The 70,817-nt window shown below is 40.9% G+C and overlaps 2 protein-coding genes across 2 annotated transcripts in view; one reads left to right on the top strand and one right to left on the bottom strand.

The window, feature by feature from the left end:
- Window positions 1-15,963: 15,963 nt before the first annotated feature.
- adarb1b (adenosine deaminase RNA specific B1b) lies at window positions 15,964-39,742 on the top strand. The gene is made up of 3 exons (XM_034186175.1): window positions 15,964-16,291; window positions 26,322-26,500; window positions 36,178-39,742. The coding sequence occupies exons 1-3, from the start codon at window positions 15,979-15,981 to the stop codon at window positions 36,352-36,354; spliced, it is 669 nt and encodes a 222-aa protein (XP_034042066.1). The 5' UTR covers window positions 15,964-15,978; the 3' UTR covers window positions 36,355-39,742.
- A 22,235-nt stretch (window positions 39,743-61,977) lies between these two features.
- agr1 (anterior gradient 1) overlaps window positions 61,978-70,817 on the bottom strand; it is a 14,681-nt gene continuing 5,841 nt past the window's right edge. The window contains exons 4-8 of the mRNA XM_034187104.1: window positions 70,352-70,404; window positions 68,332-68,408; window positions 67,103-67,166; window positions 63,803-63,886; window positions 61,978-62,106 (exon numbers count right to left, since the gene is read on the bottom strand). Of these exons, the coding sequence (XP_034042995.1) occupies window positions 62,057-62,106; window positions 63,803-63,886; window positions 67,103-67,166; window positions 68,332-68,408; window positions 70,352-70,404 (328 nt within the window). The 3' untranslated portion in view covers window positions 61,978-62,056. The remainder of the gene's footprint in view (window positions 62,107-63,802; window positions 63,887-67,102; window positions 67,167-68,331; window positions 68,409-70,351; window positions 70,405-70,817) is intronic.

The raw sequence follows: 70,817 nt of genomic DNA, 5'->3' as shown, positions 1-70,817 counted from the left end.
TCGTGATGTGTCGTGAAGCAAAGGCATGCTCGTGTAAATGCCCCTTAAGACTGGACTTTAAATGAAAAGTCAATTCTTTATTTTCAGCCTCAGTCATATTGAGAAGTATCACTTGCACTGTGAGGGAGTGTACCTAACACCATTTTGGACACGTGGCTAGCGTCTCTGCATGATCCAGCATGTAGGTGCCTCAGTGTTGATGACCCCAGTGGCAGGAGAAGACCAAGGGGAAGCCCGCATTTAAGTGACTGCAGCAGACAGGTGTAACTTTCGAAAGGCATCGCAGGACCAGGGTGGTTCTGTGTGGTGTAGTGGATGCAGTGGTGTCCAGAGCCAGTGTATGCTCTCAGACTACTTAATACAGTAAAACTCACTTAAACTATTGTCGTATAAACTGGATACTTGCACTCACTGGACAGAAGCAAAAGTCCCATTGTTTTTGTGTGGTTTTCTATGTAATAAACACCGCATATACCAGATTTTGTATATCAGTATGGGATTACTAACCTTGACTTTGCATACAATGCTATAATCTTTGTTGACTCATTGGATGCCCTCATTACAGCATTTGAGAAGCTGGATGAGTTGTTGGGGCTGTCAGGATTTGCAATTGTCTTGAATCAAGACTAGCATACATAATTTCACTGACTTCCAGAGTTTAGCCATCAGCAATATATGCTTGCGATTGAATGTGTAACACATCAATAGAGTCTTTAATCTCGCCATTGACATTCATGTTTCTGGGTCCTCATTGTTTTTGATCAAGAGAACCCTGAGAAGACCTTGTGTAGTCGGGGAGTGAAGGTCCTAATTAGGGTCTTGGTGCTTCCTGTCTTTATATCATGGTGAGGAAACCTGGATGTGAAGCAGTAAACATTGAGGCAGTGACTGGATGTCTTTGGTATCAGGTTTCTTGAGAGGATCTTTGTGTACCTAATAATTATTTTTTGTATTGATTGATCAGTCGCTTATTTGTTGAATTAAACTTTTTTTTTCATTTTTTCATTTTACTTTTTTTCATATTACTTTTATTACTCCATTAATAAAATAATGAATTTACCCAAATTAAATGTTAAAAACTAGTCATTTACATTTCTTATCATTAAAAATATATGGCTAAGTATGCATTGTTGGACATTATTCCCACTCTCACTCACTGACCCATCTTCAACTGCTTACTCCAATTAAGGGTCACGGGGGGCTGGAGCCTCTCCCAATAGTCATAGGACATGAGGCATGGACAGGACTGCATATAGACAAACAAACACATTCACACCCACACGCACACCTACGGACAATTTAAAGTTTCCAGTTCACCTAATCAGCATGTCTTTGGATGTGGGAGGAAGCCGGAGCACCCGGAACATGCAAACTCCACACAGAATAGCCACAGGTGGGAATTGATACCATGACCTTCTTGCTTTGAGGCAGCAGTGCTAATCACTATGCCACTGTGCTGCCGACATTATTCCCTATAAAATTTCCTAGTCTTAGGTTGACAATTAATCTCCAAAGGAAAATTTATGAAGTCTTAACTGTCATGAAGTCTTAACTTTTACAGTCTAATATAAAATCTCTCCGGAATAAAGTTTATGCAAAAGACTGTTTGATTCGTTTCTAGACTCAGTTTCGTCTTTTCTGTTGGATTCTTTTTTTCTTCTTCTTCTTTTTGGCTGTGCGCTCTTCACATAGTCTAAACATCATCTCATGGAGGCGCAAACGTTTCACATCACACTAATTGGGATATTTTTTATTCTGTACACAGTGCACAGACGAGCTGGCCGTGCACCTCGCAGACAGGCTGCCAAGGAGAGAAACACAAGAAGCTAAACTCGCACACACATGCACCTGTGGAACAAACCAAGTGAACTAAACTCACATACACACTCACACACACACACCAGGGCCAGAGAAGAACAGAGTTAAATCCATGCACCTGACCCAGGCAGGTACTGGGGAGGGAGAGGGAAAGAGAGCGTGCTGTTCTTCTCCAGTACAGAATGTCAGATTTTTATTGATACTGTAGTTTTTAATATTTAGCCCCGAGCTCGTTTAATGCCACTTTAGATGACACCAGCAAGATAGGTCTTTTTTTTTTCTCTCTTTTTCTCCAGCTAGCTCGTTGGTGGAGTCTTTGCTCTAAATGGAGCCATATCACTGTCTCATTGCGACACTTCTACAAACTCTACGAAAAATCAACATATTTATGTCATCTATTACATCAATGCATCCCCCCAGCCCTAGTCGTCTGTGGCAGTATGTCAATATGGTGCATTTTACTGGGCATGATACAGTGTGCAGGTGTCTGTGTTTAAGTCCACAGCCACTGGAAAAAGCCAAGGAGATGCCTGCTTTTTTGTTGCTTCAGATACATGTCACCTTTCAGGAGGAGAGGATGGGCAAACTGTTTGTCTGGTTGATTTCCACCCAAGGCAGTTCCAGAGTGGGTTGGATGTAGCAACGTGAAGTATCAGTGCATGTTTCCGGATCTGACTTGATGTAGCAAATGAAGAAATTGTCAAAAGTGAATAGAGCACTCAGAAGCTTGATTGCTAAAAATGTGTTATGAGTAAGATTGTTTAAAAAAAAAAAAGTGAATTTATCTTTAAGGGTCTAGTGTCTGTTTTAAGAACTTGGTTTGCATATTTCCTTTCAGCTGCTATAAAGTTAAATTTTTAGGTGACCTGATTTTTAAGCCCCCTTTTCTCATCATCAAGACACTTTTTCCATTTCTGCAAATTACAGTTGAAGTCAGCTCATACTCGATTATGAAAAAAATTTATGGTGGCAGCACTATCTAATAAAATGTATAGCATCATATCTTTACTTTATCGGCCCACTAAAGTGTTTCAAGTGTATTATTTTATTCAAGGAGTGTCAGGGACAGTGAATTGATGGCTCCTGAGTCCCACGGGCATTTTTACCTTCAGATCACAGCGTCTTTAGTCTCTGTCCATGTTCAAGGCAACACTGAACCTCCCTAGTGATAAATGATAAAACTTCCATCATTCTTCTCCTCTGTTTCCTCTTTGTGCTCTTATGCCAGAAACTTAATACCCTGCCTGAACGCACAGAGTGATTGAATATTGAGTGTGTATTTGATGAGGGAGGTTTCTCCTGTGTAACAAAATGCCTTGTACATGTCACTCGCAGTGTACAAAATGTGCTGTTGCCCTTTAAGCTTGTCGGAACTAGTACCAGTCATTCCGATTTTTAGAATGAGTAGTGATGCATGTAGAAATGACTGAATGTGCCCTAAATGTATGAATTTTAAAGTATGTGGCATAAGAAAAATATATTTTAGGGTCCTATCTTGATTATTTATGGCACATAGTCTCAACTTGATAGTACAAATGCATTTTTGGGATGTCTAATTCCACATTGCTATTTATTCAGTGCAAAAGCAAAGCAAAACATTGGGTGCAGTGCAGAAAGGGATTGTGCTTAGTCACATAATTACCGGATTTTCCAGATTATAAATTGTGGTTTATCACTTGTTGTTTCGCTGGTCCTGCGACTTTTATTTCAAAGTGAATATTGCATTCTTATCTATGTCTGCAAGATAGCCCCATCTACATGCATGACAAGCTCCTCCTGCATAATGATCCAAAAGAAATACTGTAATTCTCACTCCTGAACAGAAAGTGGTGGTAATACAGTATTAAACTGGATGCCAATTGCTTTAAAACAAGAAGATCTAGATGATGGTGACATGGATGTTGGAGAATGAGTGAAATTCATAAACCATGCTCTCAAACTGAAAGACGACACTCTTGAATTAAAAGAGGAAATAACCTAGCCCTCATATTACTTGGCACTCCAGTTCTTTGCACTTTGCGAGACAGCCAGTAAAGTAATGACTAAGACAGCTGGACTAAAGTAAGGAAAATTTGAAAGTTTTAGAAAAGTATAGAGGTTTTAAATTACATGTAGTGAGGTAAACCTGCCCCTATTTAGCTCTGAACAGATGTTCATATCTGTTCATTGGTAACAATAAGCAGTTTACTCTGTCTTCCTTGTGCCTTGTACAATAGCATTAATTAGCCTATTAGCTTCTGCTTGCTAATGTGATGTTTAGTTATAAATAAATAAGGGTGCAAATTCAATTCATTTAAATTTTTCTGGCATGGACTGGCACCACATTTCAAAAATACAGTGCATCTGGAAAGTATTCACAGCGCTTCACTTTTTCCCTATTTTATGTTACAGCCTATTAACCCCTAAAACGTGAATCAGCTGCAAATCGTGAATTATCTGAAAACCGTTAATTGCAAAATGTGAACACCAAAAAATATCTCCCAAAATGTGAACACAGGTCTCACAAAATGTGAACATCATTCATAATATATGTGTATTTTTTCAGTTTAAGTAGTTCATCAGTGAGTGACACCACACCTGAATTTATTGAATATTTTTCTGGTGTCGTGTCATTTTTGCACTTTATAGATGGTCCCTAAGCTTCCATTTCTTAGCCGCCTGCTTGTTCAGATCATTATTTTTCCAGCTCAGAGGACGCCTCATATGGATAAAAATAAGGTTGTAGCTCGTTATCTACCTTCCCTATGTTTTGTCTTAAGATTGTTGAGCCGTGAACTTGGAATCTGTGAATCTTTTCTAACTTTACTGAGTCTCTAGCAGAGGTTTCTGTCCTCCCTGAGTTTGACACCTACGTTAACGACAGGTGTACAATCCCAGTCAAAGTCCACACCTGCTGCTGTCCCCAGAGCGGGAAACACCCAGTGGAACTGGGCACATCACACCAGAAGCGAGAGCTATAGTGACTCCCATCCCCACCAAAAAAAAATCATTTTTGTGGTGATAGACTTGGTGATGAAGATTTCCTGCAGTAATTTGTGTGTCTACTGAAATCCGTAAACTACTTAAACTGAAAAACTATATATATCATGAATGATATTCACGTTTTGTGAGACCTGCATTCATGTTTTGGGAGATATTTTTTTCATTGTTCAAGTTTTGCAATTAATGGTTTGCGGATAAGTCACGATTTGCACCTGATTCACGTTTTGGGGGTTAACACAGCCTGATTGCAAAATGGAGTACATTTATTTTTCCCCCTCAAAATTCTACTCTTTTTTTTTTTTTTTTCAAATTTATTAAAAATAAAAAACTAAGAACTCACGTGTATATAAGTATTCACATCCTTTGCTCAATACCTCGTTGATGCAACTTTGGCAACAATTACAGCTTCAAGTCTTCTTGAATATGATGCCACAAGCTTGGTGCACCTATCTTTGGGCAGTTTTGCCTATTCCTCTTTGCAGCACCTCTCAAGCTCCATTAGGTTGGATGGGGAGCTTTATTGCACAGCCATTTTCAGATCTTTCTAGAGATGTTCAATTGGATTCTTGTCTGGGCTCTGGCTGGGCCACTCAAGGACATTCACAGAGTTGTCTTGAAGCCACTCCTTTGATATCTTGGCTGTGTGCTTAGGGTCATTGGCCTGCTGAAAAATGAACTGTCGCCCAAGTCTGATGTTGAGAGCGCTCTGGAGCAGATTTTCATCCAGGATGCCTCTGTACATTGCTACGTTCATCTTTCCCTCAATCCTGACTAGTCTGCCAGTTCCTGCTGCTGAACTGGTGCTGCCACCACCATGCTTCATTGTAGGTATGGTGCCTGGTTTCCTCCAAACATGACGTCTGACATTCACGTCAAAGAGTTCAATCACTGTCTCGTCAGAACAGATAATTTTGCTTGCCATTGTCTGAGAGTCCTTCAGGTGCCTTTTGGCAAACTCCAGGCAGGCTGCCATGTGTCTTTTACTAATGAGTGGCTTCCCTCTGATCACTCTACCATACAGGCATGATTGGTGTATTGCTGCAGAAATTGTTGCTCTTCTGGAAGGTTCTCCTCTCTCCACAGAGGAATGCTGGAGCTCTGACAGAGTGACCTTGGCCACCTTCCTGACTAAAGCCCTTCTCCCCTTATCACTCAATCTGTCTCAGAGGTCTACAGACAATTCCTTTGACTTCATGCTTGGTTTGCACTTTCAACTGTGGGGTCTTATATGTAGACACACGTTTACCTTTTTCAAATCATGTCCAATCAACTGAATGTACCCCAGGTGGACTCCATTTAAGCTGTAGAAACATCTCAAGAATGATCAGTGGAAACAGGATGCACCTGAGCTCATTTTTGAGCTTCATGGTAATGGCTGTGAATACTTGTGTACATGTGAGATCTTAGTTTTCTGTTTTTTAATAAATTTGCAAAAATCTTAAAAAAAAAAATTATTGGGTATTATTGGGTATTGTGTGTGGAATTTTGAAGGTGAAAAATTAATTTCATCCATTTTGAAAATAGGCTGTGATATAAAAAAAAAATTGGAAAGAGTGAAGTGCTGTGACTATTTTCTGGATGCACTGTAAGCGTGACTTATAGCCTGCACTAAATCATGGTGTGACTTGTATATTCGCCCTATTGATGTATCCCATAATCTCTTCCACACCAGAGTTGCTGCAGTCAAAACAACATAGAGAATCCACATGACAGTTGTAAATGAATATTATACTACAAAAATGTAATTTTTTTATGCTTTTCATCACGTTAATAAGAGACTGCATGCATGATACCCTGAAAACTTGCTAAAACAATTATAACAAATCATCCGTGTCTGCTACGTTTAATCTGCATGGAATTAATAAACGCAAACTGAATTTCAGACATATATATATTAGTCTGGAACAAAGAGGACAAACAGTGCTGTAAAGAACAATAATCAAGACGTTAAAGAGCAAACTTCACTTTCCCCCAGAACAACATTATCAGGAAGCGAGTGTAGCTCACAGCAGCTCCCATTGAAAGTAATGGACAAACAGCCTGTGATTCTCACATTTACATAAAACAAACACAATAACAATGTCTGTAAACCCAGAGAATATATTCATGAGAGTTTTAGGCACAATATAAAAGTAGTTTTATGTTGCGATGTTAATGGTGTTGTCCGTGTGCAGCGGTTAAAGTGCAGCCCGATCAGAGTGTCTCAGTGCAGTTCTCAATGTTACTGAGATCTCACAGCATGGCGACCTCTTTGAAGTTTTGCAGGATTTGAAACCTTAATACGGCGAATGTATTTTCTAGAAAATAAAGTTCAGAAGGCAGACAAACTACATGAGTTCACTACAGCTGTTGGTTGTTGTTGTTGTTGTTTGTCATCCAGCTGCCCCTGTATTTTTCAGGGTCATCACAGCGGAGCTATTACAGATTGGGATTTGGCACAAGTATTACACCGGATGCTCTTCCTGACTCAATTCCAGTTTTACCTGGTGAGACACACACAGCCCCGGCTGTTCCTAAGAGGTCTCCCGTCCAAGTACTGATTAGAAACTGCCCTGCTTATCTTTTGAGATTTGACAGGATCAGACAAAGCAGGGCAGCTGTTCAGCACAGCTGCTGGTAACTTTCGCTAATTTATCCAGCACCCACTTTATCCAGTAGGTAGCAGGCACATCTATGGGATATTACATAGACAAACCAAAGTTGCACTTCTGATCACTCTGGTGTATCAGTGTTCACCAGATGTAATAAGGTTTGTCATCATTATATGTTCTTTTAATTTGGTGACTTACAAGATGATTACATTTATTGTTTCTTCCCACTCTTATACATTTTTGCTGTCCAAACTCTCTGCTGTTACCAGACCAGGGAATAATCCAATCGTAGTGTTGCACACCATTTCTTTTTAAAACACAAGCGCACCAGCATCTGGCACAGTGCTGTTCCAAGGGCAAACTCAGGAATGAGAGGTTTTCTGGCAAGGAAACACAAAGCAAATTAGTGGTAACTGCAGGCAAAAAAGGGGGCATGGACAACACAGAATCGCCTGTAGCACTTTTAACAGCCAGATAACATAATTCTGACTCACCACTGAAAATGCTTTTTGCTGTGACACAGACATGAAGTGAGGGAGTTTTTTCCTGAAGGTTGGAATAAGTGATTACAGTTTGTAATGTGTTCTGTCTTAAAGAAGGAGCTGTTATACATCTTAGTGGTGTCTTATCAGCACCCCTGTGAAAACTGAATATCCACCCTATCTCTAGACAGCTTGGTCTTGGGGCAGTCGGTCAGGCAACTTGGAGAGGAAAAAAAACAGTCTAAAAATATTGTACAAACCAGAGCTATTAAAGATTCACATTTTTCCTTTACATTTTTATTATTATTATTATTACATTTCTTTTTCAATTCAGTGTTATAGTAGTACAATGGCCTAATGTGCCCCCCTGTGCGTAGTGTACGGGCTTTATGAATCTGTCTGTGAGGCTATCTGGATATTGTCCCTTTCTGCTGGGTTAAAGACTAAAACTAAGTATGAAGTCTTTTTTGCACATTATGCTGCCACACAATAGCAGTGAGCAGTGCGCTTTGCCACACCTTGTTTTTATATCAAGGCACTCACGAGTGCACAGATGTAGACTTACAATTTAAAGAACGTGGGCACTAGGCATGAAAATCACAAACATGTATGTATGTTTGTGCAGGGTGGACGACAGGGCCCTCAAGTGTGACACCATTCAAGGTCAGACTGCAGTGTACATAAGACTTTATCTCCTCCTAACGTCACAAAAGACTGCAGGGCTGTTTTACAATCAGGGTACATAAGTAGATTTTAAAAATAAAGTTTGATTTAATGAGAAGGTGGAAATGACCAAAACGTTTAGTTTGTAATACATGGATAACTACTGCTGATCTATCAGCAGCAAAGGTCATTTGTTTTGATATCCCCATTTGTTTACCAACAGAACTCTAATTATACCAGTTTTTACCAAAATATCTGTGTTATTTCTATGATGTTTAATTTTGATGGGCTGCCAGAAGTATTATTTATTTAGTAGGTAACCACTAAAAGGACTAATTTTCCTACCAAAGCCTACTGTATAACAATCTAACTCCCAGGATCATTGCCCAGTGGGGAAACAACTTGAAACAGGCATTCAAAAATAAAATGTCTGTCAAAAATGTCCTCTCTGGAAAGAGTGCATTTGAAACTCAAGCATCAGTCTTATGTAAATAAGAATTTTGTGTTTCAAAGAAATAATCGCTGTCTGTGATGCCACAAAAGGATGTGTACCTAATTCACTCAAATGTCTTTAATATTGGGGTGTAACTCTCCATCTGTCAAAAACTGTCCTCTCCAGAAATGCTTATAGTCCATCACTGTTTGAGGATGCAGAAACACAATAGCACTTGAATACACAATAGTTATCTTAGTTTTAAAAAAGTAAATAAATAAAAAGTCCTCTCTGGAAAGTATATCAGATCATATCTGTGAGCTTATACAGTGGGGCAAATAAGTATTTGATCCACTGATGATTTTGCAGGTTTTCCCACCTACAAAGAATGTAGAGGTCTGTAATTTTTATCGTAGGTACACTTCAACTGTGAGAGACAGAATCTAAAAAATTAATTCAGAAAATCACATTGCAAGATTTTTAAATAAGTAATTTGCATTTTATTTCATGAAATAAGTATTTGATCACCTACTAATCAGCAAGAATTCTGGCTCACAGACCTGTTAATTTTTCTTTAAGAAGCCCTCCTATTCTGTACTCTTTCCCTGTATTAACTGCACCTGTTTGAACTTGTTACATTTTATAAAAGACACCTGTCCACACAATAAATCAATCACACTCCAACCTATCCACCATGGCCAAGACTAAAGAGCTGTCTAAGGACACCAGGGACAAAATTGTAGCCCTGCACAAGGCTGGGATGGTCGACAGGACAGTAGGCAAGCAGCTTGGTGAGAAGACAACTGTTGGCGTAATTATTAGAAAATGGAAGAAACACATGATGACTGTCAATCTTCTTCGGTCTGGGGCTCCATATAAGATCTCGCCTCATGGGGTAAGCCTGATTCTGATAAAGCCCATAGCTACACGGGAGGACCTGGTCAATGACCTGAAGACAGCTGGGACCACAGTCACAAAGATTACATTAGTAACACATGATGCTGTCATGGTTTAAAATCCTGCAGGGCAGCAAGGTCCCCCTGCTCAAGCCAGCACATGTTCAGGGCCGTTTGAAGTTTGCCAGTGACCATCTGGATGATCCAGAGGAGGCATGGGAGAAGGTCATGTGATCAGATGAGACAAAAATAGAGCTTTTTGGAATGAACTCCACTCACCATTTTTGGAGGATGAGAACAACCCCAAGAAAACCATCCCAACCGTGAAGCATGGGGGTGGAAACACTATTTTGGGGGGTGCTTTTCTGCAAAGGGGACAGGATGACTGCACCATATTGCAGGGAGGATGTGGGTTATCTATCGCAAGATTTTGGCAAACAGCTTCCTTCCCTCAGTAAGAGCATTGAAGATGGGTCGTGGCTGGGTCTTCCAGCATGACAGTGACCCGAAACACACAGGCAGGACAACTAAGGAATGAGAAGCATTTCAAGGTCCTGGAGTGGCCTAGTCGGTCTCCAGACCTGAACTCAATAGAAAATCTTTGGGGGGAGCTAAAACTGGAAACCTGAAGGATGTGGAGAAGATCTGTATGGTGGAGTGGACCAGAATCCCTGCTGCAGTGTGCAAACTTACCAAATATTAAGGTCTGTTTTTATATTGTATCAAATACTTATTTCATGCAATAAAATGCAAATTAATTATTTAAAAATCATAGTATGATTTTCTGATTTTTTTTTTTTTTTTTTCTTCTGTCTCTCACAGCTTAAGTGTACCTGTGATAAAATTTACAGACCTCTCCATTCCTTGTAGGTGGGAAAACTTTCATAATCAACAGTGGATCAAATACTTATTTGCCTCACTGTATATGCAAACATCTAACAGATCTGAAACTTTGGGCAGTTAAATACCCCAGTCAGCAGTTTGATATGGATGAATAACTTGACCAAGTAACCACCTTGATTTTTTTGGTGCCAGTGACATATTTGTGTACCCTGACTGTGAAACAGCCCTGCATAAGGTTTTTCACTATGCCTACATTTGCCTATCTCACGGCATAGCTGTTAAAGTGAGACCTGCTCCTGTTCCTGAGTGATTGGTAGCTGCAGGGCTGCTATTTAACACAGCAACAAGTGACACATTTTGACCCCAAGTGTTCCCTTGAGACACACACACACACTGTCAGTTACCTCTTCTCTCATTTTCCTTTGATTACCCGCGCTGCTCTGCTTTTTCACAAAGCACGATGTGTTCTCAGTCTTGTGACATTGCAGCTGTTTAAATAAGGTCAGTAGATGGGCAAAGTCCTGTGAAGTCTTTTCACCTCCTCTTTTCCTTTCCTCCTGTTAAAGTGGTTGTTTATCAGATTCTGAAGTACCTGATTAATACACGGACCTTCTTGTTCTGGCCCCAACCTTTTGTTTGTAGAGGCACAAAGCATGATATTGAATGTAATCGCCCCATAGAAATACAGAGAAGTTTGACTGGAGTTGGATTGACTTCTTCTGAAAACATAACTCCAAATGTGTGGCTTGTTTATTTGTTTGTGGGTCTTTTCTGTCGTGTTTTTTCATGTCTGCTGTAGCTGTGGATGGGAAAATTGTTTGCATTCCTGCAATTTAGTACAGCGTGCATAATCTTACTAAGATGATTGCATGTGTGCTGTACTGCTTGCAGCTATAAAGTCAAGGGTTTCATTTTGTCATCCCTGTTTCTCGCACATTGACCCACACTCTCACACAAAAAGTGTATTGCATATAAATACAAAGATACTTCTGAGTAGCCTGAGGTCCTACACTTACATATTCCTTCCATGTTGATAATTTCACACGTTCTAAAACAGTCGCCTGAAGTGAAAGACAGCGATGGGGAAGTGGTCATTCACAGTGTCAATGTTAGGCTGACGTCATTTTGTTTTTCAGTTCTTACATCTCTATTGTTCTTGCACACCCGTCTCTTTTCTCACCCCTCTTATCTCCATCTGTCCCCTCTCTTCCTGTATCTTCCTCTTGTTTGGCGAGGGCAATGATGCTTCACAGACCGTGTCAATGGGAAAATGACTGGCGAGTGCTGGCTAATGGCACAACGTAGAAAAACATGGAAGTTTGTAGAAAGTGAAATTGGATACCTGAGGAGTTTGTGTGATTGTGCAGAAGGTCTATTGCATCGGTTGTGTTGGTAATGCATTTGCTTGTACTTGTTTATGTGTACACCTGTGCATGTACCCCACAGCTTTGTTTTGTCAGTGTCTGCTTACATTGTGTGTTTAATGAGTAGAAGACTCGCTCTGTTTCCCCGTGCATTCACAAGTGTCAGGGCCACATACAGACAAACATTCACGCCAGCACGCAACACCTACGGTCAATTTAAAGCTTCAGATAAAACCGATTCATAGCATATATATTATTTGAAGCAGCTCAGGCATAATTACAGAAAACTTTCAAAACATTAAAGAAATTTGAATTTAAGGAGACAACTGGATGTCCTTGGTCCAGGTCTGTTCAGCATACAGGTGGATCAGTGGGTACCACTTGAATGACTTTGTCAAATAAACAGTTACTTAGGGAGACTAAAAGGCGGTGTATCGCTTGCATTGTGAAGGAACATCAGCTGTGACATCTTGTCCATGTGGCATCTTTCTCTTCGCATGAGCCGACATGCAAGTCTCTGTGTTGTGGACACCAGCTGCTGTAGCAGTCCAAGGGGATGCCCACACTTCACCTGGCTGTAGCACATAGATGGTATTCGATAGGTGGGGATTGACCGGTTGCTTGCCTGGGTAGATGCCTTCCAGTACCTGAGGCAGTTTTGTAGTGTGGTTTATGCAGCAATGCTAAGCACCTACACATGTTCTAAGACCTGATTTGACTTGAATTATAGTTCAAAATTGTTCATTAATCCAACAGTTCAATTTTGATTTGTGTAAACAGACAGTTACACCTCTGAATTCAGTTTAATTTAAAGTAAGACAATTTTGTTTTACTACTTTCAGAAATAAAAGGTGTTGAAAACCTGTGTGTTCAACAATCCAGATGATTTCACCTCCAGTTAAACAGCTTCATGTTGGACTGCAACAGAAAAGAAGAGATAGAAGTAAGTACTACAGTAGTGTTCAGAATAGTAGTAGTGCTATGTGACTAAAAAGATTAATCCAGGTTTTGAGTATATTTCTTATTGTTACATGGGAAACAAGGTACCAGTAGATTCAGTAGATTCTCACAAATCCAACAAGACCAAGCATTCATGATATGCACACTTTTAAGGCTATGAAATTGGGCTATTAGTAGAAAAAAGTAGAAAAGGGGGTGTTCACAATAATAGTAGTGTGGCATTCAGTCAGTGAGTTCATCAGTTTTGTGGAACAAACAGATGTGAATCAGGTGTCCCCTATTTAAGGATGAAGCCAGCACCTGTTGAACATGCTTTTCTCTTTGAAAGCCTGAGGAAAATGGGACGTTCAAGACATTGTTCAGAAGAACAGCGTAGTTTGAATAATAAGTTGATTGGAGAGGGGAAAACTTATACGCAGGTGCAAAAATTATAGGCTGTTCATCTACAATGATCTCCAGTGCTTTAAAATAGACAAAAAAAAAAAGAGAGGCGTGGAAGAAAACGGAAAACAACCATCAAAATGGATAGAAGAATAACCAGAATGGCAAAGGCTCACCCATTGATCAGCTCCAGGATGATCAGAGACAGTCTGGAGTTACCTGTAAGTGCTATGACAGTTAGAAGACACCTGTGTGAAGCTAATTTATTTGCAAGAATCCCCCGCAAAGTCCCTCTGTTAAATAAAAGACGTGCAGAAGAGGTTACAATTTGCCAAAGAACACATCAACTGGCCTAAAGAGAAATGGAGGAATATTTTGTGGACTGATGAGAGTAAAATTGTTGTTTTTGGGTCCACGGGCCACAGACAGTTTGTGAGACGACCCCCAAACTCTGAATTCAAGCCACAGTTCACAGTGAAGACAGTGAAGCATGGTAGTGCAAGCATCATGATATGGGCATGTTTCTCCTACTATGGTGTTGGGCCTATATATCGCATACCAGGTATCATGGATCAGTTTGGATATGTCAAAATACTTGAAGAGGTCATGTTGCCTTATACTGAAGAGGACATGCCCTTGAAATGGGTGTTTCAACAAGACAATGACCCCAAGCACACTAGTAAATAAGCAAAATCTTGGTTCCAAACCAACAAAATTAATGCATCGCAGATGTGAAGAAATTACGAAAAACTGTGGTTATACAACTAAATACTAGTTTAGTGATTCACATTATTGCTAAAAAAAAAAAAAGCAGTTTGAACATAATAGTTTTGAGTTTGTAGCGTCAACAGCAGATGCTACTATTATTGTGAACACCCCCTTTTCTACTTTTTTTTTTACTAATAGCCTAATTTCATAGCCTTAAGAGTGTGCATATCATGAATGCTTGGTTTTGTTGGATTTGTGAGAATCTACTGAATCTACTGGTACCTTGTTTCCCATGTAACAATAAGAAATATACTCAAAACCTGGATTAATCTTTTTAGTCACATAGCACTACTATTATTCTGAACACTACTGTATATAGGCCCAGAGGAACATTGTTGCCACTGCTTATCTTCAGATCCCACAAACTGAAGCGGACTAGAGTCTACAACCCCTCCTGAATGGGATGCCAGTCTGACACAGGTTACTTCTCCAGCAAGGCTGGTGCCCTTTTACAGCTGGATGGACTGAGACAATGCAGATGAAGTGTCTTGTTCAAGGACACAGTCAAGTAACATGACGAGGAATCAAAGCCAGGTCATAGCTCAACTCTGTCCCACTGAGCTACCTGCTCTTAAGTCACAGAAGATGTGAAATTTCAGCTAGTTTGCCAGAGGGCACATGGGAAATTCAGGCCTAGATTTGATCTGCTGTCTTCTATAAAAGTCTGTCTCTGTTCCACCAGGAACCTGTCTGTTGGTGGTCCAACAAACAAGTGCAATAAGCACAGTTTGTTTCTCCAGTCACAATTACAGAAGCCTAGAAGTCCTTCAGAGTTGCCATGGGTGTCTTGTGGCTTCTCTCACTAGTCTCCATTTACAGTCACCCAGTTTTTGAGAAGTGACTGCTGCACACATATTTACCATACAGCACTACACTGTTTGTATTTCTTGGCTGCTTCAAAGAAAAGTGTTTGTAAAAGTGATGGTTTATCTATTTTATATGTATTATAAAAATACTTATGGCCACTGAAAATGGGAAGGTGGGGGAGAGTGATATGTATAAAACTGTAATTCCTAAATTCCTAAAAAAAAAAAATTCAAAAAATACATTAAACAATGCATTATTTTTATTAACTCACTTAATGCCATTGAGTCTAAAACGTGTCTTTTCCCGATAGTAACGCCCCGCGCCAAAGACGCGTCATGGAGCCAGTTTCTTTTCTTCTCTTTTCTTTTCTTGTGGTATGTTTGTTGTTGACATGAACATGAAACTCAATTTTCTATGGGTCTTGAAAAAACACTCAAATGCTGAAGAAATCCTAGCACTGGGATGTTCTGAACTTTGAAAATGGCTGGCACTCAATGAATTAAAGTCAAGTCAACTTTGTCAATTCTGCAATGCATGCAATACACTACACAGACATATTGAGGATTGAAATTCCATTGCCCTCAGTCTCCCAGACAATACAGAGTAAAAAACACATACAACAGTAAAACATAAAATGAGTATATAAATACTGTAGACAGTAGAATGTGATCAGTGAGGTACCTGGTGGTAGCAGTCTGTCTTCTGCAAATTGGGCAGTGATTCAACACTGATGAGCTTATTCAGACTAATTTAAAGTGCATGTAGTTCATTAGCAGTCCTTGGAGATATGCTCAGTGTTTGTGAGGTGGGTGTCAGGCATCAGATGTCACTTGAATTCAAGCTAGACATCTGCACAAAACACGTCTGATTATTCAACTCCATTGTGGTGAAGAGCAGAGGCAAAATGACAAAAACAAACAAGCAAAAAGTCACTGTCTAAATACTTGCAGACTTAACTGTTAGAGTTGCACTTTACTGTGTGCTTGGTGAATGTGTGGTATTTTAAGGCTGAAATTATTTCCAGCAGATGCTCTAAAGTCTCCACAAAATGTGACTAAAACACCATATTTCTTAAACAAAAACACGTGCAGATGGTTAGTGTTTGTGTTTTTTCTCTGTAGGTGGAATGTGTTGGGCATCCAGGGCTCTTTGATGAGCTACTTCACTGAACCACTATACTTCTCCAGCATCATTCTTGGCAGCCTTTATCACGCAGACCACCTCTCCAGAGCCATGTACCAGCGCATCGCAGATATCGAGGCTCTGCCACAGCAGTTCACCCTCAATCGGCCCTTGCTCAGCGGTCAGTGTCAACTTCAACATGATGTTAAGCAAAAAATGTAGAACCTCCTGTTACAGCAGCACCAACACCAAGGCAAATGCTGGCCTACGTGTCCTGACTAATGCCGTGGTTGTTTATATTTCAGAATATTTAGATGTTTGTGGGTGTTTGGTTCAGTGTTGAAAACGGAATGAAAGTAAGAAGATGTGGAAGTAAGAGCAAAACAACTTTAAATGAACTGATTTATAGTGTTGAAATCAGTCTGTCAACCGGTTTGTACAGCTTTTAGATTGATGTGTATCAGTACTGTCATATCTGTTACTTTGAAATCAGTTATATTGATTCATATCCTTTAATTGTAACACTTGTAAGAAATAAACAGTGTTAACTAATTATCAGTTCATACCTACCACATATTTTTCTTGCAGATTAATATAGTAACAAAAACAGGAATTTATGAGCATTTTTATTAATTGCCCCATCAGAATTCTGTAAATTGCCACGACAGAATTTGCAGTTGCTTATCATGTTACCAGATGGAGAAATCTGATGCAAATAGCAGAGTTTCTTGCAGGGAGTACATGTTGAAATGATACATGTTTATATTGCCATTTTGATGTTTTGAGGCAATCTCCCTGTTTATCTTTGGCAAACACACTCTAGCTACATAAGTAAATTTCAAAGAGAAACATGGGTAATCACATTGATCCACTTCACTCCAGCAGGAACATGGATATTGTATTTCTCCCGTGTTTGATGTCAGGTGACATTTACCCAGTTCTGATGGAATCTGAATAGCTTCATCATTTTGGGAAATTTTGCTGCATTTGTTAGATCTTTATTTTGTGTGTGGGGGGGGGGGGGGGGGGGGGATTTGGCATATTATTCTTTGTCTTCAGTGTGTAAATCGGTTGAGTTTCATTTTTTTAAATTTTGCTTTTCGCCAGAGTGATTTGATTCCAGCATATTCAGTTCATACCTGTCATTTAGTGCCCTTTACTGGTTTGATAAATATTTCATTGTGATGATCACTTTTAGGAACTGCGCTGAGTTTTTCACGTGTTCTGCTCTTCCTTGTCAAATTATACTTTCACCACTGTGTATGACATCTATTTCTTCTGCTATAATCTTTCTTTTTCCCCTCTTTTTTTCTTGATTTGTGGCTGTATCTAAATTCCACAAAGAATCCCAGAAATGACTCCCTGTTATGGCGGCCATGTGAAAGGACGTTTACTTCATTGCCCTGCTGTTCGCACATTGTTTCTTTTAGAATATACAGTTGTATGCAAAAGTTTGGGCACCCCTGATAATTTTCATGATTTTCTTTTATAAATCATTGGTTGTCTGGATCAGAAGCTTCAGTTAAATATATCATATACCAGACGAACACACTGATATTTGAGAAGTGAAATGAAGTTTCTAGTATTTACAGAAAGTGTGCAAAATTAAACAAAATTGGACAGGTGCATACATTTGGGCACCCTTTTCATTTTATTGATTTGAATGCATTATTGGAACACAAAATTGGTTTGGTAAGCTCATTGACCCTTGACCTCCTTATAAGAAAGGGTATTTAAGGTTGCCATTTACAAATGTTTCTCCTCTTTGCATCTCTTCTAATTAGTGGCAACATGGGAGCCCCTAAACAACTCTCAAATGACCTGAAAACAAAGATTTTTGAACATCATGGTTTAGGGAAAGGATACAAAAAGCTATCTCAGAGATTTCAGCTGTCAGTTTCCACTGTGAGGAACATAGTGAGGAAATGGAAGACCGCAGGCACAGTACAAGTTAAGGCCCGAAGTGGCAGGCCAAGAAATATCTCAGATAAGCCGCAGCAAGGGTTGGTGAGAACAGTCATAGTCAACCCACAGACCTGCTCCAAAGACCTACAACATGATCCTGCTGTATTGTTCAACTATACAGCACAGTTTGCACAAAGAGATGCTGTATGATGCTGAAATACAGAGGAAGCCTTTTCTGCATGCACGCCACAGAGTCGCTTGAGGTATGCTAAAGCACATTTGGACAAGCCAGCTTCATTATGGAATAAGGTGCTGTGGACTGATGAAACTAAAATTGAGTTATTTGGACATAAATGGGGGTATGCATGGCAGAAAAACAACACAACATTCCAAGAAAAACACTTGCTACCTACAGTAAAATTTGGAGGTGCTTCCATCATGCTGTGTGGCTGTGTGGCCAGCGCAGGTACTGGGAATCTTGTTAAAGTTGAGGGTCACATGGATTACAGTCAGTATCCAGAATCAGTGACAAAGTTGAAGTTGCACTGGGGCTGGATCACGACAACAACCCTAACCACTGCAATGGTTAGGGTCTACTAAGTCATTCATGCAGAGGAACAAGTACAACATTCTGGAATGGCCATCTCAGTCCCCAGACCTGAATATTATTGAAAACCTGTGGTGTGATTTTAAGGGACAGGAAGCCAAAATGGGTGTAATGTGGTCAAACTTTCTGCTTCCTGTCAGAAGTCTGGCAGTAGCATTTTGAACCAATTGGAGACCCTTAATGCTGGACTGCGGTAAACCAGAAAATAGAACATTGTAGTAGTCCAATCTAGAAGAGACAAACGCATGAATCAGTGTCTCAGCATCAGCCATAGACATGATGGGACAAATCTTTGCTATATTTTGTAGGTGGAAGAAAGCAGTCCTCGTAATATCTCTAATGTGGAGGTCAAAGGACAATGTAGGATCAAAAATTACCCCAAGGTTCCTCACTTTGTCGGCGGGCTGTACAGTGCGAGCGTTTTGCTCGCATATTGCGCCTAAAATTTGATTGTGCGAGGAAAAAAAAAACGGGCGCACGTGTGTGAGAATGTATTTCAAACCCTTTCATTCGCATTTTGCTCCTAAAATAAATACAGTGGTCCCTCGCTAACGCGGTTCACCTTTCGCGGCCTATCGAGCCGTCCTGCCGTCATTTGAACGTTCAAACTTGGATAAGACGGCTGATTAAAACGGTGGCCGTCTTGTTCAAAGCCGTCTAAAATGCGCAGTTTACCGGAGGAGCTGTGTGTGTGTGTGAGCGCGCGGAGTTAACTCGCTGCAGACTGCGAACGGAGGCATGAGACGTTACATTCTGCTGAGAACCATCAGTGACACAGCGAGCGCGGAGCAGGGAGAGAGGATTTTAACCCAAGTGAACATAAAAAACAAAACAACAAAAAAAAAAAACTACTTTTCTTTTCCCTGCTCTTTCTCTACCAGTGTTTTTCTGACGGCACTGTCCTGTTCACACCATGTGCGCGTCGTATACTGAATTCATGAGATCATGAGATGAAATAAATCATGTAAAATAAATCATAAGTCATGTTATTGTACAAAACACAGTGAGAACAACTGGTCAGTAATGGTGTCAACCATGCAAGGGCATTCCCAGCAATCCCAAAATGATTCTCCAGCCTGTCAAGTAGAATATGATGATCCACGCAGCACTAAGATCTAACAACACCAGAACCGTAGTGGTGTCCAAATCCATTACAAGCAGAAGATCATACACCACTTTAGTGAGCGCTGTCTGTGTGGAATGATATTTTCTAAAAGCAGACTGCAGTGACTCAAAAGATTATTCTTAGTAAGATTGTCCATGAGCTGCTGTGAAACCTCCTTTTCCAGAATTTTAGAGCAAAAGGTTTATTTTTGATATTGGCCGATAGATTTCTTAAGTAATGGTTTAATCACTTTTATTTTATTTGATATTTATTTTAGCTTATTTGATATTTGGAGAAAATTAAATCAACATACTAAGGGCTACTCATGTTATTCTGCCACATTTCAAACGTATTCACAAATAGATTATTTCTTAATATCTTCAGAATTGGTGTCTAAAATTCAAAATTGCTTGTATGATAGCATTGTAGTTTCAGACCATGCACCATGTTGTCTAGTATATGGAGATGAAAAAATATCCTGTATTTTACCTAGATTGCAATTTCAGCATAAATGGATGCAGGATGAGGAATTTTTTAATATAAATATTAATCAAACATCAGCATGTGTAAGGTGGGATGCCTTCAAAGCTTTTCTTCGAGGGCATATTATTAGCTATACAGGCTACAAATCAGTGAAAGCAAGGCAGGACAGATTGCAATTGGAGAATAAAATAAAATATATCCAAGAGAAGGTATATGAGAAGAGAAAGCCAGAGAAAGAAAAGGTGTTACTGCTCCTGAGAGCTAAATACGATAAGTAATCTAGCTTCAGAGCAGCATGTAGCCTTTTAAGATTAAACATTCTACGAACGAGGAGACAGAGCTAGAAAATTATTAGCATGGCAGATCAAACAACTTGAAATTAAAACACAAAATACATCTATTATAACAAATGGCAAAACACTAACAGACCCAAAGGACATTAATGAAGCCTTTCGGGACTATGGCCAGAGATTATGTAATGCGCGAGAGAATTCAGACCCAGATTATTTGGACATATTCATAAATAGGTTAAATATTAAGTTATTCCAAATGATATCAGGGAAGGATTAAAATTACAAATAAATAAATAAATAGGAAGTTACTCATGCAATAAATGAAATGAAATTGGGTAAGAGTGCAGGCTCTCATGGGATCCCAGTTGACTTTTATAAAAGATTTAAGGATAAATTACGAATACTTTTGTTAGATTGAGAATAGCAGTCTTCCACCTTCCATGAACCAAGCCGTAATTACTTTGTTGCCAAAGCCTGGTAAGCTCCCTGACAAATGTGAAAATTTGAGACCAATTAGTTTATTAAATTCTGACCTCCAGATCATCTGCAAGCTGCTAGCAAGAAGGCTGCAGAAAATCCTGCTAAACATAATAGAGACCAGAACGAACTCATAACCGGAAGGCAAGGCAGTCATAATGTGAGAAGAGTACTTAATGCTATTCAGTATAAGAAAGATGCCAGGGATACTGCGTTCCTATCACTGCATACAGCCCTGGAAAAATTTTGGTGCGGAAATGACTATATATATATATATATATATATATACGAGATCTATCTATATATATATATATATATATATATATATATATATATATATATACGAGATCTATTAGAAAAGTTTCCAACCTTATTTAAAAAAAAAAAAAAACATATGGATTTGAATCACGTGTGCTTGTGTGAGCCAACCTTGAACCTTCATGCGCATGCGTGATTTTTTTTCACGCCTGTCGGTTGCGTTATTCGCCTGTGAGCAGGCTTTGAGTGAGGAGTGGTCCAGCCCTCTCAGCGGATTTTCATTGTCAGGGAAATGGCTGAGAGACTGCCGCTTTGCTTGATCAAATTTTTTTTAGAAACTGTGAGGCACATCCATGTGGACACCATTTGAGAAATTCAGGTGGTTTTTGGTGAAAATTTTATGGGCTTCAAAGACATTAAGGGATGTTACCGTCCCTTTAAGGATGGCCCACAGCAGCTGTGGGGCACGCCACGCTCCAGCTGCCATTGACAGGCTAAGCGACCATTTCATTTCTAAACGGATCGCTCTGTGGATCCGTGACCATCGTGTGCAATTTCTCTGGCTATCACAAGAGCTGGACATCAACTATTTTCCTGCAGATTTCACTTTTAACAAGAGATTTTGTCATGGAAAGCTGAGCGGACGCTTCGCGCGTCACGATGGATTTGCTGCTGGACCGACACAAAACCACCTCCGTTTTGGTCTCACAGGACGGCTTTGAGATGGCGTTCAGATAGCTGTCGGTGGTTTTTCAGTCGAGTGATTATCCAAGAAATTGTGGACGAGCCTGGACATGCCAGAACATGTTCTGTGACGCTTCATCACGGCGTTGCTTTGCGCATCGCAACGTGCGGAATTCCTCCGCACGTCTGTCTCAATTTGCCGAAAAAGTGCTGATGTCCACATCTTTTCACAATTCCTGTGCTAGTCCAGACGACGTCCCGGATAAAACACAGCGTCCAGTTTGGAAATGAACGGTACATTCCACTTTTAACGAGGAGTTTTTGTCATGGAAAGGAGCGGACGCTTCGCGCGTCACGACGGCAAGAGAGACAAAGAACACCTTCGTTTCGGAGTCCCAGAAGGACAAGCTGGGACATGCCTTTCAGTGCTTACCAGTCGAGTGAGTATCAGAGAAATTGTGGAGAGCTGGACATGTCCCAGCTTGTCATTCTGGCACTCCGAAAAAACACCTGCGTTGGAAGCCTTAAGGACAAGTTGGAACATGCCCTGCTGTTAAACAATTTCTCAGATACTCACTCAACTGAAAGCCACCAAAAGCCGCCTGGATTTTACAAATGGTTATCAACACGGAGGTGTTTGTCCTGTGGCGGGCGCGCCGCGCCAATCCGTCCGCACGTCTTTCATTAAAAAAATCTCCTTTAACAGTGGAATGTCCGGATAAACTGCTGATTCCGACCTCTTCTGAAAGTTCTCTGTTCTCTCACGACGTCCTGGGTCAACAGAGGCTTAAATTTGGAGGTTTTCAGCTTGAAACAGGATGACGACATTGCCTCGGAGCGCTGCGCGACGTCCCGCTCCGTGGGAAGTCCTTACAGCGATAGAAACAATCCAAAATCTCTCATCAGCCGTTAAAATTTACACCGAAAACCAGCTGAATTTCTCGAATGGTCTCCACTCAGATGTGCCTCACAGTTCTTGAAAAAATTTTGATCAAGCACAGTGCCAGTCTCTCAGCAACTTCTCAGACAATGAAAATCTGACGAGGGGGCTGGACCACTCCTTCCACAAGGCGTGCTCACAGGCGAATGATGTCACGGACAGGCGTAAAAAACTCACGCATGCGCACGAGGGTTCAAGCTTGGCTGATGTAATCACACGTGATTCAAATCCATATAGTTTTTTTAAAAAATAAAACTGTCGGTTTCTTTTCTAATAGACCTCATATGTATGTATGTATATATATATTATGTGTGTGTGTGTGTGTGTGTGTATATATATATATCTATATAGATAGATATATATATATAGATAGATATGTGTGTGTGTGTGTATATACAGAAATTACCCAAATGGCCCTGATCAAAGGTTTACATACCCCTGTTCTTAATGCTGTCTGTTGCCCCCTTTAACATCAGTGACAACTTGGAGTCTTTTGTGGTAGTTCTGGACGAGGTTCTTTGATTGAAAAGCTGCCACTGAATATGTCTTGGACTTTATTTACATCAATGCAGAAATACAAACAGTATGACACTCTATGGCAAATCTGCATGGAGTAGACATTTCTCTAAAACTGAGTGACTGTGCAAGAAGGAGAAGAGTGAGGAAAGCCACCAAGGCACCCAGACAACCCAGAAGAAGTTATAAGCATCTGTGGCTGTGATTGGAGAAATTGCAGTGTGCAAATGTGCTTTTTGTATCACTACTCTTGGCTTCATAGTGGAGTAGAGTGGAGAAGGATATTCTTTCACCAGATCAAATCTAGGCTTACATCACAGATGTACCTTTTGGCAATTTGTAGCTAAACTTAATCCTCCTTTATACCACTTCATCATGAAGCTGTATAACAAATCTATGTAGCAGATCTATGTAGTACAATCAAGCAACAAAATCAAAAGTAAAGTGAAACTGATGTGATTGTTGTACTGGCATGTACAAAATCTTAAATAAAAATATTGTGGTTAAAAAAAAAAAATCCCAGAAATAATGTGTGAGATCATTTGTTTCCAGCTGGGTCCTTTTAGAGACAAAAAAAAAAAAAAAAAATCTACCTATAATCAAAAAAATCCTGACTTATTTTTTTCCTCACTGTTGGCAGTGTGCTTCCTCATGGGGTGGGAAACCATCTTCATGTGTCGGATGTTTGGGTGACTTATGCACTGTATAAATTATATAGAATTGTACCATGATAGCCATTTGCATATCCAGGCTGTTAGGCATAAAATAAAAAGCACTAGGGTAAGTGTACCCATTAAGCCCACCAAAATCTATAAGTTTCGCTATTTTTCCTATTGACAAAATTTGTAAATGACATCATTTGTTAAAGGGCAAGATTTACCTCTCATTTGATTATTTAATACTTAGTTGATGTACAATTCAAAAGACGTAATTAAGAAATTTTATGGAAAAACTCAAAAGTCTGGAATTACCTTAAACGGCGTTTCCTTAACCAACCCGCCATCTTATATATAAAAACAGATCCATTAAGAAGGCAAGGTCGATCTTGGATGATCCCAGTCACCCCCTGTACCTTTAGTTCAAAATGCTTCCATCTGGTCATAGATTTATGTCCAAGAGATGTAAGACCAATAGGTACAAGAACTCCCACTGTTACTAGATTTTTAAACACTATCACATGAGTGGTTTTTAACTAGATTTTCTTATTATTGTGTTATTATGTTTACTGTTTGAGTTTTCATGCTATATTTAACATCATGTTATGTTTTTGTATGTATGAATATGTTCTACTGCTGGCTGCACAACAAATTTGCCCCTGAGGGGCTAATAAAGACAACTTGATACTTGAGTAAAGTACTTTAAAGTAAAGTTACTTTATGAAATTATTCAGTTCCACAAAGACATTTATGATGCATTTATCTAAATATCAACATTAAATGAATAACAAAATGCTTAATATTTGTAGCTGATAACCTTGGTTGTTGTGGCACAGTAGCATTAACAGGGCTAGGCGTGTTAGCGTGAGATCAGCTATGTTTGCTAGCTCATAAAGCTCATCTTTCCATTTGAAGGTAAATTGTATAATTTGGCAAAATACTATTTATGAATCAAAATTTTACATTTACCTCTTATTTGACATAATATTGATGTACATACCAAAGATATGGCTGTGACAGGTCCTAAAACACCAATGTTTTTGGTTGTCTTCCAGCTAGGGATCCCTAGACTCTTTACTTTGGGGTGGGGCTAACTCAACAATGGAAAATGTGATTTATATGCAATAAAAAACTTCATAGAAGTAGTAAACCATTTGATTGGATGAAGTAATGGATGTCATATATATTTTTCTTTTTTGTAAATTGACATCAAAGTTTAAAGTGGGCTTAAAGGGTGCATGGGCTTAATGGACTTACCCCTATTTGCTTCACATGAGGTACTCCTGATGGGAGCATGAAGCTTTCCACTGACTAAAACGTAATGGTTTCCAAAATATTGTGATACCTTCACTTTAAAATGGAAATATATGCACACATCTCCCCAAAATATGATCAGCACATTAATGTTGACATAGCTAACCTGTTTTAATCTCAAATATGTTTAAAAATCTCCTTGTTGAAGGCAATAAACACAAACTTAGTTCATTAGAACATGAAACAGAGAGAGAGCCTGCAGCTCTGTGGAGTTCTGCACCTTCTTTCTAGCTTCTGCCTAAATGGTGGGTAAAGGTGATAATAAGAGGGTTATTAACCTTTTCCGCTTTACAGATTTTTTTTAGCGATGGGTGTGGTGCTCAAGCACTGAGGATTTCATCCCTTTAAATCACACTCTGCCACGAGCTTGTCCAAATGGGACCAAGGAGCTTGACAGACACGTACACTCCCTGAGAGTCACAGGAGCTTGCGACACCCATATATCTCCCATTTATGTCTGAGATATGGTGGAGGTCGGTGCCCTGTAGTGAAATGAAGCCTCGGTCTTTGGTTTCTCCCTCGAGGCTATGTGCTGTGCTCGAAAAAGAAAATGAACAAATAAAACCTTTGTAGGTTGAATGAAGCTAATACTCATCAAATGAAAACACTCAAAAGCACCACAATTTCAAGCCTTAGTTCCAGTTTATTTGTACTATATTTCAATCCACCAAGGGCTGGATCAAGGTAATGTTGCATTTTTGCTTTTTTGCTTTTATTTACTGATATAGAAAGTTGCCCTTTCACTGGTATTGTTCCTGACCCACCAAGAAAGTTGGAAATATCTGTTAATCATTTTTTACTTCTGATGTACCTTGGAAGGAATAGGTTTTCATATGCAAAAAATAAATAAAATGAAAATGTTGAAATGGGAAAAAAATGTGCATTCTATGTGTGCTTTATTTACTCAGTACATGGTAAAGAAAGTACTAAAGGTGGGCCCCCCCCCCCCCCCCCCCCCACCCCGTAATTCCAGGTATCAGTAATGCAGAGGCCAGGCAGCCGGGCAAGGCACCAAACTTCAGTGTGAACTGGACGGTGGGCGATCAGGCCCTGGAGGTGATCAATGCAACCACAGGAAAGGATGACATGGGCCGCGCTTCACGCCTTTGCAAACACGCCCTCTACAGTCGCTGGGTGCGACTGCACTCCAAGGTAACAATCGGACACATTCAGTGTGACCACATACTGTGCTCGGAATTTCAGCACGTTCTATTGAGTCACTGTATTTTAAAATGCTAACTGCATTCACATTTTAAAATGTTAACTGCATTCACAGCAGTAAAAGACGTGAGCAGGTTTTCTGAAGTTGTTTGCATCCCGTCCCTTCCAAGATGGCGCCACGTGAAGGCGCCCTGGTATTCTGGTGCTCCCTGTTTTGTCTGTTTTTGTGTGTGAATCGTGTGTCATCGTGTCCCTACATCCGCGAGGAGCTTCTAAACATCAAATCATCAACACCCACGGACATTACGCCAGTTTTTTTAGTGCCTGCAGCTGAACTGGTTCACTTTTGGGCCAAAAAAGTGAGACGACGGTGGAGAGGAAAACGAGCTGGAGTTCTCGTGCGCCTCAGACGAAGGGGCACGCGCACGCCCCTACCTGGGATATTTCTCTCCAACGTCCGCTCACTCCACAACAAGATGGATGAGCTGGCACTGCAGATGAAGAAGAATAGAGATTTCTCCTCATCTTGTGTACGGTGCTTCACGGAGACATGGTTAAATGCACAGACACCGGACTGCGCGCTCCAACTAGAGGGATTCCGACTCCTCCGCGCAGACAGAGACCAAGCACTCTCTGGTGGAAAAACTAGAGGTGGAGGACTCAGCTTCTATATCAACAACGCCTGTTGCTCCGATGTGACTGTGATCTCCCAACACTGCTGTCCCTCTCTGGAATGTCTCCTCATAAACTGCAGACCCTTCTACTCTCCACGTGAGTTTAACTCTTTCATACTTTGCTTTGTGTATATTCCACCGAACACGGACGGGCACGAGGCCGAGCGCGCGCTCGCGGATCAGACTATGAGCGTGGAGAGAGACTTTCCGGACTCTCTTGTTATAATTCTCGGTGATTTTAACAAAGGGAATCTCAGTCAGAAATTACCGAAATACAAACAGTTTGTTAAATGCCCGACCAGAGAAGGGAGCACGTTAGATCATTGTTACACGACAGTGAGCGGCGCCTACTGCACGGTGGCCCATGCAGCTTTGGGACTCTCGGATCACGTGATGGTCCACTTGATCCCCACATACAGACAGAGACTTAAACTCTCTAAACCTGTTGTGAGGACGTCTAAAGTGTGGAGCAATGAAGCTGTAGAGGAGCTACGCGTGTGCTTGGCCACCACAGATTGGGATATGTTTGAGGCTTCAACAGACAGTCTAGATGACTACACAGACACTGTGACATCATATATTCATTTCTGTGAAGACAGCATCATCCCACAGCGTACCAGGGTGAGATATAACAATGACAAGCCCTGGTTCACACCTAAACTCCAGCAGCTTCGTCAGCAGAAAGAGGTGGCTTTCAGAGAAGGAGACAGAGACAGCTATAGAGGTGCAAATTTCAGATTTAGCAAGGAGGTGGCAAAGGCTAAATCCATGTACACTTCACGTCTGCAGCAAAGGTGTGGAGGGGGTTGAAAGAGATTACCAACTACAAGCCCAAAGCACCTCGTTCTATTGACGACCTGAAGCTGGCCAACGACCTGAAAGTCTTCTATTCACGCTTTGAAGACAAGGACTCACACCTCCCCACTCCCCACACAACTGGATATTCAAGCACTCTAGACCTCCCCCCTCTCACTGCTGCCCTCCCCACTCCCCCTGTTGCCCTCTCGGTCCAAGAGGAGGACGTGAGGAGACATTTCAAAAGGCTGAATCCACGTAAGGCCCCGGGCCCAGACTGTGTCTCTCCTGCCACCCTGAGATACTGCGCTGATGAGCTGGCCCCAGTCTTCACGGGGATCTTCAACACCTCCCTGGAGTCATGCCATGTTCCAGTCTGTTTCAAGTCCTCAATCATAGTTCCAGTCCCCAAGAAACCACGCGTCACTGGACTTAATGACTACAGGCCTGTGGCTCTCACGTCTGTAGTCATGAAGACCTTCGAACGCCTGGTTTTATCCCACCTGAAGTCCATCACCGACCCCCTCCTGGACCCCCTGCAGTTTGCCTACAGAGCCAACAGGTCTGTAGATGACGCCATAAACCTGGCCCTGCACTCCATCCTGCAGCACCTGGACTCCCCAGGAACCTACGCTAGGATCCTGTTTATGGACTTCAGCTCTGCATTCAACACCATCCTTCCAGCTTTGCTCCAGGACAAGCTTTCTCTGCTCCACGTGCCCAACTCCACCTGCAGGTGGATCACAGACTTCCTGACGGACCGGAAGTCAGCGTGTGAGGCTGGGAAAAAATGTCTCGAACACTCGGGCTCTCAGCACAGGATCTCCACAGGGCTGTGTCCTTTCCCCTCTGCTCTTCTCCCTCTACACTAACTGCTGCACCTCCAGCCACGACTCTGTAAAGCTCATCAAGTTTGCGGACGACACCACCCTCATCGGACTCATTTCGGATGGGGATGATTCTGCCTACAGGAGGGAGCTGGACCGGCTGGTGACCTGGTGCAGCAGCAACAACTTGGAGCTCAACGCCCAGAAAACAGTGGAGATGATCGTGGACTTCAGGAAAGCCACAGCCCCCCCGCCCTCCCTCGCCCTCACCAACAGCCCCATCACCACTGTGGTCTGTCACCGCTTCCTCGGCACCACCATCACCCAGGACCTCAAGTGGGAGTCAACCATCAGCTCCCTCATCAAGAAGGCCCAGCAGAGAATGTACTTCCTGCAGCAGCTGAAGAAGGCCAAGCTGCCTGTCCAGCTGATGGTGCAGTTCTACACGGCCATCATCGAGTCCATCTTCTGCTCCACCATCACGTTGTGGTACGCCGGGGCCACAGCCAGGGACAGACACAGACTGCAGCGCATTGTGACCTCTGCTGAGAAGGTGATCGGCTGTAGCCTTCCATCTCTCCACGACCTGCACGTCTCCAGGACTCTGGGCCGAGCAGGTCGGATCACAGCTGACCCTTCTCACCCTGCACACGGTCTATTCAAACCACTCCCCTCGGGCAGGAGGCTACGGTCCATCCGGACCAGAACCTCCCGCCATAAGAACAGTTTCTTCCCCTCTGCCTTTAGACTCATGAACACCTCATAACTCAGTCACCTTAAGCTTAACTCTGTCACTTTATCATTTTATCACGGGTCACTTTAGACAATGTACTTTGGTTTTTAATTGCACTCCTCCCACTGCACTGTTTTTTCTGTTTTTCTGTTGCACACAGCCTTTCATATTTAATATTTCTTTTTTTATCTTATATTTTATCTTATTTTGACACATATGTTATATTTTATCTTAGCATTTTTTCTTTTCTTAATGTTGCACCATTGTACCGAAGCAAATTCCTAGTCTGTGAATCCTGTTCACTGGCAATGGCAATAAACTTCTTCTGATTCTGATCACAATCTGGTTATCAAGGCCCCGATTCTGAGGTACATTATCTGTTATGAGACCAGTGCTCGCAAAATCACTAGCCCGACGTCCCGGGGCTATGTACTTTTTCACTCGGGCTACTAAAATTTTACACCCCCTGCCCGACGGGCTACCTAAAAATATACCCGATATCTTGGCTGGCTGAGGATGATAGGAGATGGCGCCGTCCTTCTGTGTGTTACGTGCGCAGCCAGGCACCCGCTCGCTCTCCCGCCCGCTTTCTCTCACGCGCACACACGAGCCAGCCGCATGTGCACGAAGCACCGAGTACGATGAAGTGAGAAGAATAGGAAGCAAAACAGTTGCTGGTTTAGTCTGCAGTCACCACGCTACTATTCAGAATTGAAGCATCGCAAACACTCGCCAATATAGACATCTTTTGATGGTAGGTTAATAAAGTAAAAAAAAAAAAAGAAAAAAGAAACGCACGTGCGAAACAATTATATTTATTTATTTAATTCATTTGTTCTTTTTTTGAACACAGATGGATTTACGTCGATATTTTAGTTCTGTGCAGCCAAAAAACACAGGTCAGAATGAAGAGGGGGCAGAGAGAGAGGGACAGTCCAGCACAGATGAGCAGGCAACCACACAGGACCAGGCCAAGTCAGCGTCAGAGCAGCCAGCCTCCACAGGAACAGAGCGACAAGCCAGCCCAAAAAGAAAGAGTTCTGAAAAATCAGACTATGAAGCAAAAAGAAAGTGCACATTTGTGGTTTCATGGACTAAGGAATTCCCTTGGCTGGAATATGATAAGGTGAACAAAACAATGTTCTGTCAAGTGTGTCGTCAATTCCCTACAATTTCTGACTCCAACAATGCTTTTGTACTTGGTACTAGTAATTTAAGGAAAGACCCCATCAGAACCCATGACAACTCCCTGTCACATAAGAAGTGCATTAGTGCCCAGTCTGCAGCTTTATTCCCAGAAGAGACACCAATTGCAAAAACCATACAACACATGAACAAAGCACAGCAGGATATAATGACTAGACTTTTTAGAACAGCATTTTATGTTGCAAAAAGTGAATTGCCAATGGCAAAATTTGGCAGTCTTTGCAAACTTCAAAAAGCAGATGGCATAGATGTAGGTTCTACTTACCACAATGACCATGCCTGCAGAGATTTTATTAGGGCTATAGCAAAAACCTCTAGAGACCAGATTCAAAAAGATATCAAAGACAGCAGGTTTTTGTCTGTGCTCGCGGATGGGAGCACAGATGCTGGGGTTATTGAACAGGAGCTGGTTCATGTTAGATATGTAAAGGGAAATGGTGACATATCTACCTACATGGTGAAATGCCAACCAGTCAGAAGCTCAAATGCTGCAGGGGTTCTAGAAGCCATTGATGAAGCTGTGGACCATGTAGGCATCAGGGCAGACACTTGGGAAAAAAAAGTGGTCTGTGCCAATTTTGATGGTGCTGCTGTAATGATTGGAGACAAAACTGGAGTAGCTGGGCGGCTCAAAGAAAGGGCACCTCACATCATTACTATACATTGTGTGGCACATAAATTAGAGCTGGCAGTGCTGGACAGTATTAAAGGATGCGAGTACATAGCAAAATTTGAAGACACACTCAAAAGCATCTTTAAGATGTATTATTATTCGCCAAAAAAGAGAAGGGAACTGACTGAAATAAGTGAAATGCTCAATGAAAAACTGGCACATTTTAGTGGCCTAAAAAGCACCCGGTGGCTGCCAAGCAGGCTGAGATGTCTAAAGGCTGTGGAAAAAAACTACACTCAAACAGTTACCCATTTAGAAAACATGTCAGGAGGAAGTGGTGTTACACCAGAAGATGCTGCAAAAGCAAAGGGGATTGTGCAGGAGATGAAAAGTGAGAGATTTGTTAGATTTCTGCATTTTATGTTAGATTACAGCACAATCCTTTCCAAATGCAGCACTGAAATGTAGCATGACAAACTGAGCATTATGCGAACAAATCAGTTAGTTGAGAGCACAACATCACACCTAATCAGCCTTAAAACCAAGCCAGGTGAATTTCAAAGATCCCTGGACACCAAACTCACAGTAAATGATGATGAGAGTATTTCTTACAGTGGAACAAAACTCACAAAAAGCCAGCGACCTGTTAGGGGGGGATGTGAAGACAAGGACAAAAGTGCCATTAGTACACTGTTCTTGAAGATTATTGACAACACAGTTAAGTACATGGACAACCGATTTAAAAATCTTTCTCAAAAACCCTTGTCTTGTTTCCAAGTTTTTGACCCTTCTACTCTTCCCAGCTCAAGACTAGAGCTGTCAACTTTTGGGGATGAAGAGGTGGACTGTCTTGTCAAACATTTTGATACTTTGCTAAATGAGGAGGAAAAAGTCAAAATTCCAGAAGAATGGATGGATCTAAAAATGTGGCTTTCAGCACACCGTGGTAGCAAACTAGACACCTTGTACAAAGATCTCTTATCTGAGAATCCTGAAAACCTGTCCCATGTGTTGTTGTTAGTGAAGTTAATGCTGACACTAAGTCCATCAACAGCCATTTGTGAGAGAGGATTTTCCTGCATGAACCGTGTGAAAACAGTATACCGCACAAGTCTCCAGGCTGAAACACTGAATGACCTTATGCACTTCTCCATAAATGGGGAATCAGTGGAATCCTTTTGTCCTGAGACAGCAATTCATTTCTGGGTGTTGAGCACAAAGGGCACAAGACATATTGTACACAAAACAGGAAAGACAGTGAGCAGAGAAGAGGAGACTGTGGCACAAGAGGAAATGTCTGAAGATGATGAGACTGTTCCCTCAACAACTGGCATTTTCTAATTTGCCAGAATAATCCATTTTCTTGTTCTTGTTCTGTGTTAATAAAAGTTCCAAAAATGTTAATTAGGTTAAATGTGTTATCACTTGCATTAAAACATTAAAAACAAAAAATGGGCCAGTTCATTTCATTTCGGGCTACCAAAACCTGAAGAGTGCCTGCCCGAAGGGCTACTAGGGATTTTGAAATTTTGCGAGCCCTAGAGACATTTGGTTTATTACACATTTAGACCAAAATGTAAGGTTTTAAATTTTCCACATGAATAGCTGAATGGACTCGACACCAAAGCATTGGTGCACGTGTGACACTACAGAAAGATTTTAGATTGTCACACTGAACCCTGACATCCAAAACGACTGCATCTGCCAAGGACAAATTTATGAAAAAATAAATAAATCACAGTCACGGGACAAGGTTGAAATTTTGGTTCAGTACTTAGAGCAGGCATGAGAATTTTCCACAGAATCTAAAGATTTCTGAGTTTATCACCTTCATTTGAACCACTTTTTAGATCAGTGTAAATCTGTTGAGAAAAAAATTATTTATTTACTTTGTGTGTGCCGGGGGGACCAGGAATTAATTGCTGGCTTTGTTTTTCATTGTGTTGATGGCCCTTTTGCACATTTTATTCTATAAAATCCATTTACAGTAGTGTTCAGTGTAATAGTAATGCTATGTCACTAAAAAGATTAATCCAGGTTTTGAGTATATTTCTTATTGTTACATGGGAAACAAGGTACCAGTAGATTCTCACAAATCCAACAAGACCAAGCATTCATGATATGCACACTCTTAAGGCTATGAAATTGGGCTATTAGTAAAAAAAAAAAAAGTAGAAAAGACGGTGTTCACAATAATAGTAGCATCTGCTATTGACGCTACAAACTCAAAACTATTATGTTCAAACCGCTTTTTTAGCAATCTTGTGAATCACTAAACTAGTATTTAGTTGTATAATCACAGTTTTTCATGATTTCTTCACATCTGCGAGGCATTAATTTTGTTGGTTTGGAACCAATATTTTGCTGGTTTACTAGTGTGCTTGGGGTCATTGTCTTGTTGAAACACCCATTTCAAGGGCATGTCCTCTTCAGCATAAGGCAACATGACCTCTTCAAGTATTTTGACATATCCAAACTGATCCATGATACCTGGTATGCGATATATAGGCCCAACACCATAGTAGGAGAAACATGCCCATATCATGATGCTTGCACCACCATGCTTCACTGTCTTCACTGTGAACTGTGGCTTGAATTCAGAGTTTGGGGGTCGTCTCACAAACTGTCTGCGGCCGTTGGACCCAAAAAGAACAGTTTGTCTCAGCAGTCCACAAAATATTCCTCCATTTCTCCTTAGGCCAGTTGATGTGTTCTTTGGCAAATTGTAACCTCTTCTGCACGTGTTTTATTTAACAGAGGGACTTTGCGGGGGATTCTTGCAAATAAATTGGCTTCACACAGGTGTCTTCTAACTGTCACAGCACTTACAGGTAACTCCAGACTGTCTTTGATCATCCTGGAGCTGATCAATGGGTGAGCCTTTGCCATTCTGGTTATTCTTCTATCCATTTTGATGGTTGTTTTCTGTTTTCTTCCACGCGTCTGTTTTTTTTTTTTGTTGTTGTTGTTTGTTTTGTTTTTTTGTTGTTTTTGTCCATTTTAAAGCATTGGAGATCATTGTAGATGAACAGCCTATAATTTTTTTGCACCTGCGTATAAGTTTTCCCCTCTCCAATCAACTTTTTAATCAAACTACACTGTCCTTCTGAACAATGTCTTGAACGTCCCATTTTCCTCAGGCTTTCAAAGAGAAAAGCATGTTCAACAGGTGCTGGCTTCATCCTTACATAGGGGACACCTGATTCACACCTGTTTGTTCCACAAAATTGACAAACTCACTGACTGAATGCCACACTACTATTATTGTGAACACCCCCTTTTCTACTTTTTTTTACTAATAGCCCAATTTCATAGCCTTAAGAGTGTGCATATCATGAATGCATGGTCTTGTTGGATTTGTGAGAATCTACTGAATCTACTGGTACCTTGTTTCCCATGTAACAATAAGAAATATACTCAAAACCTGGGTTAATCTTTTTAGTCACATAGCACTACTATTATTCTGAACACTACTGTAAATACTGAAATAATTTTGCCAGTGCAAATGGTTGGTGGAAAAAGCGAGGTGCAGGCTCACATGCAGGTATTTCTCTGAGGAAACAAAATCTAATCTGTGCTCTGAACACGTATTTTGTGTTTATTATCTACACAAACACCCAATAATATTGTCTGCCACAGTGCGTGTTGTTTTCTGTCCCTATGCGCACTTGGCATTTTGGCACAGCGGCCAAAATGAACCGGCCAAAGCTGCAGATGTAGAAATATACTTTTTCTGCTCATGCTAACTTACACAACTCAAATGACATACAGTGGTCCCTCGCTATAACGCGGTTCACCTTTCGCGGCCTCGCAGTTTCGCGGATTTTTTAGAGCAATTTTGCATGCTTTTTTTTTAACGGCGCATTGTGTTCTGCGTCCTTATCAGGCGGGCCGGTCGCGGCACCGGTCGGCATCACCGCGGTTGCTCTCACTGCCTCTGATGCGCTTTCTGCGGGCTCGGTAAATGCAGCAGTGGGCCACTCACACCGCCCTCCTGTCTGCTGTGCGGAATTGCGCCAAATCTGGCAACGGGTCCAGAGATTACGCTCGCTGTTTTGATGCGGAAGTTGACCGCAGCCACAGAGCTCCGTGGCCACAGAGAGAGGACTTGGATTCTTTGCAGGTCCCGCATCCGTACCTCCGGAGGCAGTGAGCGACGGGAGAGCACACGTATTGTGTTCTGCGTGTGTCTGTTTATAATCTTCTCACACAAGAAAAAAGAGAATGTTTACACAAGAGAGAAAAGTGAGAAAATGTAAATGCCTGTTTGAGAAAAGTGTATAAAGGGTGTAGTGAGGGGTTTTACAGCCTTAAAACATCTATAATAATTGCAAAAAATAGCGCTGACGAGGGACCACTGTAATGACATAATGCTTTTAATGCGACAGCATTGGGAGGTTCTGCAGGTGCTGGTTTTTGCCGTTCAAAGTTAAAACAAAAAATGTATTATACAAATACTTAACTAAACTTTGTGAAAACAGAATTCAGCACATTCTGTTGGACTGTTTTAAAACAGTGTGCGAGTGTTGGATTCTGCTACATGGGCGGCAGAATGTGACTAAACTGCTTTGCAGAGGAATAGACTTTGTGCTTTTCTATTTTTGGTTATTGCTTTGAAGGTAGGACTTGCAAATAGGAGCATTATTTATCAGAATACACATGAGCGTGCAAACACTTTAGCACTTTAGCTGCAGTCATGCGACGAGCTGTAAATTTTCTTAAGTCGCCGACGGTCCATTGCCTTCATTTGTAAATGATCATTTGCTCAGTCTGTTGGCAGGATTGTGTCCCTCCTCATCGTTTGCTTCTCTCTTCTTCAGCTCTCATCCATCCTGCGAATCAAGGTGCCAAAGCCCAGTTCGTACCACGAAGCCAAGCAAGCGGCCGCAGAGTACCACTCCGCCAAGCAAGCCCTCATCAAGGCCTTCCACACGGCCGGCCTTGGAGCCTGGGTGAAAAAACCCATCGAGCAAGACCAGTTCACCCTGAGCTCCTGAGAGAGCTCAGAGACCAAGTGATTCCACCCCCCACCCCCACCCCCGTTTCTTCACCCCTGACCCAGGCATGAAAAAAAAAAACCCACAGCTCCGTCGACAACCAGCCCACAGACACTTTTCCTTTCTCTCTCGCGTTTGCACGCGCACACACTTTGTGCTGCAGGAAACAAAAACGTGAATGATACTGCAAACCATCCATCACTCATCCTTCCCATTCCTCAGAGGAACTCAACCTCACTTTGTTTTTTGTTTTTTGTTTTTTCCTCATGCTGTTTTTTATTGTTCGTCACTTTTTTAGGTTGTAAAATTTTACTTACATGTTTTAAAACTGGAAATAATGGTTTTAAGCCCATCAGTTTTAATTTCTTAGATAATTGTTTTATTCTGTAGACGTTGTTGAAATGATTCCAGATGTGTAAGTTTTCTTCATAAAGGAGAGTAGCTAGTTAAGATGAGACATACTGTAGGGACACTGTCAAATCAGTGTGTATGGGATTAAAAAAAACACACACACAGGTAATTATGACTTTTAATATAAAGATGTTTAAATCTGTAGGATGTAAATTTAGTGCTGAAAACAAAGCACATAAAATAGATAAATGTGTTATTTGGACCGTTTGTTAGAATATGAGACTATATGTCCAGTAACCCCTGTATTAAAGTTGATTGTGTTGCAAAATATTGTTGCCCTCTTTTATTCAACCTGACTAAAAAGAAAAAAGCTACTTTTACCCTGCGGTCACATTAGCTACAACTGACTGCAACAAGCAGTTGGCTTTGTCGTGTGAGGGGCGTTGCAGAGGTGTGTACACTCTCTAAGATGTCTTATAAATCACTTCAAAGGTGTTTACAAAAACAGCACTTTTAGATAAAGTGTTTGTCACGCTAACTTTTACAAAATATGAGAAGCTTTTTTTAAATTTTTGCAGAAATTAGCTGTTTCGGAGCATTTTCCGACATCTCTGTTTATTTTCTTTGAGCAAGGAGAGGGGAGACGTCACGCTGCCTTTTATTTTCTCTGATTGGCAGTCACCATGTCACGCCGCACAGTATTTGCTTAAAATAGACTTCTGGTAGGCAGGGGTGGTGATCAAGTGATTAGTGCACTCGGTTTCAGTGCAGAAGGCTCCAGGCTCAAACCCCACCCCTGCCACATTTCTCCATGTAATATGGAGTTGTGTCAGGAAGGGCATCCGGCGTAAAACTTGTGCCAATTCAACATGCACGTCCACCTCTGATTTGCTGTGGCGACCCCCGAGTGAAAACAAGGCAGCAGCCGAATGGACTTACTTTTACTGAAAAGAATATTCTAAACATCTCTCCAGATGTTTTTGTTGTTGTTTTTTGTTTGTTTTTTTGTGTTACGTATTCATTGTTGATATGCGCCATAAATCGCCATTGTCACTGCATATTTGAACAGTAGGCGTGACGGTGAGCGCGTCTCGCCTGGGTCTCGGGACAAGCTCTGGGAGGTGCGTGCACGTTTTCCTTTTCCTTGTTCTAAGCCATGGCTTTGCATGGGAACCGGACTGAGAAGCCTGCAGAGTGCAGTGGAGAGCCCAGTGCATCCATCAGTCAATCTTTTTGAATGAATGCCAGCATCTTCCTCCATAGGCAGCTTTGAATCTTTAACTCTTTTTCTAGATTTCTTGTGATTGAATGTGTTTGTGTTTGGGTGGAGGGCCAATAACAGGTCTTTGTTGTTGTTCTTAAGGTTTTACATTGATGTCGCTCTGTGGCAGGGATCCAGCTGAATTATTATTAATAATGATTTACTGTATGTACTGTAGCCCTACATGTGACGTTACATAAAGTACATGTTGCATTTAGCCAGGCTGTAGCGACCGTATGAGTTATTCTTCATTAAATTCTCAAAATCCAACTGAAGGACCAGCTAAAGATCATATAGTTCTCTGTGCAGACTTGATGTTCTTGCATCTGATCATGTCGGCTCAAAAGCCAAAACCTAAAAATTGCAGTCATGTCATTTTAAACACACATCCCCCTCTACACCTATACCTTTTCTATTTAAGAAGATTTCAAGTTGTAGTCTCTTTTAATTTTTACCATTTAAGTCATGAAAACAGCCCCCTCTCCCCTTTTTAGTAGCACTGTAGTTTTGTTCCTTGGTATTCAAATGAAGGATTGACATGTTAGCAGTGTGATCAAAATTTTCCTTTTTGGAAACAATTTAGGATTTTGACCCATGTGGATTAAAATGCACTAAGATGCCATAACAAACTGGGAAAATTAATTTAAGGGTCAAACAGCACTGCTGTACCACATATGCTAGTCTTAGCATCATAAAGCTGAAGAAATGTGATAAACTGTAAAGTATAACTGAAAATGCCAAACAGAGAAAAATGGAAACACAAGAAGAAGTTAGAAATTTCTTTTTCACAGTTTTCATCAAATGCAGCATTTGCATATATGCTTCCTCCACCATGTTGTCTGCAAGAAGTCATGGTGGAAAGTAACTGTTTTTGGCAATGAAATCCCACAAAATAAAAACATTTAGCAATAAAAAGTTGCTGTAATTTTGCAATATACCACAAAAATAAAGGCAGTTTATGATGACTAGATTTTATCACAAAATAAATTTTGTAAATTTTATTAAAAAAATTAAAAAAAAAATTTAAATGGATAACACCTTTAAGCTCATTCACCATGGCACAATTTTGACAATCACAATTTTGTACAAAACTAAAATCCTGATTGTCAGCTTTGCTGCCCTTGTCTGAGTTGAAATTGGAATTGTCATACTGAGCAATTCTTTGCCAAATTGGACATCTGTCTGTATCACCAGCCACACACCACAAATATGGGCCAAGACTTACAAGGCTAAAACTTCACCAGCTCTTACATCTACGTGTGGATGGGTTGGTGTTCAGCCTTCAGTCTGGCCGTCCAGAGTCAGCAGACTGCAGTTTAATCTGCCAGAAATTCTCAGTTGGTCAGCGCTGAAGTGTTTGGAGCCAATTGTGCCCGAACGTTTTTGAGAACAGATTTGTGAAAATCTGTAGAAAATTGCTTTTCACAGCTAAAGAATTATGTTTGCATCGAGACATTTTAAGTATCATCTGTGGAACCTTCACCAAAGATGTCCATGTCTATGTGTGTTTTTTTTTTTTAATTTTCTGTATCTGCTGATTGATGTACTTTTGATTTGTACAATGTGATTTCCGTTCTGTATGAGGGAAAACAATTGTCAGGCTTCTTTAGTGCATCGCTTGCAGTCGCTGTATATTGTGACTCGTGGTCATAGTTGTTTCAGTATAGCAGCTGTGTATGTGTATATATGAATTAAATAAATCCTATTTCAGTTCATCCCCTATTAATGAAGAACACCAGCTCTCCCTGTGCTATAGATGATCATATTTCCCCTAAATAAAGAAAAAGTGACTTTCTGTGCACAATAAAAACAAACTTCACGTTATCACCACCAGTGTTTGAAAAACATTCATGCTTGGCTAATAGCAGTGCCCCCCAGCTGTGTGCTGACATGTCGTGTAATTTTTTAGGCTTAAAAAAATCACTTTTAAGACTCATTAAAGTGTGGGATGCAGGGAAAGAGAATCTTTCAGAGTTTGAAATGAAAACTTATGTTTTAATTTCTAATAGGGCAAATGGGCTTGAGCCGACGTCACGAGCAGTGCTCTTATTATCCCTTCTTTGAGTCCCCTTGTCAAACAGGAGTCTGAGAGAAGGTTCCCTCTCCCTGCAGCCCAACATTTGTGCTCTGCATTTTGCCTTCTGCAACACTGAGGTTTTGTTTAGATTTCCCTCAAAAGATGGCCTGTTTCGACAGGGTTATTTTGTTTGTTTTTATTTATTTTTTTGACTGCACTAAAGATGTCAAATGATGTAATGCTGGAAGCAAAGCATCCCCCTTTTATGGATCAGAAGGCACCTATTACAGCAGGAACTGAACTGCTTCTTAACCCCTTTGTGACTCCTCTGTGATGTCTGGTCACTGCAGCCACGGCTACGGTGGCTGCAGAGTGGACAAACTGTTCCCCGTCCTCCAGTTCTGCAATGTGTCCAAACCTCTCCCTGCCTGCATGTACAACCAACACTGAAGCTGCATCTCGCATGATGACAAACTTTTAAAGGACTTGTGTAGGGGAAAAAAAAAAACACCTGATAAATATATAGAATGAATAAAAAAGAATAAGAGTTCTTAGATTACATTTGCACCTGTATGGACTCTTTTCTGATCTGACTTTTTCTGTATTTGCAACGTGGTGGGAAAAAAACGGTAAGGAAAGCATGACTGGTAGTTTAAAAAAAACAAAAGTCATTGACTGTTTTTGCAGAATATCTCGTGCTAAGATCCAGTCAAGTTCAAGCTAAAAAAAAAAAAATACAAGAAACGTTTACATCAAACAATAATGCTATGTTTTATCAGTCTTCTTTTGATTATAAAACTGAAGTTAAACATTATGAGGTAAGGGTGAGTTTTATAAAAACTGGTAACATGCATCTAAGATGTTTTAAATGGCAGCTGTTAACTACGACACTCGTTAACAAGGTTTATCAAGATGGCAGTGACCCTTCCAAATGATGTCACCTGGGTGGGTAGGGATGGAGAGTTTTAGATCTCATTGTTGAATGAAATATATTCTTGGCTGTAAACTTCGACCTGTGAGCAGCAGAAGACAGAATAGTGGACGTACAGGACAGCTGCAAGTACCTGGGAGTCCCACAAGCTAATGGACACCATGATTAAGATGTAAGAAGCCACAGCCACATACCTCCAGAAATTAAGGTGTGCTGAGAACCCACCTCAGTGGAATAAGAACTAAGCCATCAATACATACGCTCTACCAGTCATCACATACCTCGCTGGGATAACAAGTTGTCCACAGGAGGAGATAGATGTCACTGATGTCAAGATGCGAAACTTGCAGTGCAAGAAGGTTTCCACCCAAAGTCCAACCACCCTGAGGCTCTATGAGTAACAGGAGGGAGGGAGGACGAGGATTAGTTAGTGTCAGAGCGATAATCCAGGATGAGACTAGGCATCAGTGAATACATTAGAAGGATGCCCACCCCCACACGACATCAGCTGCTACAAGAATGACTCAGACAGCTGAAGACAGATAAGGAGCAGGAGGATGAGGATTCATAGCGTACCAAGCCCCTTGTGGGATGTACCATCGACAAGAAGTGGCTGACATCAAGAAGTCCTAGGCAACACGATCAATTCATAGCGTACCAAGCACCTTGTGGGATGTACCATCAACAAGAAGTGGCTGACATCAAGAAGTCCTAGGCAACACGATCAATCTAGATAGATTTCTCAAGAATGTTTGATGTTTTGAGTCACTGGGTTCAATACTGAGAAATGTTGGTTTCTCATAGTGCAAAAGATGGAGAACCATGCCCTATTATATCTGGGTCAGGCTCAAAACTTCCCAGTCACTCCTCGTATATACATACCTACAGTTTTAGGCAAGTTACTTCCAAAATGCAGTAATTGTAGATTATTATTTAGGGTTATTTAAAAATAATTTCTTACAATATTGCCTGAATTGTAATGCATTATACTATATACGGTGCATCCAGAAAGTATTCACAGCATTCCCCTTTTACCCCATTTGATGTGATTATTCCAAAATGGAGTAAATTCATTTTTCCTCAAAATTATACTCACAACACCCCATAATGATAACATGAAAGTTTTTTTTTTAATTTTTGCAAATTTATTAAAATTTTAAAAACTTAGAAATCACATGTATGTAAGTATTCACACCCTTTGCTTAATACTTTGTTGATGCACCTTTGGCAGCAATTACAGCCTCAAGTTTTTTTTGAATATGATGCCACAAGCTTGGCACACATACCTTAGGGCAGTTTTGTCCATTCCTCTTTGCAGCACCTCTCAAGCTCCATCAGGTTGGATGGGGAGCGTCGGTGTAATTGAGATGTTCAGTTGGATTCAGGTCTGGGCTCTGGCTTTACCACTCAAGGACATTCACAGAGTTGTCTTGAAGTCACTCTTTTGATATCTTGGCTGTGTGCTTAGGGTCATTGTCCTGCTGAAAGATGAACAGTCGCCCCAGTCTGAGGTCAAGAGCGCTCTGGAGCAGGTTTTCATCCAGGATGTCTGTTACATTGCTGCATTCATCTTTCTCTCAATCTTGACTGGTCTCTCAGTTCCTGCTGCTGAAAAACATCACCACAGCATGATGCTGCCACCACCATGCTTCACTGTAGGGATGGTGCCTGGTTTCCTCCAAACATGATGCCTGGCATTCATGCCAAAGAGTTCAATCTTTGCCTCATCAGACCAGAGAATTTTGTTTCTCATGGTGTGAGATTTGGTAAATAAACTAAAATCTGGCTCCAAGTCTCACATTTTGAACATAAGAACTTTTTGTGGGCATCTAGGGCGTCACCCTGACCTCTAGTAATACTGTGAGAAATCTTGGAGTCATTTTTGATCAGGATATGTCATTCAAAGTGCATATTAAACAAATATGTAGGACTGCGTTTTTGCATTTACGCAATATCTCTAAAATCAGAAAGGTCTTGTCTCAGAGTGATGCTGAAAAACTAATTCATGCATTTATTTCCTCTAGGCTGGACTATTGTAATTCATTATTATCAGGTTGTCCTAAAAGTTCCCTAAAAAGCCTTCAGTTAATTCAAAATGCTGCAGCTAGAGTACTGACGGGGACTAGAAGGAGAGAGCATATCTCACCCATATTGGCCTCTCTTCATTGGCTTCCTGTTAATTCTAGAATAGAATTTAAAATTCTTCTTCTTACTTATAAGGTTTTGAATAATCAGGTCCCATCTTATCTTAGGGATCTCGTAGTACCATATCACCCCAATAGAGCGCTTCGCTCTCAGACTGCAGGCTTACTTGTAGTTCCTAGGGTTTGTAAGAGTAGAATGGGAGGCAGAGCCTTCAGCTTTCAGGCTCCTCTCCTGTGGAACCAGCTCCCAATTCAGATCAGGGAGACAGACACCCTCTCTACTTTTAAGATTAGGCTTAAAACTTTCCTTTTTGCTAAAGCTTATAGTTAGGGCTGGATCAGGTGACCCTGAACCATCCCTTAGTTATGCTGCTATAGACGTAGACTGCTGGGGGGTTCCCATGATGCACTGTTTCTTTCTCTTTTTGCTCTGTATGCACCACTCTGCATTTAATCATTAGTGATCGATCTCTGCTCCCCTCCACAGCATGTCTTTTTCCTGGTTCTCTCCCTCAGCCCCAACCAGTCCCAGCAGAAGACTGCCCCTCCCTGAGCCTGGTTCTGCTGGAGGTTTCTTCCTGTTAAAAGGGAGTTTTTTCCTTCCCACTGTAGCCAAGTGCTTGCTCACAGGGGGTCGTTTTGACCGTTGGGGTTTTACATAATTATTGTATGGCCTTGCCTTACAATATAAAGCGCCTTGGGGCAACTGTTTGTTGTGATTTGGCGCTATATAAAAAAAATGATTGATTGATTGATTGATTGATCTAGTCAAGTGAGAATGTTTTCTGGTACAATGTAAAATATTTGTTTGCATCTTGGGTTCACTATGGCAGCAGATACTCCTGTCAGATCAACAATCCATCACACATCAAATTTAGCTGGAACCACAAAGCCGCTTTACTCAACAGCATGACAGGAAAACACGTCTTCAATCGTTCAAAAAGGATCTGATGCTGTTTGCACAAACATCAGAATGTTGATATGAATTAGTTCACGATACACATCCACGACACTGAAAATCGGAATGTGTTTACTACACGATCAAAGTGCTCTGGGCAAAATCTGACAAATGTTTAATGGTTATCCCACCTCCCCTCAAAGCAGTTAAGGTCCAGCAGGTGGTGTTAGAAGGTGTGTTTAACAAACATGAAGAAAATCACACAGCTCTGCCATTTGGGTACATGAAAGCAAACCAGATGGGACAGAAATTAGCTGTTATTCTTACCCCCGAAATGGAGCAATGAAGGTCTCAATATAAGCGCAGTTTCCACAAACACCACATTCTTAAGATCAACTTGATTTATCCTGAAAGAAATTATTTCACCAAAGTACAGAAATGGTAAACAGTGAAGTTTTTTTTTTTAAACAATAAGTACAACAAATTTACTCTGAATAGTTCTGTTCATTTTGTATTCATCCTGCAGAAGGGAGAGGAATTATACAGACTGATTGGCACAGGTAGGAAAGACCTGTGGCATTCTGTGGTGCACCTCTGTGGTTGAAGGTGCTATGACAGAACGTCAGTGTGGTATGCAGGGTGTGGGAGGTGTTGTCCAGGATGCTGAGCAGCTTCCTCAGCATCCTCCTCTCTGACACCTCCACCACAGACTCCAGCTCAATCCCCAGGACAGACCCAGCTCTTCTGGTGAGCTTGTTGATAAGGATTGTCGTTTAGGATCCCCCACTGCAACTTTAACCTTGATCTCACAGTTCTTCAGTTGTTATAATTCATTTTTGAGCGTGTATAGATGGACATTTTGATTGGGTGTTGTAGCTCAATTAGGAACCAAGTCATTGCCAAAAATCACAAAATGTCAAAGATCAAATATGTATTTTTATGGCTGAGATTTTTCAGCTATTATTAACTGCAACACTTATTACAAAAGTGGGCTTGAATGCACATCTCGCCTAACCAGTGTTTTAATAAACGTTCATAATGTGTCTGCTTCTTTCTGTGAATATAAGAGCCTGCGTACAGATTATTAAATAATCACTTTCCTAATAATTATGGTAATAGTGACCAAAATTGTCGAGAAAACTCAACTGCTGTTATACGAATCATGACAATAATTGATAGTGTATTCTTTTAGCTGCTCCTGTTTTTGCTGAGTCACCACAGCAGATCCAGCATGGATTCATGTCATGATTTGGCACTAAATTTACACTTGACACATCTCTAGATGTACCAGAAGAATGGAGAAAAATAAACTTGACCACTATTGTCATAATTCTACAACAGCCAGCGACTTTTTCCAGGAAACTCAATGCTATTGTAATAATAATTTTCTTCCAATGTTGTAATAATTCTTAAAATAGTAACAAGTATTACAGCAGCACCTCAACCACATGTTTCTGCATCAGTTACCTTTTTGATATATGGTGGCTGGCCAAAAAAAAAAAAAAAAATTCAGATGAATACAGCACTATAAGTCCTTCACCCACAGAGGTCAATATCTATATTAGGAAAAACTAGATTTTCATTATTGATACACGCTTTATCCTTTGGAAGGTTGTTGGACTGCTACAATTTCTCCTAGCGCACACTAGATTAAAAGTAGGGTTTTACAATTAGTCCTTTTGTTTGGCCATATTTTGCATTGTATTCTTGATTTTAACCTTGAACTTTAAAAACTCAAAAACCTGGTTTATGTCAGGGACGGGGGTGATCCACACCGGAGGATGAAACTGAGGGCCGAAGCTACCATGGATGAGTAACTGGAGAGGAAAACAGAGATAGCTGATGACCATAAACAACATGAAATGGGGAGAAACCAGAAGAAGACGAGGGCAAACACTTATGTGCTAATTCAGTCCAATAGAGTTGAGTTGACCAGGTAGAAGGGAGTTGTGAGGTGAGAATTCGGAGTCCTTTTTCCAGTTCTTGATTGAGACGTTCGGTCTGACCATTCGTTTGTGGATGGTAGCCCGAGGTGAGGCTGGAGGTGACCCCAAGAAGACAGCAGAACTCCCTCCAGAACATGGAAACAAACTGGGGACCCTGATCTGAGACAATATCCTGAGGGAAACCATGCAGTCTGAAAACATGAGTTAACATAACCTCGGCCGTTTCTTTGGCTGATGCTTAGGCAGTGGAATGAAATGTACCATCTTAGTCTGTCCACAGCAGTCAAGACAACAGTGTTGCCCCTAGAGGGGGCAAACCAGTAACAAAATCTACAGACAAGTGAGACCACGGAGGAGTAGGTACAGGCAAGGGAAATAAAGTGCCCACGGGTGGGCGGTCCGAGGCCTTGTGCATGGCACACACTTGACAAGCATTCACAAACTCAGTAACATCCCACGACATCCGTGGCCACCAGAACCTCTGTTGAACAATAAAAATGTTTTTTTTAATTCCAGGGTGGCACTAGAAGCACCTGCTGTAACTCCAATCAATAACACCCCCCTGAAAAGGGGCAGGTACAAAGGATCCTTCGGACAGTCAGGTGGAATGGGAGCATCATCTAAAGCGGAACGGACCCTGGACTCAATTTCCCAAGTAATAGCTGATATGAAACAGGAAGCAGACACAATTGTACAGGAATCCGCTGGGTCTGCTGACAGCGCATCCAGCTTGTCATTTTTAGAACCTGATCAGTAGGACAAAACGAAGTTAAAACAACTAAAAAAGATCACCCATCTAGCTTGCCTAGCATTGAGGCGTTTAGCGGACCGGAGATACTCCACATTTTTATGATTGGTATAAACTAGAAACAGCATTTGTTCACCCTCCAACCAATAGCGCCACTCCTCCAAGGCCACCTTACTCGCCAACAGTTTGCGGTCACTGAAGCAATAATTGCTTTCAGCAGCAGTCAGTTTTTTGGACAGGAATACACAAGGGTGCAATGTGTTATCCGAGGAGTTCATCTGAGACAGGACCGCTCCGAGGCTCATGTTAGAAGCGTCAGCTACCACCACGAACTGCTGAGCAGTGTCAGGGAGGAGCGACACGGGGCCAGAGTAAAGCATTCCTTTCGGACCCGAAAGGAATCACACTCTGGTGTCCATATGAATGCCCGAAGTGATCACATCACCTCATGTAATGGAGACGCGACCGTGCTGAAATTCCAATTGAACTTGTGGTAAAAGTTAGTGAATCCTAAAAACCTCTGAACTTCCTTCCGGTTGTTCAGAACCACCCATTCTTGCACGGCTGTATCGGGTCAACCCTAATCTCTTCCTCTGAAATGACAAAACCCAGGAATGAAACGTGCTGTTCGTGAGAGTTAATATTAGGGGAGAATAGATACACAAACGTAATCAAATATTTGCGCAAACCTTCATTTACCAGATATTGAAAAACTACAGGAGTGTTTGTCAGGCTGAATGGCATCACCAAATACTCGTAATAACCTGTAGGAGTGTTAAACACTGTCTTCTATTCATCCTCTTGCTTAATTTGGACTAAATGGTAAGCGTTAGATAAACCGAAAGCAGTGGAAATGAGTGGCAAGGGATAATGATTCTTAACAGTGACTTCATTTAAGCCGCTGTAATCGATACATGGAGGGAGTGTCTTGCCTTTTTTTATCTTAACAAAAAAAGAACCCTGCCCTGTGGGCAGTGAAAATGAATGAATTAAGCCCGCTGCGAGCGATTCTTGAATGTACTCATTCATGGCAGCACGTTTAGGTGAGGATAGAGCAAACAGTCTCCCTAGGGGGTCGCCACTTAGGATGACCTCAATAGCACATTACCACCTCGTGGTGAGGTGGTAATGATTTATCTTTGGATTTGCTGAATACAAGCACAAGATCATGGTAACAAACAGGAACCCCAGTGAGATCCGGATTCTAAACCAGCTGGGGTGCTTCAGGCTTAATCAGATGGGTTTTTTTTACACAGCCTGGATTACACAGCCATGCGGTGGGTTATTTCGCCTAATTTGTGGCCATCCACAGCTTCCAACACCAGAAGGCGCGAGATACGAAACACCTTAAGGCGGAGGAACCTGGCAAGAGGGGACAACAACAAATTAGCGTCTGAACCTGAATCAATAAATACTGGCACTGACACAGACAAATGATCAGAAATTAATTTAGCAGAAATAACATTTTGAGCCCAAGAGGAAGAAATACAGTTTTGACTCACCTGTAACCTCGATCTGGACAGCGTGACCAGCCTGACCACAGTAAGAACACAGTCCTTCATCCCGGTGCTGCCATTGTTCTTCCGCTGACAGACAAGACTTTCCCAGGTGCATCGGTTCTTCCATGCTACAAGCAGGCGAGTCAGAGACGGCATGACTGACTGAAGAAGAGCTGATTGGAGGCATGGCTGAAGAGTGAGATGAGTCTCTCGGCGAGGACAATCCTTCATCCGCCGATCTGTCTGGATGGCCAAGGTGATGAGTTCGTCAAGATCCTTGGGTAGATCAACAGCAACAAGCTGGTCTTGGATGGCTTCTGATAACCCCTGGAAAACACATCAAGGAGGCTGCAGGGTTCCATTCGCTCTTTGCCGCCAGGATGCGGAAGTCTATTGCGTAAATGGCAACCCGACAGCTGCCCTGTTTAAGCCTCATCAGTGAGCGTGCAGCTTCACGCCCTGGGGACATGTGTTGGAACACCTGCTGGTGTCCTGTGGTGAAAATCTGGAGAGAAGAACAGGCAGGAGATTGGCAACTCCACTCTGTGGCCACAGCTGTACCGGTCAGGTGAGTGATCATGAATGCTATCTTCGTCCTCTCGGATGGAAACATTGATGACATTAGTTCAAAGTGTAACTCACACTGGGTGATAAAGGGTTTCATGTCTCCTGCCTCTCTGGAGAAGTGCTCCGGACGAGAAAGCTGAACACTGGTTCAGAGACGGAAACCGGTATGGCTGCTGATGACCCTGGAAGTAGAGTACTGGTGTCTGAGCTGGCCTGATGATCAAGTTTAGACAATAGTTGCCCCATTTGCATGCTCATAATAGACATGAAGGATTCTTGATGCTTTGCAAGCTTTCTGAATACTGTGCTCTGAGCAGTGAGCTGGTTTTCCTGCAGAGCGAGCTGCCGGCTGTCATGGCGTACTGCCAACTGGAAAGGGTCGAAGTTGACTGTGTCCATGGTTGGCTAGATTCATCTATCACTCGTGGTGGACAGGAATGGCTGGACACAAATGCACGACTCAACCACAAAGCTCTGTAGTTTAAAACGGTTTACTGAGGTACTTAGCTGAGGTCAGTACACGGTAAGGCAGTCCAAGAGAAGCAACAGTACAAAAATCATCAGGCAAGGGCATGGTCAAACAAACACGCAGGTGATCAAAAATATAATGAGGCTGGCAGAACAACGAAACACAGAAACAGAGCTGGAGAGAAGGCACAAGGCGCATCACTCTGGCGAGAGAAAAGTGCAACCAGTGGAGCTCATATACACCCAGGTGATGAGCTACAGATCAGGAACAGGTTTGTGGAAAGCACCAGAACGGGGTGTGGCCAAACAGAGTGAAACGCCCACCACCAAGCACCAAGAGACAGACAAGAGATAGGAATGGAGAAAGCCCAAGCAAGAAAGAGACCAACAAGAGAATTTCACACGCACAGAAAACAATCAAGTAAAATAACTAAATAAAACAAACACAAGCAAAACCCAAACCCAAACCCTGACACCTCTGCCATAATGAAAACAACACAAACAATATAATCAAACAAAATGAAACGATCATAATGCAAACATGGCCTGTAGCTAGTCCAAGCCATGCTCAGATGTTTAGTCATGAAATTGGAGAAATTTAACATGTTGTGTCAACATAGACAAGCAAGCAAGAGATGATCAAGGCCCAGTATACTCTGTCTAGCAGACATGAGGAAAAGACCAATTTTTCCTCCACATTGTTTTTCTTTTTTTTTTTTCAGGATCTCTTGAACGTGTTGACAGAATTATACTGTTCATATTCATCTCATTTGAAACCACATGAGGGTGGAAGTTGGTGTGGCACTAAACTGTCCTCCCCATAGTCATGTGACAATGAAAAGCGGAGCATCTGCTCACTGATTGGACAGCTGAACTGTATGAAATATTTCTGACCATCAGGTTTTGGTAATGAATTCTGCAGTGGAGAACTATGGGATATGTGATGCTATGAAGCTACATAGGCCTGGTCATGAATCCTTTCAAATGTGGAGAATTTGGATTTGGATAAAACTATAGTTTATTATCTGGAACAAGCCAAATTTATTCTGAGTAACAGTTGCCCTTGATTTTTATCAGAAGTCATTGAGTTCTAAAGGAAGCATCTACAACAGTTATACAATTTCCTGATGATACACTAAATGAGCTGTGAACAGTTTTTGCTTTGGCTAACAGTCCACTGGAGTGAGGCTTGATGTATCCAGTGGGTGCTGGAACGTTGTGCACAAACTTTTAAACTGTCAATTTTAAAACATATTTCCATAAACATTTGATGTGTTCCCAAATATTCTGGCATTGCAACAATCAGGACAGCAGAGGCAGACTTTACTATAAACAGCACCGTGACTCAAACATGCACACAGTGCAGATTTAGAAATGGAGCGTGCACATAAATGCACGTGGCGGAGGAGGCCGAGGCAGCCCGGCCCTCACTGCGAGCATGAGAGCGAGGGCAGCAGCTCGTGCCCCTGAGAGAAATGACAAATCATTAGCTTTGGTCCGGGGGTAAATGGGAGCTGCACTCTTTCAAGGCCCACATTTCCATTTCAATTTTCTGCTCAACAGAGTTGATGTATGTGGCGAATCACATGGCAAGACCAGTCTCCACCACGACCAGCTCCATCCTCCTGTTATTCACTGGGTAGAGCACCACAGTGACCTTGTGTGTGTGCATGTGTGAGAGAGAGAAAGTGAGAGAGAACGGAAGAGTGTGTGTTGTATAATAATAGATTCAAACCCAGTGTTGGTAAAAAAACAAAGGAATAGGAAGATGGTGTCTGCTAAAAACCTGTGAAGGTACAGACACAGTGGAAAGGGGTACATATGATGGCTAACAACATCCATCCCATTCTTTTCTCTCCTGTAATTAATAAACATGAAGATCCGTGTGGCTGAAACTGTGGTAACTGTTTCTCTCTCACAGGAGCTGTCCATGGTGCTGAAGTACTGATGATTTACTCAGAGACACTGTTGTTGGTCTGTCACACCTGCCAGGTGGGTGGATGTATCTTGGTTAGGGTGAAGTGCTCACTTGCATGGATTAAACAAAACAAAACAAAACAAAAAAGTGAACAAAATTCTCAGAAAATAAACTTTTTGTGTGTGCAGAAGAACTCAGATCTTTTACTTCAACTCTGAAACATGGGAGCAAAAACAAAAGTGTTGCATTTATATTTTTATCGAGTATAATATTAAATGAATCTAACAAATAGAATGTTCAGTTAAATTAACATAAATTTATCAGAATATACATCTATCTAAAAGCTATGAGATCTCCAAAAAATGTGTTGTAGAAAAGTAATGCAGAAAAATTTAAATATATCCCACAAGTCGGTCAGCTTGGAGGTGTGATGACATCACTGGAAACAAGATGTTTTTCTGACTGAAAATGAGCAGAAATTCATCTTTTGCTAATTGTTGTTGTTACTCTTGCCCTGACTTTGTTTGTTTCGGTGTGCTAAATATGAAAAGCGTATTGTGCATACATGTGGAAATTTTCAGGAATATGCACAAAATGTTGTGCTTAACTTTTTGTATGACATCACATGGAAGATGTTATTGGAATAAATTACAATATCAAAGTAACAAAGCATACAAGTAACTGAATATTAATCAAGCTGATGATAAAACATCACAGGTATAAATTAATTAAACACACACACACACATATATGTGTGTGTGTGTGTAAGAAAATGAAGAAGTGGTGGAGGAAAAAGGAGGACAAACTTCAGCTGTATTTTCCTGTTTAAAAGACATCTAAAATGTTCAGTGGTACTTGGAGAGGAAAATTCATGGCAAAGGAGTGTCACAGAAGTTGAAGCATAATTAGCAACAGAGGGAGGTCGGAAATTTTGGTGGTGGTTGTTGTTGTGGTACTTAATTCTGCTGTGTCACAGCATGATGGTTCTGCGTTTGATCCCACCTCAGGTTTTTCTGTCTTGTCTCCATGTCTCCACACATTTTCAGTTTCCTCCTACAAATCAGGAGATGAGTCAGAATGTGTGCTGTTCTCCCCCTTTGGGATTGAGAATTATGCATTTGTGTAAGTTGCAGAAACCTGCAGCTCAAAATTAATTCCCCTCCACAGGAACCATAAAGCATATTTTAATTAGCATTTTTTTTTATTTCTTTTAAAGCTCACTGTAATACTGAAAGGATCTTTTCAAAATGTATTAATTATAGCAAAGTAAAACTGGTGACTAAAAGTCTGAAGAAGCAAACAGAATAAAACAAATTAATGGACAGTCTGCCAGATTTGATATGCATTTGGAACAAAAAGTACTTACACCCTTAAAAAAAAGATATTTAACAAATGCATTATTATCCAGGGTGCTCCACACCTTGCGTGACAACACACTGACATCAGTGCATGTGTGTGTGTGTGCACGTGCATGTCTGAGAGAGTCATTATCATCATACTATCATTTGAGAAATGGTTGTTTGTTCCACTGCTCCTCTGAGGTGCTTTGGCCAAACTTGCTGTGTGGATATAGGTGACCCCAGGGTTGCCCTTAAGGAGTCTGCCAATGTCATTGGGTCAAAGTTCACAGTTTTGGTTTCTCTGTCTCTTTATTCCCCTTCTCTTCATAGATCCTTTGGGTGATTTCCACCTAATATAAGTGGATGACAGTCAACTGCAGAATGGACTTAAAGAGTATTTCTTGGGCAAAGCTCAATGCCATTGGGGCCAAAGGTCAAAATTTGGATTTTTCACTTTGGCCTCCACCAAATTTGCATACATTGTGGAATTGCCTAAATGAGGTCAAATTTCCAAATGTCAGTCACTGGTGCCAAGGTCATGTATTTCTGTTTGTGGACCAACTCCTCCCAGGGCCTCTCGCTGATTTATCCCAAACATGGTATGGTATACTGACTCCAAAAATGCCATGAGTCAAAGGTCAAGGTCAAAGAATTTGAATTTGAACCCGATTTGTACCTAATATGGTACACATTTGGTGGATTCTTGGATTACCCTGGCAAGATCAGATAGAGGTCAGTCATTTGGGTGAAGGTCAATGGGATTAAATGTCATAATGCTAAAGACCTTCATATCTTCCTGTCCACAGGTACTGTAGTCATTATAAACTGCTTTGAGCACCCACAACACATGGAAATGTGTAATAAATGCAGCCAATTTGCCATTTACAATGATCATCAAATCAAATCAAATCAGATCAATTTTATTTATATAGCGCCAAATCACAACAAACAGTTGCCCCAAGGCGCTTTATATTGTAAGGCAAAGCCATACAATAATTACGGGAAAACCCCAACGGTCAAAACGACCCCCTGTGAGCAAGCACTTGGCGACAGTGGGAAGGAAAAACTCCCTTTTAACAGGAAGAAACCTCCAGCAGAACCAGGCTCAGGGAGGGGCAGTCTTCTGCTGGGACTGGTTGGGGCTGAGGGAGAGAACCAGGAAAAAGACATGCTGTGGAGGGGAGCAGAGATCAATCACTAATGATTAAATGCAGAGTGGTGCATACAGAGCAAAAAGAGAAAGAAACACTCAGTGCATCATGGGAACCCCCCAGCAGTCTAAGTCTATAGCAGCATAACTAAGGGATGGTTCAGGGTCACCTGATCCAGCCCTAACTATAAGCTTTAGCAAAAAGGAAGGTTTTAAGCCTAATCTTAAAAGTGGAGAGGGTGTCTGTCTCCCTGATCTGAATTGGGAGCTGGTTCCACAGGAGAGGAGCCTGAAAGCTGAAGGCTCTGCCTCCCATTCTACTCTTACAAACCCTAGGAACTACAAGTAAGCCTGCAGTCTGAGAGCGAAGCGCTCTATTGGGGTGATATGGTACTATGAGGTCCCTAAGATAAGATGGGACCTGATTATTCAAAACCTTATAAGTAAGAAGAAGAATTTTAAATTCTATTCTAGAATTAACAGGAAGCCAATGAAGAGAGGCCAATATGGGTGAGATATGCTCTCTCCTTCTAGTCCCCGTCAGTACTCTAGCTGCAGCATTTTGAATTAACTGAAGGCTTTTCAGAGAACTTTTAGGACAACCTGATAATAATGAATTACAATAGTCCAGCCTAGAGGAAATAAATGCATGAATTAGTTTTTCAGCATCACTCTGAGACAAGACCTTTCTAATTTTAGAGATATTGCACAAATGCAAAAAAGCAGTCCTACATATTTGCTTAATATGCGTATTGAAGGACATATCCTGATCAAAAATTACTCCAAGATTTCTCACAGTATTACTAGAGGTCAGGGTAATGCCATCCAGAGTAAGGATCTGGTTAGACACCATGTTTCTAAGATTTGTGGGACCAAGTACAATAACTTCAGTTTTATCTGAGTTTAAAAGCAGGAAATTAGAGGTCATCCATGTCTTTATGTCTGTAAGACAATCCTGCAGTTTAGCTAATTGGTGTGTGTCCTCTGGCTTCATGGATAGATAAAGCTGAGTATCATCTGCGTGTAGCGGGATGAAAGTCCCGGGTCCCAATTGAAAAGACGTTCCCGCTAGCTTGGCTAATGGGGAGTTCCCCTTTGGCTGACCTGGTAGAGGAACGGTCTTTTGTGCGAGCCGCGTGGGTTCGATCCCCCACCGTTGTCCCGGCCACGAAGGTCCTGCTGCTTCATGCGTAACAATGAAAATTTAAGCAATGCTGTATAATAATACTGCCTAAGGGAAGCATGTATAAAGTGAATAAAATTGGTCCTAGCACAGAACCTTGTGGAACTCCATAATTAACCTTAGTCTGTGAAGAAGATTCCCCATTTACATGAACAAATTGTAATCTATTAGATAAATATGATTCAAACCACCACAGCGCAATGCCTTTAATACCTATCATCAGCAAAATGTAATTAGTTTTTCCTCATATATCCTTATAATAATAATAATAATAATAATAATAATGAATTAATTCACCCACAACCTTCTTGCTGTGCATGCTAGCAACCGTGCCACAACAACAACAACAACAAATAATAATAATTATCAGATTGGCAGCACAATGGATTAGCAATTAGCACTGTTGCCTTACAGCAAGAAGGTTGTGGGTTCGATTCCTGCCTGTGGCCTTTCTGTGTGGAGGTTGCATGTTGTCCTCGTGTTGGTGTTGGGTCTCTCCAGGTGCTCTGACTTCCTCCCACATCCAAAGACATGCAGGTTAGGTGAATTAAAAACTTTAAATTGACCCTAGGTGTGTTTCCTGTCCAGACTGGAGTCTTGTCCAGTGTGTACCCCGCCTCACGCCCCATGACTGCTGGGATAGGCTACAGCCCCCCTGTGACCCTTGATTGGAGTAGGTGGGTATTCACATTTCCTCTGTAAGGAAATGTGAATTCAGATAAATTCTGATAACCTCTTGACCATGTTACCACATGCTGAAGCCCAGAAAATGCTGCCTATTTTTTTTTTTGTTGTTCTTTTTTCTTCTTTTTTTTAATCTGCGCAGGCCACTGGTCCTATTTTCCTGACTATGAAAGAACAACGGTGGACTTTAAGAAGCAATGAGTAGCAGCTCTGTGGTGCGCTTTGCAAAGCATCCCCACGGTGTGAACGGTTTGACCTGACATTTGCAGAAGCTGGTAATTGCTAAACCATCTCTTTGGCGTCGTCTTCACAGCTCCACATTGTAATTTGCTCGGAGCTAACGCTAAGTGTCGCTGACTACAGATGGGCTGAAAGTGCAGAGAAGAAAGTGTTAAGAGGTGAAACAGATTGGGCTTATCTGCCAGCTCAGGCCCTCCTTTGTCACAGCGGCGCCTTTCTGATGACGACTCTTTGAACCTGACAGAATAATTAAAAAGGAAAGAAATGCTGACATTTGCATTTTGACCTTTTTTCATTTACGCAGGAAAAAAAAAAAAACCCTCACCATTTCCTCTGCAGCACCTTATAATGATATCACAGTGCACATGTGAGGGCTGTGCACACGCAGACCACACACACCACACTCTGTTATTGGTGCAGGCATTGTGTATTTATGAGAAAAAGAAGGTATTTATGGTATATTACTGAGCCATCTCTTCATTAAGGAGCCATTTTCCTGGAAGCGCGGCCTCTATTTGAATAGTTAAATTGTTCAAGCAGTGTGCAAACGCGGACTAATAGCTCCGTGCCCTTGTCTCTACTAAAGTCAAACGGCATATTCTCGGGCTTGTGTGTGCTCAGGTATGTGTGTTAGTCCCCGCCCACCCCCCACCTCCCCCACCCATAACTCTATGAACCTATATTTTTGTGAAGCCTTAGAGTGTCCCATTAATGAAATCAAATGTTAACATTGAAAATTTTGGTCCTCACTACCTGTTTTCACACAACAAATAGACATTCCCTATAATCGGCATTTTTCGTAAGGCAAAAACACCAAAATTCTTCACTGAGGTATAAAAGGTTACAGGTTATGCAAATATTGTTGTATTTCAAATAAAATAGCCCAATAGCAATGTCTAAAATATTTTTAGTGTAAAACAATGTTAAAATGTTGAAATAGAGGTAACCCATAATTGTCCAGTTTCATACTTATCAAAATAGTTTTCCTTATGTAGAAACATAGGCCTTTGACTCACACAAATATGTATAACATACATCAGAATTCATGGTATGAATCATGGTTTTGATTCCTTCTTGTGGCCTTTCTGTGTGGAGTTTGCATGTTCCCTCCGTGTTTGCGCGTCCTTGGATGTCTCCCACCTCCAAAGACAAGCAGGTTAGGTGGATTGTCTTTAAATTGTCTGTAGGTGTGCATGTGGGTGTGAATGTGTTTGTCTGTGTGTGGCCCTGCGACAGACTGGTGTCCTGTCCAGGGTGAACCCCGCCTCACGCTCTATGACTGCTGGGATAGGCTCCAGCCCCACCCCCCGGTGACCCATGTCACTGTCCACCGATTTGGTGAAAACAAACAGTCATGGGGAGTGGCGTTTGGCACCGGGAACTGACATTGATGCCACTCAACATCTTGCAGCAGGTATTGGTGCTGCTGTTCATCCTTCGTTAGGATCTGATTGTAATCCTGGATAAGTGCAACTCCTCCCTCAGCAGAATCATTGACAGCACAAGATATCCAGGACCTGATGTTATGACTGGACTGGACTCTGAGGGGGCCTTGATGAGGAAATCCATGTTGATGTTGAATGCCTCAAAAATGCAACCTGAGGCAAATGTAACAAAATCTGCCACTAATGAACTAATGTATCCAGTTCACAAATCAAAATGTCACTCACGTGTCACAAAAAGCAGGGGTCATGTGCAGTGGTTAATATTTTTCAGATCTCATGAAATTTCGCCTAATTTTTTTTTTATCCCCTAAAGGAACCAAAAAATGAAGAAGCACCTTGAAGAAGTCTGTTTTTCTGGACCACCCTTCCATCCCAGCCTTGTGCAGGTCTACAATTTTGTCCCTGGTGTCCTTAGACAGCTCTTTGATCTTAGCCATGGTGGATAGGTTGGAGTGTGATTGATCAAGTGTGTGAACAGGTGTCTTTAATACAGGTAACAAGTTCAAACAGGTGCAATTAGTACAGGTGAAGAGTACAGAATAAGAGGGCTTCAGGTCTGTGAGAGCCCAAATTCTTGCTGATTGGTAGGTGATCAAATACTTATTTCATGCAATAAACTGCAAATTAATTATTTAAAATCAGACAATGTGAGTTTCAGGTTTTTTTTTTTTAGACTCTGTCTCTCTCAGTTGAAGTGTACCTACGCTAAAAATGACAGACCTCTCCATTCTTTGTAGGTGGAAAAACATGCAAAATGGAGAGTGGATCAAATACTTATTTTCCCCACTGCATATACAGAAGAATCATGCTTTGGTTACTAATAAGTCACAGCACGTCCCAAATCAGTAAAACAACCACAACTTATCCTCTGGAAAATTTGTACTCCAGGGATTTCCATGATTGTTCTGTTTGAGATCTTCAATGATGCGTCTTACGCCCTCAGTGTGAGGGTTGAAGTCTCTGACTCTCTGACTGTGCTGCTACATGCAGCCTGCAGCATCTTCAGGTTCACTTCCAGAGCTGTTGATCCAAATGTGCGATTCAAACATTGCTTGGCCTTGTCAGACGTGCACACTGTCCGTGTGTCCCTGTGCCGTTCGCTTGCAGCACTGTGACAATTTTGGAGACCTAATGTGCTGAAAAAAATAGTTTCGACGCAGTATGTCTGTCACAGAGACCAGAAACGGCTCTGCAGTGACAGTTAGAGACAAACCCCAGTTATAGATACACTGATGGAAAACACATGAACTGTATGAACTCAGGAGAGGGTTCCTGCCTAACAACAAATAGAAAATCTCAGGACTTCTTAAATGATTGCACTGGGTTTGTGTGAAGGCAGGAGACTGACAAAAAGTCTTCAGGTTCACTGAAAAAAAAGGAAACACATTGTGACTAATTTAATTTAATCATTTCCCGCTGATCGGTTCTTTCAGAAAAACAAAACAAAACAAGTAATACCAAAGAATGAAACATCCTGGGTTTTTGTTTTTTTTTACAGTTGAAATGTTTCTGTTTCCTGTCCTTTTTATGTGGGTGTGAATTGAATGCAGTGGAAAAATCAACAGGTTTTCGGATGCATATTAAAATTGTAACAAGGTTTGGAGTGCATGCACCGCACGCTTACAGCAGTGATTTCTGCCCGTGTGCGTCAGCAGCTGTCAGCTTGGTTTCTTTGTTTTCCACAAAGAGATGGTGTTAGAATATTCAACTACGTGAAGCCATAACAATTAAAAAGATCTTATTAATGGCAGTGAAATACTGCATCTGGGTTACAGTCCCACGTTCATCCTTTTTTAAAGATGTCAGGGTAGATGCTGTAGATACAAATCAAAATTACTAATGCTGAACTAGTGAAGGAGAAGCGGCTGCATGTGCAACCCACAAGGATTATGAAGAGTCTAATGTGATTACAGTGTATTGCTGCAGCCATTGTGTGCAGTTACAAAAGAAACAGCCAACAAAAGCGCCTTACTTATTGTTCTGAGGATAACATTTAAATGATCTCAATAATACCCCAGTTAACATGCATAATTATTGTAATTAATATTTCAGTGGCAAGAGTCACACACTACATACGAATGACTTGTGTTATAGTGCCACCTAATGTTTGAAATGTGTCACTGTCAGGTTGCTGGACCTTTATGACATGCAGTATTTCTCTTAAAAGTACTACAAAGATATTTTACCCTGTGTCAGCGTGATAGCAGGGTATTGTTTATTATTGGTTCTTTGTGCGTGTGTGTGCAGGGGTGGTGGCCAGGTGGTTAATGCACTTGGTTTCATTGTGGAAGGTTCCCTGTTCGAATCCCACCCCTGCCATATTACTCCATGTAATGTGGAGTTGCGTCAGGAAAATCATCCGGCATAAAACCTGTGCCAATTCAACATGCAGATCCACCTTGGATTTGCTGTGGCGACCCCGAGTGCAAAGAAGGGATCAGCCGAAGGGTCTTACTTTTGTGTCAAGAAGGGCATCCGACGTAAAACTTGTGCCAGTTACCAATGTGGATCTGGCTGTATCCACTGTGGCGACCCCGTCCCGAGACGGGAGCAGCTGAAATGACAACATACAGTATTGTGTGTGTGTGTGTGTGTGTGTGTGTGTGTGTGTGTGTGTGTGTGTGTGTGTGTGTGTGTGTGTGTGTGTGTGTGTGTGTGTGTGGACAAGATAACTCAGAAACAGCTGGATGGATTTCCTTCCAAATTATGAGGCATATTACTTGGATAGATATCAACATAGAGGGGATAGATTTTGGAATAGTTTGGTCAAAGGTCATAGGTCACGTAAAGCATGACTTGAAAAACACTTATTTTATTTTATCTTTTTGTGTATCTCAACAGCCAAGAAACCTACAAAACTTACAACCTATTAAGGAAAACAGATTAAGAGGAAAAAGAAAATTCATGACTTATAACCCAATCACACATATGCCGATTGAGACTCTGTGGTTTTGCAAATGTTCAAAACACTCTTGGCGCCATGGAGATGCGACGCACATCTGATGGTGGTCTATGTACAGTTTTTGCATCATCGATCGGTCACAGTAAAGCCTGCTGGCATGTTGTGCCACGAATGTCCACCTCCACTGGTCCCCGGCCAAGGAGAGTTGATATGTAATAACATGTATGTGGAGCACATTCATCATGTACAGTGGCTGTGAGCGCACAATCAAACCGAAAGCACCATGTGCCAATGCGTGTCTCCATGGTCTCATGTGCAGTAATGCATCATAGTGCACGTCAGGCACGGAGCTGAATGGATCTCACCGCTGTAATATACATATTATTACATGCTCACCATCTAAACTCTGTAGGAAGTGTGACGTGGAACTGTATCGCCAGGCTGTGAAAACATTATTAAACATGAAACTCACTTCCAGAACGGAACCACGATTATTTCACAGCTCAGAGCACACAGGAACCAAACCACAGCCTGTGGTGAAAAGCCTCGCACCTGGCCGCTGTGTTCTGCAAATAACCATGTAAAAATGAAATCCCATGTGATAATCCACCCAACATCACGATGTACAGAGTTGTGTTGTGCTCCTGAAGTGAGCAAAAAAGAAAAACGAAATTAAATTTTGCTGGAAATGCTGCGTCTGATCCATGGTGTGAGTGCTTGGCCCACTGCCAGAAAACTTTCAGCAAAGGTGCCCAGTCCACCCTCACGCACGCACGCCCCACACACACGCGTCTGGTATGATCACTCAGCTATATGCGTGTGTGTGTTCATAACTCCTGCATGAACCACTAAGCATGCGTGTCAAACGCAGCTTCGACACATATGGCGTGAGTCCGGTCCATATGTTGGTTGTACTCCGGTGTTCAGTACCGACAGGGACTGTGCAAAGGGAGGAACACAGCGCACTATGCAAAGGGAGGAACACAGCGCACCCCCCCCACTCCACTGCCGTGTTTGCCATCCAGACGTTTGGACATCGGGCAGTCTTCAGTGCCTTTTATGGCCATCTGACAGCAGTCTGTGTCATCTACGTACCTGTTGTCTACATACACTTTGGATTTTCATTGTGCAGGTGTGGACGAGGTAATCTGGATGCGTTCTGACATGGCTGACCATGCCTCTTTCCCTCTCAACTGTGTTCGATTATGACAATATTTGCCGTTTCTGCCTGGCTCCTGCACATTCTTGCTATGTGTGACTGGGGCTTTAGAAAGTTGGACTTTTTTAAAAATCATAATTGCTGTTTAAAACATGAAATACCTTGGGTTCATATGGTCTGCAATGAAACAGAAGTCAAAGTAAATGCAAAAATCATTATTCATTTATTTAATTTGCATTTTCCATACCATCACATCTTTCCCTGATTTGAGGTTATAACATAAAAAATTCATTTTGGAAATAAGACTGCATTTGAAGATGGTGTCTCCATAAGTGGTCATGTTTGGGTTTATTATGTTTGTCTTGTTCTGCTGTGTTTATGTTGGTTTGTTTTTGTTTGTTATAAAATCAGATTAAAAAATGGTCACAAAAAAGTTAATTTTGTCTTCGCTCAGGGTTTTAAACAATGTGCTGCTTCAGTCAGGACCTGGATCAGTTGGAGTTAGTATTTCCAGAGTCATGCACTTTTCTGAGTGCCCATCTGCAGTTGTCTGTAGTGAAACATGGCTTTAAACACAGATTCTCTGAAATCAAACCCACTTTCAAACAACCACTTTTCAGATTTGTTGTGATATTAATGTGGTAACAAACTGACATACATTAAAAGTGACTGACATTCTTAAAAGTGACCATCTCTCAGTATGCTTATGACTGTGTTACCAAAATGGATAGGGGGAAATAAAAAAATAAAAAAATCTATGTGATTTGTTTTCTTTTTTGTTTGTTTGTTTTTTAAGCTTTCCAACATTTTACTCATGTTTCACTGCTGACGCTATGCAGTGGTGTCAGACATCAGAGTTCACTGTGGAGCAGCTTTTTGGCTTTCTTCATGTTTGCCGCCACTGGGGAAAAAAGAAAGAGAAAGAACACAAAGAATAACCATTTTTTTTCCTCATGAGTCATCTGTAATGTGAAGGATACTTATACAAGTGGGGGAGACAGCCAATCAGAATAGATTGGCACTATGACATCAGTGGCTGGTCTAGCTAGCTGAAAACTACGTTTCGTTTGTGTGAAAATATGTCTTTCTCATATAATATTGTTAAAGGTTGTGAGAAATAAACACTTCTAAAATGGAAAATGCTGTTTTTGTAACTTGATAACACCTCTGGAGTGATTTACAAGACATTTCGTTGATGTCAGCGTGAAGAAGTTCCATGTCCATATTTTATAAGACAAAAATGTTGTGTAAATAGGTGTTATTACAGTGATGTTACATTTAGACAAAGAACGATTAACTTTATACAACTTAAGAGACATGCTAAAGAGGTGCTTAAGCTAATACATGAACAGATGGCTAGTTAGCTGACGCTCTAAACAACACATTGTCCAGTTTTTGGTAACACACACACACACACAAGAAAATTGTGTAAATATGCGTTATTACGGTTCACCAGTTATCACTATTTATGCAGGTTCATCGTGAAATGGTGCAGAGAAGTATTTTCTCAAAAAAGAAGAACGGATATTTCAGCTACATTTTGTCAGCTGGCACATGAGGGGGAGGGTCCACTAGTCCTAGGATCCACTGGTCCTAAGCTCTTTATATTATTTGATGGTGTATATTATAACCGCAAACTGATTTCAAAGTTCACAAATAAATCTAATATTTGCAAATAGCTAACAAACCCGAACCAATTTTGTTTAACTGACAAAAATAAAACATGATTCTGTTGACATACGCCATTAATCACCTTTAATTCTACTGTTGTCTATAAATCTGTTGAATTGAAAATCAACAAATAATAGTAATGAAATTTTTTTTTCTTAATTGTCACACTTTTCTAACATTACTTAACCCACGTTAGTGCAACATATAGCCTACCATAAATGTAAAAACATTTTCAACATGCACTTAATGCTATGATTAGGACTAGTGGACCCTAGGACTAGTAGAAATTTCCCCACATGAGAGATCTACGGCTAGATTTGTTTCAGGGAACTGCTGCCCCTGGACAGATTTACCATGCTGTCTGTATTTCTTCACAAATGAAGTCAAAGACATATTCATTGTCTTGGAAATGTTCTTATATCCATCCCCTGACTTGTCTGAAGAAAACTATATGTAAAAAGATGATTTACATGTGTTATAGTAAAGCGTGCACGTCTATACACCATCACTTTGTTTTTTATGTTTTAATTGCTTTTAATTCATGATGTCGAGATTAATTTCACTGTGAGTATATAAAAAGCCTGATTTATTTGATGTCATATTCAGCACTTCTATGCCTCTTTATTTTTCACTAAAAACCAAAATTCCTCTCACTGGACACATGAGTGTGCATCGAGCACCCTATAGTTGCAAATGTAACGCCTACAGTTTTTCTCGCACTGTCTCAACTGCCCTCCTGCTGAAACCTGAAATGTGGAAAACGTCCACCTCCATATGAAACTCATCTCTCTGTCAAAGTCATATCTGTGAAAAATATGGAAGATAAGTGTTAAAGATGGCAGGGGTTCAGTCTGTCTGCAGGCTGCTGACACCTCCCCCCCATTATTTTTCCACACTGTCATTAGAAATAGCGGATGGTCACTCACAGAGTTTCATATCAGTTGGCTCGTAGGTGTAGCGGTGGTTGCTGTACCTCCCTGTGATGTCATCACGTACGGTCAATGATGGATCTGCAGGAAGACACAAAATATTGATGGCTGCAGCAAGAAACAAGGACAGATAAACTTCTCATCAGCACCCTGTATGTCTGTCCCACTGCTGCTGATCTTGTAACCTGCTCAAGTCTTACGAAGAATATTTTATTAAAGACAACATAAAATTAAGACAGAATGTCCAGGAAGAATAAAAAGGTAAAGAAGTGAAAGAAACAAAGACCATAAGAGTTGATTACAATAAAACAAATATTTAAAGATCCAGTTTAGTTTCAGGTGTTTCCTTTGCATTCTGTCACCATGTGCAGTACCTTTCGTGCAATCCTGTGCTGAAGTCAGTGGCGGCACCAGGAAATTTTTGTTGGGGGGGCTGAGGGGTAGCTGGGGTAAAAGTTGGAGGGGCTCCACAAAATGTCATTGAAATGAACAATACAGTGGTCCCTCACTATAATGCGGTTCACCTTTCGCGGCCTCGCTGTTTCGCGGATTTTTTGTAGTCCAATTTTGCATGCTTTTTTTTTTTTTTTTACAGTGCATTGTGTTCCGCGGCCTCATCAAGCAGCCGGTCACGACACCGCGACGGGAGAGCACGCGCATTGTGTTCTGCGTGTCTGTTTATAAGAATCTTCTCGCCCAGAAGAAAAAAGAGTGGCAACAACTACCCATAACTGTGTTCTACACTCGGAAAAAGACACCTGCAGCGAGGTGTGAGTCAGTGGAAAAAGACGTGACAGCGCAGCAGCGCCAGGACGAAGAGGTGCGATCAGAGGAACTGTGAAATACTGGTCAGTCACTATTAATAATTTCTTATGTGCCCAACCTCGTACGTTGATCGTTAAAATTAAATTCATTAGTTCTAAAAGCCATCATAATTATTTATAGGAAAACGTTCTATTTTCATTTCTCAAACAAATGTTTGGGCCTGAAAACAGGTTGGTCTTATTTTTCAACTCAGGTTTGAACTTTGAGAGTGTTTACACACACGAGAAAAGTGAGAAAATGTTCATGCCTGATTGAGAAAAGTGTATAAAGTGTGTAATGAGGGGTTTTACAGCTTTAAAACGTCTATAATAATTGTAAAAAATAATGCTGGCCACTTCGTGGATTTCGCATATTGCAGGCTATTTTTAGAACGTAACTCCCGCGATAAACGAGGGACCACTGTATATAGTAAATTGCTTTATAAATACCAAGGTATATGTTTTAGTCACACGTGCTCCTCTAAAATGTGGTATCAATGCACACACACATCACTTAGAATGATTGCAAGTTCAGTAAACTTGCACATAGGTATACAAACTGAATTCATTGAAATGGTGCTCAAGACAATGCATGGAATCAACCTTACGTCCTAAATTTTTGGAGTATGGAGTTAAATTTGTCTCATTAATACTTGCAAATGCACAGAGGGTGATTTACAAATATCCTTTGATTTGTACACCTGCTTTGTGATCCACAAACACAAATTTCTGATTTGTAACTTGTGTGGGGTTTTTTACAAATAAATGTTTATTTGCAAAACTGAAAATTCTGTTTGTGAAGGGTGATTCAGCATTGGTGGATCACCGAACACACACATTCATCACTTTGCTCAGTTACGCAATATTGAGACATTCTCAGAGCAAAACTGCAGTTTTGGCAGAATTATTGGGCACCGCCACTGGCTGAAATGGGCATGTGTTTGCACATAATGCACGCACAATGACATGGACAGTGAAGGGAGCGCAGGAGATGATGTTGGATGTAGCAGCAATGACAGCGCAGAGATGGATGCAGAGTGATATAGCTGATAGAATCACACACGAGTGAATCAGAGGTTCAATAGAAGCAAGAGAGAGCTCTGAGGAAGTGCAGGAAAGCTGGTTCAGACATGATGAGATGACAGAATGAATAAAAGCGTGATGAGAATGGAAGTACAGCTGATACAAAGAAGGCAAAGCTGAAGTAGAGGTGGTTGGGTAAAGGAAAAAGTGAAGAAGAAGGAACTGAGTGAAGAAGGGGCCACAGGCCCCGTGCTACACATCTTGTGAATACATATAAATGTGATTAGATAATACTGAAATTATTGTTCTTCTTATTATTAATCATTATCTATATATTTAAAACTAAGTGGCCTCTGTGTACATGCGTGTGTGCAGCTTCGATCACGGACAAACTGGGGAGAGCTGACATTTGCCATTTGGTGTGCTTATGTATTTTGGGCCAAAGGTGAATGCTGCAAAAAAGGAACGTTGATAGGGCTAATTTTGGGGGGGAAATTGGGGATATTGGATAACAACAGTGAACAATGGATGTTGATAATGAAATTCTGGACTCACCCGCCATTCCAGCAGGGGGCGGTAAATCATCTATATATTAAAAGCTAAGTGGCCTCTGTGTATGTGTATGTGTGTATAACTTTGATCATGGACAAACTGGGGAGAGGTGACATTTGCCGTTTGGTGTGCTTTTGTATTTTGGGCCAAAAGTGAATACCACGAAAATGGAATGTTGATAGGATGAATATTTTTGGTGAATATTATGTAGCAACAATGAACAATGGACATTGATAATTACATTCTGGACTCACACGCCATTCCAGCATCGTTATAGAAACTTTGCATAGCTTATTACCACTCTTGAAAAACGTCAGCTACCTATTTTATAAACACTACCCAATCTAGAGTCTGTGGATCCAACACGCTAGCTACGTTGTATTATTATTACGTCCACCAAAGATGTAATAAAATCATTGGCGCTTATTTATTTATTTGTCTGTCTGTTAATAGGATTGCATCAAAACTACTGCACGGATTTTGACAAAAGTTTCACCACAGTTAGATGTTATGACATGGAAGACTCCATTAAATTTTGGAGGAGATCCGGAACCCTTTTCTGGATAAAGATTTCACTTTATATAGGCTTTGAAAGATTACGTCAAAACTACTTCATGGATTCTCACCAAATCTGCACCACAGATAGGTATTAGGGTATGGAAGATTCCACTGAATTTTGGAGGTGATCCGGATCTGGATTGGCAGAAATCTGATTGCTCTTATTATTATTATTATTATTACTACTACTACTACTGCTGCTACAAATATGCTAAAATGTGAGAGAGAAATGTAAAGCAAACAAACAAAAAAAACAGTTATTTCTAGTTTTGTTTCTTCGGTTGTCCTCAGGTAAACACGATTATGTACATTGATAGTGTGTAAAACCCTGATGCATCAACAAAACAATCTAAATATTTACCAACAAAGAGAATTCTGGGAACATAGTAGCCATCAGGTGCCATATTTTTGTCTCCAGTATCCTCCTGTGAAAAATAAAACAACAGCAGAATTGAGCCTATTTGTGACACTAACAGCACATGACATATTTTTTTAGACAGATTAGATATAGACAAATTTTATTTCAATCTCGTAGCAACATAAAACAGAACAACACATAATCACCGTAATATCAACAATAAACAAAATAAGTTAACCGAAAAAGTGTAGGCTAAAGCTAATCTTATCATGACTACCCTTATAATACGCATCTCTTTAAATATCTAAACTTATACATGCCACATTGTCCAAATAATAAGTACAGAGCCACATGACTCAATGTGATTTCACTTTTACCAGTACAGTATTACATTTCATTCACCATCTTATCATTCATCAAGTTTCTTATATGTGTGAATTGCTCCATTTTTAAACTTTTTAAAACTCTAAATTGTTTTACACATTTTCAATTTGTCAAGAAGACTGTTTTGCGTAGTTCACCCCTGTTATTGAAATAGTTATTTTTGCTATTAGTCTTTGCTCTCATTAAAAATAAATAAATAAATAAAAAAAATCCTATAAGTTTGTATTTATGGTTTCATTTGACAAACATGTTGAGAATATTATACGGTAACAGCTTTTATGTACTTTATATATTATTTGCACATTTTTATAATCACTAAATTATTACATTTTAATGTTTGTAATTTGATATACAGGGAATTAGTTGGTTCTCTGAAATGTGATTTAATGGTGTTCTGAATTGCTTGTTTTTTGTAACATGAAAACTGGATTTGTATAAATCATGCCTGTATTTACCCATATTTCCAGGCAGTAGATGATGTGTGGAACAATAATCGAGCTGTATAAAATATACAGTGCTTGTTGATTTAACAGGTCTTTAGCCTTATGTAATATTGAAACTGATTTTGATATTTTTTATTTCACATAATTAACGTCTGGTTTCCAACATCATTTGTGATCAAACACTCTGTTTCTTTAATAGGGCTACTTCTAAAAGCTACATGTTGTTAGTGGTGTTTAAAATGGAAAATGGTAAATGGACTGCATTTATATAGTGCCTTTCCATCTGCATCAGACATTCTAATGCTGTTCATGATTCACTTTTACATGTATACTGATTCACATCATGATAAAAAGTAATGTAGAAACTTTAATAACATTTTCTCTATATGATCAAGTTATAATTACCACAACGTTGAGCATGATGAAATCCTCTTCGGCCATTTTCTGGATGGTTTTGTCAGCAACAAATTCCTTCTTCAAAGCTGTTGAAATAATTTAGAATAAATGTTTAGATTCAAACTGACACCCGAATACAACAGTTAGTTTGATTCCATCAAAGAATTTGAATCCTTACAAAAAGTATAACCAGGGATTGTAGGTGTGCTGTTGACCATTCTGACCTAGATTGTGGAGGTGTAGCCCCCATGTTAACCCCCAAGGGTTAAATAATCCCAGCTAACATTTCTGTTAACATCATTTCAATAAAACAAACCAAGTGATTGATGAATTCAGTTTTTCACAGACGTGCTCAGTGGCTATTAAATTTGAGCAAAGTTTGTCTGCCTGTTCATTTCCTTCCTCAGCTCAGGTCCTTTGGCTGGTTTTCACCCATCTTGGTGTACTAGTGGCCACCCAATCCCTATGCTCACTAACTGAACAATAAACAGTGCACATGCACATTTTTCTGGCATATCAATGAAGCTTATAAGATGGAGATTGTGTCTGACAGGCTACAGAAACTTCAGATTTCAACATGTACTGCAACATACCAGGGTGCTGTCAGGGTGCAGCTCCTATCCATAGCAGTAAGGGCATAAGCTGCAATACATCAACAACTACATCTTATTTTCCAGTGTTCTCACAACAGTCATATACTTAAAACATGCGACAAAGATCCCTCTCTTCACACTGGAGGAAGAGAAGCGAGCACTGAGAATGAAATACCCTCTGACCACCCTCTGGTACATGATGGGAACAGAGGGAAAGTTTGAATCATGTGTCCCTGGGGGATGGTTCCGAACCTGGAGGCGGCTACAGGCACAGCAGGAACAGTCGACAATCATTATTAGTAAGACAGATGAGGGTTAACCCCAGAACTGCAGGTTCTTTTTGATAGAGGTCACTGGCATCAAATGTAAGAATTTAGATTTTTCACTCTGAATGCTGCCAAACTTGCCACACATGTACAGGGTTTCTGAATTGGACTGGAGAAATCAAGTTTGGGGTCAAGGTTATGTCTGTTTTTCCATTGTTGTTGTTGTTTGGCCTACTCCCCAAGGTCTGTTGGATGATTTCTCCCAAAATTGGAACCATGGATGAAGGTCAAACCTAGAAGTGCTGTTAAAGGGTTCAAATGGGAAAATCTCAATGTCACTGGGCAGAAGGACTCTTTACAAGAAATTGTATCTTCAACAAGATGACCACATCCTTACTGATGCTATATTTACCTACTTATCTACCATAGCCTATAGTGTTCTGTCCATAAGCCTATTGCCTGGTTTCAAGAATGTGACTAGAAGATGGACTGGACAGTGCATACCTCCACCAATGGGGTAATAACAGCCAAACATTAGTTCCTCCTCCAACTGACAGGGGAGGGAGTTTAAGCTTTGTTTTGTTTTTTAACTTGGGGTCTTTAGGTCTCCATACAAAAGGTTCTGTGAATTTACTTAATTTAAATATGTACATTGTCTCGCATGATCACAATGTGTCCACTGAGAGGAAAATCATGTTATTGGACACCTTCTGAGCAAGTGGTACTGATGTACACATTCAAATCAAATAAATTTGCAAAACTTTTTTCAATGTATAGACCTTTGTGACATCATAAGGAAGTACTGGGAAAGAAAAAAAAGATTTAGACTCAGGCCCACAACTGCTTCAAAATGTAATCAGCTCTTCTCTGACAGGAATAAAAGCTCTCCATAAAATGTAATTAAAATTTGGCACCAACCTTTTGACCTATTATGTATAAAGATAATCAAACATGCAAACAGGGTGGTGATCACAAAACCATCTCCCTCTTCTGTCAGTCATCAGAGGTAATGACAAATTATGATACCTGGTGTAGGTCTACACAAACCCACAAAATGCTGCAGGTTCAGATTGTTTCTTTTGTTACCTGTTACAACTGTTTGAATCAAACATTTCAGTAAGAAAAACAAGAAAACCTCTGTGTCAAAATATAGCATTATCAGTCAGTTACCTTGACTGAACATACAGTCCTCTTTGTGATGGATGACCATCATAGGCTTCTTACTGTAAGATCAAAAGCACAGAGAGGCACCACAATGCATTCTTTTATTGAGTAAACACAATCATGAGTGTGGGTGCACAATTCCTGAGAAAAATGGTGCAAATGCTGCTGGAATTTTAATGAGCAATTTTTGAAAATCCAGTAAAGCTGTACGGCCTCTGAATTTTTAGGACTTAAGTCATGAAAGAATTTTCTTTAGCACCACTATACTTTTATTGTTTAGCATTTAAATAAGGGATTTATCTAATATATAAGGCTGAACGTGTGTGTGTGTGTGCGTGCATGCGTGCATGTTCACTATGCACCGCTATAGTAATTAAGCAATCGATACCAAATTTACACCAAGGGGGAGGTCACTGGGGCCCTTAGGTTGAAAGCATACATGTGCCAACACACACACACACACACACACACA

Source organism: Thalassophryne amazonica, chromosome 14, assembly GCF_902500255.1.
Source record: "Thalassophryne amazonica chromosome 14, fThaAma1.1, whole genome shotgun sequence".
NCBI lineage: Eukaryota > Metazoa > Chordata > Actinopteri > Batrachoidiformes > Batrachoididae > Thalassophryne > Thalassophryne amazonica.
The sequence above is the reverse complement of the archived record's forward strand: the minus strand, read 5'-3'. Positions and strand labels throughout refer to the sequence as shown.

Bases quoted from the DNA above. Each gene is read 5' to 3' on its own strand.
- adarb1b (XM_034186175.1), top strand. From the start codon at position 15,979: ATGTGTGGTATTTTAAGGCTGAAATTATTTCCAGCAGATGCTCTAAAG. The intron at 16,292-26,321 runs GTCAGTGTCAAC...CCGTAATTCCAG, and splicing joins CAATCGGCCCTTGCTCAGCG to GTATCAGTAATGCAGAGGCC. The intron at 26,501-36,177 runs GTAACAATCGGA...TCTCTTCTTCAG, and splicing joins GGGTGCGACTGCACTCCAAG to CTCTCATCCATCCTGCGAAT.